This window comes from Nicotiana attenuata, chromosome 11 (assembly GCF_001879085.1).
Source record: "Nicotiana attenuata strain UT chromosome 11, NIATTr2, whole genome shotgun sequence".
NCBI classification, from domain to species: Eukaryota; Viridiplantae; Streptophyta; class Magnoliopsida; order Solanales; family Solanaceae; genus Nicotiana; species Nicotiana attenuata.
In genome coordinates, this window is record NC_031999.1 from 36,383,109 (window position 1) to 36,435,275 (window position 52,167).

Here is a 52,167-nt window from a genome sequence, read left to right on the forward strand (position 1 = left end):
CGTACCCGACGTACCCCTACCTAACCCCCCCCCCCCTCCCCAAAAAAAAAATTTAAATATATTGTTAAGTTTTAATTTTATTATTTATCGGTTTAAAGGCTCAAATTTTTACAAGTTTCAAAATTATGAGTTCGGAGGTTTATGTGTTTGGAAGTTTACGAGTTTAGAAATTATAAAGTTTACGGGTTCGAAATTCCGCGATTTTGAAAGTTTAGCGGTTCGAAAGTTTATGAAATTTGTGGGTCCGTAAGGTTGTTGGTTTGAAAGTTTATGGTTTTATGTTTATTATATCTAAACTATTTTTGAATACTCTTGAGAGGTCATTTTCCTTAATTTGCGTACCAAACACCGGAAAATGAATAAGATTACTACTTGTTTTCCAAGAAAACATTTTCCACGGAAAACATTTCCGTTATACCAAACATACCCTAATATTAGCAAAAAATTTGGCTAATAAATAGTATTTCCCTATTAAAATTATACAGAAACTCCTAATATTTAGAAATTTAAATAACACGAGCCACATAAATCGTAGCTTTCGTCAATCAAATTCATTAATTAGCATATCTGCGTTAACAAAGAAGAAAAATTAAGCATAGTACTCTGCACAGGTTAGAAAATAATTAGATAGTCGTTTGAATTTCAGTTGGCTAGGATTATTATTTGTGCAGATAAGATCTTTTGTAAGAACTTCCAGAATAATAAAATATATATGGATATACACAATATTGGCGTGCACCTAATGATTATTAATCGTAGATTATTAATGATTATTTTTTCCTATTTTTTGCATTTATTTTAACTAATAATAACTCAGTATGTTTGTTGTTAAATATTAATTTTGAAATTACTCATTTTTAGACTTTCTATGAACTTATCAATTTTTTCTGTACCACCTCTTCATTCAGATATCCCTAAAAGTACAAAAGAATCAATTTCTTAACTTATTTTATTTGAAAAATTGCGATAATATTTTTGTGTAATTTGTCTATATTTGTTTTACTTTACATTGTGTAAATTATTATTTCTCATTTTCTATCGCGTGGAAAGCAAGAGGAGGAAAGAAAACGCATGTACGAACCAAAGGTGATTCCCGATGAGGACGGGTTAAGCAGGACTGACAGGTTTTTAAGTTGGCAAACTTCTAGAGAAGGATTATACATGACACCTTAGGCGAATCCCACATCAGAATAGGAGAGAAAAGTGAAGAGCACAAGTTCATACGATATGTGCGCTTTTAGGCTCGATGATGGCATAGTCCAAGAGATAAATTTGTAAGGTCTGTTGGGTCAAAGCGGACAATATGTATCATGGGCTTGGGCCGAGATAATTCTAATCATAACAAAGTAGTCAAAGTAGAATTAATTAGCAAAGGTTGATAGCTTATTTATTTTAAATAAATACCCAAGCTTTATGCTTTTTTAACTTTTAAGTTGTAACGGCACAAATTTGCAAACCCAACGAAAGCTGTATTTGGGAATTCTATGATTTTCAAGAGATTGGCAAAGTTCAAAATTTGAGTTTTCGGTGAGAAGTATATATATCCTGGTCAAAATAGATATAACCCTGTTAATAGAGCACCTTGCCAGACTCTATATTTAAGCAATGATCACTAATGAATTAGGGTGTGAACATGAAGAACCTACTTGGCCTGCAATGGAAACAACGGTTTTTGATCATTAAATTAGTTTTAAGAGCCTAAATGGTTCAGCTCCACAGTTTGCATTCTCACTCTAATTATCATCACTAGCTAGGGGGACTCAAATGATGCAGGAGGTGGATGTTAAGTTGAAATTTCAACTCATGTCACAATTCACAAATTTATAGGAGTATGACATGGTAGCTCAAGTCCAACTTGTAGTGAACTTAATGGGTATAGTTGCATGGGACTCTTGGTTTCAAGTTACTCAAATAACTTGTTTGCAGGGAGCTTCAATTCGACAGTACATTTTCAAACTATAAGATGCACCACCATATATAATATCCCTAATGTTTTAGCAAACCTTGAGCAGGCGACAACCTGAGAGCCCTTTGACTCCTTCAAGACAGATTCTTGCTCCAGTGGTCCACTTTTATGCTGGAGAGTGGGAGGAATGATATATCCGAGGTACCAACAGGGATGAGTCAGAGGAGGATTTCATGGATGGCTCTAGTAGTCAAGAAGGTAGCATATTGGCGCAGGAGATCGAAGAAGCTCTCTGGAAGCAGAGCCTAATGGCGAAGAGTAATGTATACCTTCCATGTAGCTTCTTGAGGGATATATATGATGTAAATTTAATGACTCAGTGCCCTCCCTCAAGAAGCTACATGGGCTGGGCTGCCTGATAAGGAAGGTATACATTACTCTTCAACCATGCTGATGAGTTTCCCTTTTTAGCTCCTATGTCTGATTTTATATTGGAGTATCTGACTATATGCTACTGCAATTTTCTATTCTGTCTTAACAATTTCAAAACCACCAGTGTCTGAGGCCTCCCTATGGAGTAGTATACCTGGCTGCTAAAAGGAATTATGTGAGCTTTAACAGTGCAGCACGACATCTGACAAGTGTGGTAGACGAGGAAGGTGTTTTTAGAGCTAACAGACAGAGAGATCTCGAAATTCGCCCAAATTTTATTCATCTAGCATTGTTCTTATTTTTATGCTTCTATATTTATTTATCTTACATGCGTTATGTGATGATAGATTGACATTCAAGTATTAAGATGAAAGCATACGTTACGTGGCTTTGAGTCCTGTTGGTCTACTTATGTAGTTATTTTTGCTTGTGGACCTTTTCTTCCTTATCTTGAAGGTGTAAATTAAATGTACATTATCTTGATTTATACATGATGTCATTATGTGTAAATAGCACGGTATAGCCAGTTTTCGGACTGGTCATTCAAAAATAGCCAGCGTTTATCAAGTCAATGAAAAATAGCCACTATTTTGCTGCAACAGAGACTGGTCCAGCATAATATACTGGAGTTCGGTGCACCTGTGTATGAACTCCAGCATATTATGCTGGACCGGTATACTTTGATGGCTCCAGTATAATATACTGGAGACTGGAGCACCGGTGCTCCAAACTCCAGTATATTATGCTGGAGTGATATACTTGCTGGAACTCCAGTATATTATGCTGGAATTCTAGTGTACTTATGCTGGAACTCCATCATATTATGCTGGAGTTCCAGCATACTTATCCTGGAACTCCAGTATACTTATGTTGGAACTCCAGCATAATATACTGGCGTATTTTCCGGGTTTTGAACAGTATTTTCGCTCAGATTTATCTTTACATGAAAAGTGGCTAAATCTCGATTACTTTTGAAACTGGACTATTTTTGAACGACCAGTTATAAATCTGGCTATTTTTAAATTTCTCCCTGTAATGATTCTCCACTTGGGCTAGATTGAAATGTCACATTAATCATTAATTCCTTTGATGGCTTTGAAAGAACTCGTGCATTTTTTTTGTTTCATAGTCAAATATGTATGAGTTTTCTTGCTGTTGAGATAAATAAGTCGATGCCTAGCTCCTACGGTGTGACGGATAGTGTGTACGGGACCTGGAACGCGAGGGGTACAATGTTTAAGGCCTCTCCTGCAATAACTCTAGCCAATATTATGTTGCAAGCTTCTTACCGCCACCTTATAATTTGTGGCGTGCTTGCAAGTTGCAATTTCCTCATAACTCCTTGATGTGATTCTTTGAGTTAACAAAGAACCAACCGATCAGCATCTGAAAGAAAAACGTGATTTCTGGGCCGTTTTCAAGAAACAACGTATCTCAAGCTTTAGGACTCGGAATATGATGATTCAAAAACGAGATGAAAGATGACGATCTGAACTATAAGATAAACTATTTACTCGTTCAAAACAAGTAAATATTGATGATGTACCAGTTCAAGGAAAATTGTGATCCTATAATAACCAAAAAGAAAAAAAATGAATTTAGATCAAGAAACGTGTTCTTGAATGATCAAGAACTATAAGATTCCTAAAGTCACCACTTGAAATCAATTGACGTGATAAAAAAAACACCACACGCAATTGAAAACAAGATAAAAGACTATCACCACCTTGCTTGGAATCTAAAACAAGGATAAAGAAGATAAAATAGAGAAAAACACTCTTGCAAATTAGGGTAAAGCTCAAAAACGTGATTTACATTCTACAAGGCAAGAGAACCCTTTATATAGGCCCAGAGTCTCTTCTTTGATGGCTACAATTCTTATTCTAATAAGGAAATAAAATAACTAAAGACAAAGAAAGTAAAATCCCTATTCTACAAGGAAAAGAAACTAGAATCCTATTAAAAGGAAAATCTTTATTCTAAAAGGAATAAACTAAATCCTATTTTATTTAGGAAAGGGTCATGGCTTCTTGATATCAATCTTGAGCTTCTTGGGCGTCTTGCGCTTTTTAAGTCCATATATTTGGACTTGAGCAAGTCCATATGTTTGGACTTGAGCTCTAAAACATGATCTTGGCCAAAATTAATAAAATTTAACATAAATTGTTCTTTTGCGTCACCCCTCAAGCAGGTGAGTCCAGAGCAACCAAACTTTTCTAATACCAGTAAAGTCTCTGCTGACTCTTCGTTTTACTTTTGAGCAAAATGTCTTTTAGGATTACCAAACTCGGAAGCATAAAGATAAAATTTAACTTGTGATAATAAACTAGAGCCTTCGTTATGAGAAATCCAATTTGGTTCCGTGTTGCTTAAGAATTGAGATCCGAATCCTTTCTGAAGATAATCACAGTTTTCTCATCTAAAAACATTTCCCCATTCCATGACGTCTGATACGGAGTACAGTTATAGGCTTCTTTGCTGATGATATTTCCATTGTGCAGTCTTTTTATCCTCCTTTTGGAGCAACCTTATGTCAAATTCTGTTAGCTAGCAATGGTTCGAGATCGACACACTAGCCAGCAAAACAAAATCAACCATACTTGTGACTAGGTTGATGTCCAGGGCATTAGATGTAACTTGCGAAAACTTACCATCCTTGTAATCCTTTTGCCTATTCAAAAACCAGTCAGGGATTTTGAATTGACGAGGATTTGCCACAACAACCATCAAGCTATCGAGTTCAGCAGCAGAAAGTTCACCCGCCCTAGAGAAAAGAGTAGTAGCATAAATTTAGACAACTTTGCAAGAACTAAAATACCAAAACGGGAAAATTCAGTTCAGCACAAAAGTTTAGAACAGTCTGTGAGGAAATGTTGCGTTGTAAAAAGGCCCCTTTGACAACTACTAATTTAACTTATTGGTAAACGATCAGCTACCTTCCTCATTCATCAATCTCAATCTCTGAGCCATAGGCTAACTCTTTTCTTTTTTAAATGAAGGTGGTGTCCAGACCAGCTCACGCCAACTAAAGATAGCAGGTACCTTTGCAAATCATATGCCAACTTCCTCGCCCAACTATTAGTTATTTCTCAAAAAAAAAAAAATAACAGCAAGGCGTAGAATACAAACCAATTATAGTTGCGGAAAGAATAGTTAGGCATCCATTTTCAATTTTAATTTCGCGATGGAGCATTGTCTAAAATGAAAATATAAATTCAAAACTCGAGGTAAAATGGGGGATCTGAATCCAAAATTGAAGACAAAAATAACAGTACATAATACTCCAATAACACATAAGCATACCGAAAAGGTTTAACAGGCTTAGTTGCAACAAAAAACAATGATGAAATCAAAATTAGAGCTTCATTACGTATTAGTAGGAAGAGAAAAAGAGAAGGGAGTACCTCTTGCTCATATCGATATCGGCTTTCTTACAGGCAATGTTAGCGAAACGACGGCCAATACCTTTGATAGAAGTCATTGCGAACATTATCTTCTGTTTCCCGTCGACGTTCGTGTTTTGCACACGAAGTATGTGCTGAAACTCTTCATTTGCAACCAGCGACTGCACCCCAAAACCATAATCACTAACAATTCGAAAGAGCAATTTACATATGCGTATATAAATATATAAATCTCACCATCCCTACGGTTTCGAATCCTGCTCTGCAGTGCGCCTGTTTCGTTCACTCCTGAAGAGATGCACAACTCCCAAAACCCTAACGGTGATGGAATAGTATTAGCTTATGTATATATGCGGAAAAGGACAATATAGTAATTGACCATCTAGTGAAGCTATTTTGTAATTTGCACTTGTAGTGCAGAGATTTTTTGGTATAGTGACAGTTGTCTCTCTTAAGTTTAGAGGATTTTAAGAAAATATTGTGTGCATAAGAAAAAGTTAAGTTACACCATAAAGATCTCAATAAGTGAAAATTAGTTTTCCAACGATAATAGTAAACAACAACAACATAGTCGATGTAATTTCACAAGTAGGGTCTGGAGAGCATAGAGTATACGCAGATCTTACCCGTATCTTAAAAAAAAGAAAAGAGGCTGTTTTCGGAAGACCTTCGGCTCAGAATAAAAAATGTTAAACCATAAAAAACTCAAAATCAGAATAATAATAATAATAATTAATGAACAAATACATTAAAAAGTAATTGCATAGCACATTGAATAATTTTTGCTTCACCTTCAAATTTTAGAAAAGACAATTGTGCAAAATAAAATACCCTAGTAATCTTTAACACTGTTAATTGACTTCTATTACCCATCTTTTCTCTAAGATGTTTACTCTATCATCATGTCATTTATATTGAGCTCAAAAAAGTATATTTTTACAAATTCTTTCTTGGAAGACGTATGATTTTTAAGAGTTAAGTATGTTTCCATCCTTCTCTCCCTAAAGCCTATTGTTTCACGTTCAGTATTTCTTCTCATGTGATACTTATATATTATGGTGTTTTTCAAATTTACGTTGCTTCTCGACGTATAATCCCTTCACTTTTTTTTTCATATTGAATATCCCACTAGGGACTTCTTAACATATGTTCATCGAAAAATATCTACATTTCATTATGTTATTTTTCTCATTTTCTGATTCATTCTAGTTTCCTTACAGGAAATAACCCCATTGTAGATAAGATCAAAAAAGAAAGAGGTTGTATTTTACTTGATTGGGAACCAATCTCATTTAACAATCAGATAATCTCTCCCTAAAGAACTAGAGCATGGATTAAGCATCATCCACTAGCAAAGATGTGATTGACAATACAAATAGCAGAATAGACTAGTCTCTTGCAAGAGAAATAAATTATGTAGATAAACAAATGCAAGTCCTTCACCCTACATTATTTTACATCCCCTTATACACGAGACAGTTGCTTTAGTGCACAAAAAAACAAACATTACTTCCAAGATCTGAAGGTCCATATTTTGTATTAGTCACATTACGTAGAAGTGAAAGCACCATATAATTGAAGGTGAGAATCTCACCAGGCATCACATACAATTTAGAGCATTCAAACATAAAGTTCAAATAAAACCAAAATTTGCATGCAAAGTTCTTGGCGTTGAGATGTAGCCTCAACTGTTTGGAACCACCTTATTTTCATACCACCAATAGATACCCATCCTTCATTATCCCATTTTCCCCATGTTTCGAAGAATAAAGGCAGTGAAAATATGCAAAAACAGAACGATCTGCCATTATGCGCTTCCTTCTGCATTCTTCCTTGCTTCTTCCCGCATAACAGCTCCCACATATATTTCATAACAACATCCTGTAAATATAGATTAGGAAGATCAGAATGACGGTTTCAGAAGTATTAAACAGTCAGCAGATTAATGGTTTACAAAAAGATTCATAACAATTGTAAATTGCACACAAAATGAGGCAGCAGGATATTTAGGATCACAAGACCTCCCTCACATCCAGGAGTTATCTTGCCCCAAAGATGCTATTCAATAGAAAAGACAGGTAGAACTGCTTTTCCAGGATACAGAGTTAGCGTAAATAGCAGCACAATAAGCAGCAAAAAGATGCTGTAAGGGACATAACTGATAGCATCTAAATTACAGGAGTTGGATGTAAACCAACAGAGCAGAAGCTTCTTAAAATCTTTAAATAGCATCGAACATGAATGAGAAGCCAATGACTATGAAGGTTGGAAATTGATTGTTTCAAATTATATTAGGAGCAGCATAGAGATCATGTAGCCTATTAAGCAGCAAAAGGAGGATAATAGCATATATTGCACAGAATATATAGCCTCGGAACAAGATCTCAACGCAATTCAACATAATAGAAAGCTTTAAAAAAAAGTTCTTTTTTGTTTCGGGGTGAATAGGTAATTAAAGAAGGTTTTAAAATATTTTCAATGGCTTTGAAGAAAATGACTGAGAAGCCAATGACATGAATATTGGAATCTGATTACTTTGCAACTAAAAACTAATGCAGAGTAGTAACACCGACAGTGACAGGCTGTTGTTACACTCTGATCAAAATTGTTTTGAGACTCTGACACCTATTAAAAGCCACAAGTTAATAATAAGCAAGAACCATGGTTACTTTTTAAAAAGATAAGCAAGAAACATGGTGTTTGTCAAATGAGTCTTATGATTATTATTTTTAAGAAGGTAAGATTTTTCATTGGTAAGCAAGAAGCACTAAGAAGGTGCTACAAGGCTCTTACAATTGTTCTTATTTCAATTTCTATAAGTTGGAGAAAAAGAGGGGCATAAAGCCTAAAGAAACCTGTGACGACCCAAAGGGTCATCACTTGTTTCCTTACCCTTTCTGTGCTTCCGAGGCCTTGAAAACCTCATTTAGAGTTGCCTCGATTTGCGTGCGTAGTCCGGGCGTGTAGCCGGAAAGCTTAAATATGAATTCTGTGAGAAAAATGCTAAATTTTGATACTAATATGAATAAATTTGACTTCGGTCAACATTTTGGGTAAACGGACCCGGACCCGTGATTTGGCGGTCCCGGTGGGTCCGTAGAAAAATATGGGACTCGGGCGTATGCCCGGAATCGAATTCCGAAGTCCAAAGCCCGAGAAATGAATTTTTGTGTGAAATTGTTTTCTGAAAAACATCTAATCGAATTCCGAGGTCCGAAACGAAGACAACGGAGTTTGGGACCGAAATCCAGAATTTCCAGCCTGCTTTAGCGTGTTTTTCGTGTGTGTGTGGTCATTTATACAAGTAAGAGGTGAGGGAGTGTGTCTTAGAATAAGAGTGAAAATGGAGAAGAAGAAGAAGAGGGGAAAGCTGCTACAGGGCTCGGGAAAAATCTAATATGTTCTCCCCCTTCTGATGTCTTAAAGGGCTAAAATGTCGCACGACCAAATAAAATCAAAGTGACCAACGGGAATAACGTGTATAATTACAAAATTGCCCTCGACAGGAAGCAAGCATGTTGATGATGCAGCCACCTCAACTGTTGCTTCTAATATTAGAGAAAATTTCAATACTACCATTACTAGCTGCCTTTGGATGGACTGCAAAGTAGGTTTGGATACCTGATAGACCTGTACCAATAACTTCCAAGCCAATGACAAAAATTGCTGCAAAAATAGTCCATGGGGTATTAAAATGAGTGTTCTTCCACTCAGCAATCCATATTTTTCTCTCAATTTTGACTTTCACACCAACAAAGGCATGTGGATTAGGCACCAAATCTTTTGCTATTTCATTGAAGAGATCTGCTACTTCTTGATCACTTCCAAGAAAGTTAAGTAGACCTTTTGATCTCAGCTCTTTCACATCTTCAGCATGATCAATTAGTGAATCCATGAAGCAAAGATAAGATGTAATACCAAAGTCATGTGGTGTGTCAGGGCATGCCTCATATGCAACCAAGTTTAATAGCTCCGACTTGGTTGAATCATCTATGGTTATAGGTGCAAGTGTTAAAAGAGCTGAGCAATGAAATGAATTGAACTTAATGTCACGGCTCTTTCCACGCCTGAAACGTATTCCTGCTTTCTTGAGCTCCATGGCTGAATGATATGAGCACCATTCACCCCTTAGATAGCATCCGCCTTCTGAGAAAACATTTGGGTCTATGAGTTGCATTCGTAATATCTCGAGCAGATGAGCAGGATTTTCTTCTTTGTCCTTCACAAATCTTGCCAAAGAAATCAAGAAAGAAATCCTTGATACTTTGAATTAATCCATGACTTTGAGGAGGCTTTGCATTAATCATACTCATTCCTTCATCTTTCTTGAACCTACAGCTCATTAACACATGCAAGACTTCAAAAGGTAGCTGATTTTGTTATTCATATTTTTGTTCGTGTAAATTTACAACTCTGAAGCACATGAATGGTATTGGATCATGACGTAGACCTTTGAACGACTATTAAGAATAATATATAGTAGTAATTAGTACTCCTATATTACATACACGCGCGCTCAAGAGTCAAGACTACAATGATTATTAGACAAATTGACAATGTTGTTCCTAATTAATCCAAAATCATTCTCATTCTTATGAAGAGGTTGTCTAAGTGAAACTTAAGTGACTGATACTTTGGAGGGTGTAACTTACTAGAATTTTCAAGAACAAGGCACACTAAATGCAATACGACTCCTCCGTTTCTTACTGTATAGAACAAAAACAGGATTGCAGATATCAGAATATAAAACTTGATATCAAAGAAAACTTAATAGAAAGTAAAATGCGAAAGATCTAGACTACCAATTATTTTCACTCTAAGCATCAGAAAAGCCTAGAAATTTAGAACTAACATTGAAGAATTTGGCTTTGACCACTACAGAAATGGCTGCTCATCGGGATAAAATCACTAGCCATGCACCTGTTTTGTATGGATTTTCCGGTTTCTATAGAAAATTAAGTCATTAATGTAAGCCCTTCAACTAAGAATACCAGAGAAGCCTAAACTATAAAGGGTTCACTAGGAATACAAGTTAATTGGAGATTCACTATGTGCCACCCACATCACCCTATGGCTACCAATATTTTCTCGTACTTTGGTCAATAAAGTTTTACTATTAAAACTAATTATGAAAAGGAAGAAGCTTTTCCAAATTCATCTTATGGAGTTATATTATATTGACAGTTAGAAGTTTCATGCAATTCTGATTTGCCATTTTGCACATTGTACTGGCAAGAGGTTGATTTTGCAGCACACTTTTCGATATATATGGTAATAGTTGCTGATAAATAGAGCGAGAAACTTGGAGCATACATTCCCAAAATTTGACTACACTGCCAACGACAGCTAAGGTTTTGTAAAGTTTAACAACAAGAAACTTGTGGATCAAGCGTAACTGCTTACATTACTCTCCAATAAAGTTAAATCAGAAGTATCTCTTCTCATAACCGACGAGACCATGAACCCCTCCTTCAACTTGTGCGGCTCCTGTTCGGACCTGGAGAACCAGAAAAGAGAGTTAAAGTTAGATTCCCATGAACTAACAATCAAAAAAAAAATAGATCCCCATGAACTATGAGGTAAGATGATTCTGCCATTTCATTTTGTTTTTTCCAAACACCCGGAAAAAAACCCAAACATGCAACAATAATAATAGTTGAGTAAGAAGATACAACAAAAAACAAGAGACAAACCTCTAGCCTCAATTTGCCTGATTTTAAAAGATGATGAGCAGATTGCAAGGAGGAAGCACCTAGATCCTGGAATCCTTGCTTTACAGCTTGCATTGTATAGGGAATGAACTTCAGAATAGAACCTTTATCAGCAACTGAACCGACAACTCCCTGAGCAATCTTTAGTTTAGCAGTATCACCCAAGTATCTTGCATCACTCCCTTTTGTCATTGCTTCCAGGGATCCCATACCTCGATATTTTTTCACACGCAGACCATTCTATCCTTGCCCAAAAATTGACCAAAGTTAAAAATAGCACAAGGGCATATTGAGGTGGCTACACTTGCAAATATGAATAGAATCACCAATGTTCTTTTAGTCTCACAGTACAAATATTTGCAATCAAGCAGCTTTGAAGATTTAACATAACCAAAACTCTTGTCTCGGAAAGCAGATATACTACGTGCCAAATAATCAAATATACTATATTTATTTAAAATAAGGCTAGTATACCGGTAGTCTAAGAGTTGGCACAAAATGTATGTTTGACACTAAGACTTTGCTGCTGATCAACTAACATTTCATGCCAACCTTGAGGGACCCGCCTAAAAATTAAAAAGTTTTATATAACTATGTTCCAAAGAGCAACTTTCCATGGACCAAGTCAACTTGCACGCGGTATAAACTGAAATCAGATAGGAAAGTTTCCAGGCAATACCATGTAAAAATAAGACTCCAGATACAGCTAAAAAACCGTAGATGTATCTTGGAAGGAACTTTTGCATACATATATAAAAGCATTGAGAATCCAGTTGTACCTTATATTCATATGTGCCAGGAGCTTCATTACTACCAGCCAAGAAGCTTCCCATCATGACAGTTGATGCTCCAAGGGACAATGCCTTCACGATATGGCCAGAATTTGAAATCCCACCATCAGCAATCACAGGGATACCATGCTGCTCAGCAATTGATGACACCTTGTAAACAGCAGTTGCCTAAACAAAATTGATAGAGAACATAAGTTTCATTTACTTTTACCGAGAAAACTATCAAAATGGTCCTTAATGATATCTGGGGTTGCTTTATTTTGGTCCTTAATATATATCACACTTGACAGATATAGTCCTTGATGTAGGTAAAAAGATGACACAGTTGGTAGAGAACCTAAATCTAACTGATTTCTCAAAAGAGGCTTTACGTTCAATGCTTTTCCCTGCTCAGAGATCAGATATTTTCCCCGCACAAGGAAACATTCACCGCTATTCTCTTCAAATTTGCACTCAATGATAAAAACTGTACTCTTCAAATTTGCAAAAAAAAAAAAAAAAACTGCACAGCTATCAGTTCACTGCGCCAGAGTTTTTGACTAAAAAACTGCAGTGCACCATATTTTTTGACTAGAAAATGGCACTTCAAAGATAATTCACCAGATTTTTTACTTACCAAGCTGCACTTCCATCACATAACCAAACATAGCAAACAATGCAACAAATTTTAAATTCGAACGAAGGGAGCACAATTAGCGGAACAAAACACCAGCTGCTTCCAACAATAACAAGTTAATGAAGAGATAGATAATTCACCTGACCGCGACCCACAGCGCAAACTTCTTGAGTGGTACAGATGGACCCAGATCCCATACCAACCCTCAATCCATCAACTCCCTGCTTAATTAAGTTCTCAGCTTGGTAATTAGTGACTACATTTCCACCAATCACATCCAAGTGAGGGTAAGTATGTTTCACATGCTTGATCATATTAATCTGGTACAGCGAATTCCCTTGCGAGCTATCAATCACCACAGCATTAATCCCTTCTTTCACCAAATGCTCCAGCCTCTCTTTATCTGATTCCCTTGTCCCCACCGCTGCCCCCACTAAGAACTTCCCGTCTTCCCCTAAAGATGGCAAACCCAATTTCGGAAGTCCCTTTATTCTCTCCATGTCAGCACTCGTGACTAAATTGACTACTTCCCCGTTTTCCTCCTCCTCGTTTACTAATGCAACAAAGTCCAGCTTTTTAGATGCCATGTAGCCTGCCACGTCATTGAAATCATAACTCGAAGGCAGAGTAACGGGAGAAGTGTTCATATAAGCAGAAATCCTAGCTTCCTTATTGCTCAAGTTCTTCCAATCAGACTTTGACACGTGTCCTAACAGTTTGGATTGTTTGTTCCCTGACTCGGTGACGAAAATGCAAGGGGAGTTAGCGAATTCATCGGCGGAATGGATTGAATCCGAGGGAGAAGCGAAGATTAAGTCGGCGGAGAAAGGGAATTTATGAGATTTGGCAGTACGGATGATGGATGCTTGTTGAGAGATAGTGTTGTTGTAGTGAACGATACCTATTCCGCCGAGCGCCGCCATGGCAACGGCCATGGAGGTCTCGGTGACGGTGTCCATAGGAGAAGCGACGCAGGGGATGGAGAGGGGGATGTTGCGGCTGAGCTTAGTGGAGAGGTTGACGTCGTCGACGGGGAAGTCGATGTAGCCAGGGAGAAAGATGACATCATCGTAAGTGTAGGAGTAGCCTTGGTTGAACAATCTCTCAGCTGGAAATCCGTCGTCGTTCATGGCAGCGGCGGCGCTGGCGGCAAATATTAGGGTTGAGTTTTGTCTAAAAAAAATTTAGCTGGGAAAGGATATCTAGGTCAACACGTCTGCTTGAGCTATTTGCTTAAGAGTTAGGCCCACAAGTGTATTTTTGTAATTATAACAAAATTGAGCAACACTATTGGCTGGAAAAATAGATTACTGTAGCTCCTTCATAATATCTTTGTTGTGTTGACTAATTCACCCTTCTGCTGATAGGCTATCATCAAGACGGACCCACTTTCCCAACCCAACCTACTTAATTTCCTTCTTACTGTCTTCATTAATCATGTCACACATGTCATTTATTTAGGGTAGATTTAAGAACATAAAACAAAAACCTCAGTTTGTATACTCGTTTTTTTAAGGCTAACAACTTAAGTTTAATTAAGGTTGTTCCTTAATTAATTATTTTTAAGGGGAACGCGTACTCACTGCAATTGCAACGCTATTACAGGGTTACAGCGAGCGAACGACGTGTCCAAGATAAGGCTTAATCATTGAGCTATTTTTTGTTATTTTTATTGGAAAAATTGAGAATAAGAAAGAAACATATACAACATAAGTTAAATTATTAAGAATCATAATTTAAGTTATACCATAAGTTAGAGAGCTCTTATTTAATCACTATTAAACTGTGTGAAAAAAATATGAATTGTCCTTCTACTCGATTAAAATCAGTGAGGTACTTTTTTGAATATTAAAATTGTGTTAAATATTTTGATAACAAAGTATGAAATTGAGAAACTCTTCTTACGGCGCCTTGAGGAGACGTAATCATCAATAAGGTAGTACATTAATATTTTCAGCTAATGGGATTTCAGAAGTTCACTATAGCTCAAAAAATCTATAATATCTGTGCTTAAAAACTCAAAAAAGTGGGAAAACATAGATAAACCAGAAAAAATTTGAAAAAAAAAAAGTTAGCAACTTCAGTTGCAAGAATAATAGTATGACAAAATATTTTACATGTGAAGTAAAACATCATACTTACAGTGAGGACAACGAACATTGAATATTAATTGTAATTATTTTCATAGTTGTTTGAATGATTAACTTATCAACATAATGAGATTAAAAAAAAAAAACTTTACCTCTATGAGTTGCAGGATTTTATTATGTAGAAGATAGCTTAAATTTCGGGTATCGCTCGAGCACTTCCATTTTCTGGTATGGAATTGAGAATACCTAATTGGGTAGTGTAGGGTGCCGTTTCACTTTAATATGAAGCTTCATAAAATTAGCTGGATAAATAAATCTAACATAATAATAATTTATAAGTTTGCAAAGACTCTAGGATTCAAATTTCACACAACGTTAATATACAAAAATTAAATTTTCTCTAATAATATTTTACATTTGTGGCACTATAATATTTTTCTCTTCAACACCTCTTCCCACATCTTATCTACATACCCTACTCTCACATAATATACCAACTCCAATTTCTACCTTAAATGATCTTGTTGCTTTTCTTCATGTTGTAAACGCAGAATTGGATGCACCCACTGATTCTAATATCTTTGTTCCACTTTTCCTGGATGAGAAGGAAAGAATCTATAAACCACGGCAGCATGCTGTGATTGTAAAGCTATATGGTCAGGAAAATGGACATCAATTACTGAGGCAAAAAATCTATGCTTTATGGAAACCTACAGAGAATCTACCACTTGTTGATTTAGGATCTTGTATTAGGCAACAGAAGAGTCTAATGACGAGAAAATGCGTGTAAATCTTGATTTACTTGAAGGAAGGAGAGAAGCTGCACTAATAAGAATGGCAGCACAAAAGCAGGTCATAGAACGGTATTACAACCGGAAAGCACACCTCAGATTCTTCAAAATTGGGGACTTCGTGCTTAAAAAGGTTTTTCAATCTACGAAGGCATCTAACGCAGGAAAATTAAATCCAACATGGAAAGGACCCTATAGAATTCATGATATTGCAGGTAAATGAGCATATGAATTGGAAACAATGGATGGCAAAGTATTACCTTCACATTGGACTGTTGTTCATTTGAAGAGATACTAATTCTAACAAATACCCACGGTCAGGTATCTTTGTTTCAAAATTCTATTTTTGAATTGTTAAAATTTTACTAACGATTTTAGATGATAGGCAAAAAACTAGCCTGTACTAAATGATGAGTCACGGCCTGCAAGGCACGTGGAAAACATTAAACTTCCCGGCCTAGGGTTACAAATATTCTGATAGAAATACAAACGGGTTAAGCAGTCTTCATCTATAATCGCACCTCCGAGTCCCGTGTGCTTTTCCTTTTTCAGGGAAAGGACCAAATGAGAGGAATAATCAAGTGCTCAAGGCTTCATACTTCAACACTCGAACACTTGGGGGACTACGTAATATACACGGGCATGTACTGAAAAATCGAAGATTGAGAAAAATCGAAGATTAAGCCTGAAAAGTTCACTCATTGTAAAAGACAAGTGCAGAAGTCACGAGCTAAGGCCAAAGAAAACCTCATTATAGTTAGGGTAAAGGCTATGTACTAAAATGGGTTATAAATAAAAACCACATGTTTATTATTTTTTAAATCTGTTACAAGAAAAACAGTTACGAGAAAGTTATAGATGTAATTCAAATACGTGTAAAGTGTTATTCAAAACTAGACAAGGTTCAAATAAAAATTTGTCAAAGTTATTTCAAAGAAACATGTGTGTTCTTATTTCTTTTATCGTATATTAACACCATTATGAAGTTGAGACGTCTTCTTCATTTAAGTGTCGTAATATAAAAGGGCCCTCTTTTATAAAATTCATGTTTAATTTAGTTATTCATGAAGACAATAGAAGCATTTTCTAAGAATAAAAATGCAGATTATTCTATAAGTCCTTAGAAATAAATGCAAGAATAAATTAAATAGAAGTTCAAGATAATAACGAGAAAACTTCTAAAATATTAAAAAGCTTAAGACTAAGTAAGAACTTAGTCGTAGGAACTGCAAATTATTTATACATACTGTCCCATAAAGGTTTGGGGACTTAAGTTTTCAAAAGCAAACCCTCAAATGAAACCAAGGGTTTTAAACATAACCTTCCAAAAAGGTACCTGAAGAAAAAAAAAGAGAATTCAAACAACTTAAACTTATCACTAGGAATATGAGGGAACTGAAAAAGGTGCATCAACAGCAACAGGATCAACTTGGCTTACAACAGTAGGATCAGTTTTGCTTGCAGCAACAGGCTCGACTGGGCTTGAAAGAGTTGGGGTACCTGTATCAACTTCAACATTCATGGAAGCTTCGGCCACGGGAGAAGGAAAATCTTGAGTTTGCTGAGCTTTCTCAATAGTTTCATTGATCTTAGCCAACTCAGACCCTAAATTGAAATTTTCTTGGCCAGCTTCAATTAGGGTATCACGGCGTGAATTCAAAAACGCCCAACTTACTTCCGTAGCAGACTTATCCTCAAGGATCTCGTAATCCCTTTCCCAGTCAGCAATCTCGCTCTTCAACTTCTCATTTTCAGCTAAGGCAGATGTGTAGAAGGCTTGAAGAGAGGCATAGGAGTTTTCCAAAGCACAAATCTTATCAGAAGAAACTCGAAGGTCTTCTTGTGCTTGTGTCAAATTCTGCACGAGCTCCCCTGCGTAAGCTTCTTTTTCACTTAAGAGAACCTTTAACTCTCTGTTCTCTTCACTAGCCTTGGATAGCTGCTCTGAGAAGGAAGTTTCAAGACGAGCTCTTTCTTTATCTGCTTGACTCAAAGAAGCCTTTACAATCCCCAATTCCGAAATCAAGGCTCGAACCTGCTGCTCCAAGGTACTCTTATTCTCTTCCAAATATTCCATATCAATTTGCAAGCTTTCGTACTGTTCCTTCCAATTGAATGCCTCTAGCTGAGAATCGCGTGCAATCTGCTCTGAGGAGGTAACTCTTTTTATCATCTCTGTGCCGATAAGATTGGCCTTAAAAAAAAGAGAAGAGAAATAAGAATCCCAAAGATAGAAAAACCATGAAGTAAAGAAAAAAGAGAGAGAAGATGAATACTTTCAAAGTGGCATGCACAATATCATTCATCAACGTCAAGGAACTATGGCTCTCCAACTTAGCCTTCTCAATCGGACCAATTAAGGACTTTAGCCACACGTCCGCTGATAATAGGTGAATTTGACTATAATCACACTCTTATGTAGTTTTAATGCTAAAAGTGATAACAAATGCTCTTATTAGTGCTTTTCATGATTTGCAGGTGATATGTGTACAAGGAATGCTAAGGAGCATTTTTGGATTCAAAAATTGGAGAAAAGAGGCCAAATGTGTAAATTCCCAATGAAGTCACGCCCTGCCAGCCCTTAGAATTCAGAGAACTGGTTTGGACGCGGTTCTACCGCGACCGCGGCAGAATCGCAGTGGAAAGCAGTAGCAGAACTTCAGTGATTCCGCGAGGGTAATTGGCCGCGGTTATACCGCGACCGCGGCCAAACCACGGCAGGCGCAGAAAGTTCAGGGGTCAAAGTGTCAAATACGGGATTTTTAGACCTAAACCCTATTTAAAACATTAGACTTCGCCCAAGAGAGGCATGTATTGATTTTTAAGGTTTCTTAGCAAGGAAAACCATTGTGAGAGAATACTCCAACCATCTTTCTTCTTTTCTTTTGATTTTTATGATGAATTCAACCTTAGTTTATTTTCCCATAGCCATGAGTAGCTAAATTCCTTGTCTAAGGTTTTGATGGAAGCTATTGGGTGATGAACTTCTTGTTTATGTGAATACAAATTGCTAGTTTAATCTCTATTTGTTCAACTTCGTGTCTGTTGTAGTTAATTGACAGGATCCTCAATTAGCTGTGCCTATTTAGTGTGCATAACTTGGAAAAGAGTGCATATTTAGGGTATTGTTGAACAACACAACTCCTAGATTATTAGAGGAATCTATAATTGCGGGTTTAAAGGCGGGATTAGGGATAACGAAGCCTTGGGTGTAATCTATAGTGAATCGTGCTAAATAAAGTAAGCTAGTGTAGCTTGGGAGAGTGCAATAGTAAATTACTGTTATTACTCGGGAGAGATTTGCGGTAAGATTAGCGTTCATGATTGATAGACATGTGTGGGTAAATTTGTATGAGCATAAACAGAAGGGATTTCATCAATAGGGGAAATCATTGCCTTAGCTTTTCCTCATAATTGTTTACAACCGTATTAGTTTAGTTTACAGCTAGTTAGTTACTTGCAAGCTAGTTGTTAAAGAACACTCAACTGAGATTTGAATATTTGGGAAGCTGGTTCTGAAGAATTAGTGGGTCTGAAGATAGTGGTTGATAGGTTAACTCTCTGTGGATTCGACCATGGGCGTAATACTCGGGTTATATTTGCAACGTCCGCAGAGTCCTTTTTACAAGGCATAGTTGGGCGTGATCATCCGCCTGACCTGATTTCCTTAGAAGATTACCCTCAGCGGGGACTTCAATAATCACTTGCCTAATGGCACCACTTCCACTTGAGGAGCCAACATCTACATGGTGAGAAATCAGAGGGGGAGTTGTCGAAGGAGGAACGATAAAAGTAGTAAAGACAGCAGCTTGGGGAGGAGCAGAAACAGCCGAGATTGGCAAAGAAGGAATCACAGACACGGGAGTAGAAAAAGAAGCCAGGGGAGCTTCATCAGAAATCGGGCCTAAGCTTTCATTACCAAACCCGCTAATAAAAAGCTGCTCAACTGAATCATAAGCAGCGGCGGGAGCAGCGTCATCATCAGATATGGGAATCACCACCGGGGCCTCAGCAGGCTTGGAAAAGGAATAGAATGGCGGGGGGATACTTCAGCTTCATCATCAGAACTGATGCGTCTTCGAGCTCGAGGCCTTCTCACCAAAGAGCCCCCGTTTTCTTCTTCTTCAGAATCTTCTTCTTCAACAACTTTTCTCTTTGATGAAGAACCCAAGACTATTTCTTGAGCCCTCTCTAAAGAGATATGGGTTCCTGAAGAGATGCGGGAAGCCACAACCGCCTCGGTAGTAACTCCCCGAATAGCAAATCCTGATAAAAAGAAGGATTGAAATTAGTGTTAATAAAAAACATTACATAAAAAATGAAATAATACAAAAACTCTTACCATGAGTTTTTACTTTCCAGCCAAATCGGTTAGAAAGTGTCTTCCAAGACCTACCATCCATTGGTGCAGTTTTAGTAACTTGTCTACCCAATCACGAAAATTGGGAACACTTTTCAAAACTCCCGTGGCTGCTAAAAAAAAGGGGGGGGGGGGTTAGAAAAGTTGACAAACTTGAAGAAAAAAGGCACGAGAAAGTTAAAAAACTTACGTGCAAAATTCCACTTCTCAGGGAAGGGAACATTATCTTCACCCACTAAACCAACAGTGGGGGCAGCAACAAACCTGGCATACCAGCCATGGTCTTTGTCATCCTCAGGGCTCACCAAAACTCTCTTACTCCTGGCTACTAGTGTGAAAACACCATTGCGGAACAACCTAGGGGAATAAAGGTGAATCAAATGAGGGAAAGTAAAGGGAACACCAGATGTGTTGGTCAAATGCCTCAAACAGGCAACAACCCTCCATACGATTGGGCCAATTTGACCCAAACAGACATCAAAGAAACGACAAAACTCAAGATGACCGGGTTAATAGCTGGTTTAAACCCTAAGGTGAAAGGGTATGTATAAACAAAAGAAAACCCGGTTAAATAAGAGGTAATTCTTTGATTTGGATTAGGGATGATAAATAGGAAAATCACTACTCCAACGGCAGTCACTACGAACTACAGGAATCAAAACTTCTGTAATTTGAGTGGGATAGATATCAGCACGATCTAAACCAGAGACTTGATTCCTAAGAGATTCTCTGTCATGATAAAAAGATAGTTCCGTAGGAACTATCTCCTCTACTGTAGGCTCACGAAGAGGTTCAGAAGGTTCTTTACCTCTTGAAGAAGATCTTTGTGAAAGTGAACCCCTAGTTTTAGAAGAAGGGCCAGAACTAGATGAAGGGACAGAAGAACCACCTCGAACAGACCCTAAATTACGAAGTCTACCTCCCCTTCTGCTCCTGACGGGGGCATTAGGAAAGGTATCAACTATGGGAACTCTCATAGGGTTAGGGTTTGATGAAGACATAGTAAAGAAGGATGATACGAAGAAGAAGCAAACAAAGATTTGGGAAATTGAATATTCGATAAACTTTATGTGGTAAAGACAAAGAAGGAAGTTATATTTATAAGCAACCGTCAAGGGAAAAAGTGCAATGATGGAAGGACCATAATAATGATAACTGACGCTTCGTAAGCAGGGAAGTCGTAAATAAAGCCTAAAAAGTGTTGCAAAACTGCAAACCTAATAAGAAGGTGACACGTGTGAAACGCATTAAATGGAAGTGACAATTGAAGCATCGATTCTGTCACAGCATTAATGGTGACAAAAATTCTCGTTTTAATGAAATTCACTTCCCAAATATTCAATTGATGAATAAATGGCAAGTGTGTGTGTGGGGGAGGGGGGGGGGGGGGGGGGGACTATCTGTATTGGGAAAAATTGAATTTACATATTAAAGAGGTATGAAGATGATGTGTCGTGACATATAGACTGGTTAAAGAATTACAACTGGCAAGAAGGCACGAGTTGCAATAGATACGAGCAAAAAGCAAAAGAAGAGGCACGAGCGAAGGCAACGCTCATACCTGTTCAAATCATTTAAGCCCAAGAATCAAAGAGAATGAATCTGACATCACACAAGAGTCCAGATACAGTATTTAGTACGCATTAAATATCGAAATAGAGAATATGTATTAAATATAATGATTATGTAATATAGCATTTAATGTCTTTAATGTCTTTAACTGCCCATAATAGCCTTGTTATGACGGAGGCAAAACACATATCTCCAAGGTACCTATAAAAAGGGAGATAACCACACGAAACACTATGTGAATATACTTTGATTTAGTTATTTCTCTCTTGATTACATTCTTGCTATCCAAATTGATTTCTTTTATACATTCTTTCGATTATCAGTGACCCATACTTGCTTAAATTCCAGAAAGAGGAAAATAAGATTCACTGTTTGTCTGCTCATCCTCTTCCTCACTCTGTTTTGCGCAGTTCGTTCTTCTTTTTACGGCTGCGGGGTGATTCATTTTTCTTCTTCCTGTTGTTCTCCGTGTTGGCGCTGCTGAAACGTAAAATTATGAGTTTTGTTGAGAGGTGAGATTTTCTTTTGGTCGAATTTTATGTTCGTTGTTGTGTGCTACTCTGCTAACAAGTTCGACTTGGTTCATTTAATTAGCTTTCTGTTTCATCTTGATATATCTTATGGCTCTAATTGGCTTATTAGCTGACACATAGCCAACTATATATATGAATTAAGTTGTTAGTTAAAGCTGACATAGGATTCATGGCAATTCGATACTATAAATGAATTCAAGATGAGGTGCATTTTTTGGGGTTTAATATTTAAAAAGTGATAACCAATTGCTTGACATATTTTATCGGAATTGCTGGAGATGGATGCTGACTTAAAGGGGTGGCAGGAAAGGAATTGGGAGTTGGTGAGGTTGGAAATATTTGAGACTGTGGCTGCTGAAATGTTGAAAAGGTTGAGTTTTCTTTGTGTAGGCCACGACAAATTTATTTTATTTAATTTCGGTTAACGTTGGGATATATGTTACCTGGAAGAAAATTATTATCACATGACAGATTGGTCAGATCATTACAAAGAAACAAATTTAACTTTTAGAATACAAAAGTTATCGTAGCTAACAATGACCCTGAAAAAGAAGAATAGTTTGCAAGGAGATGCTTGTACGTGCCCCTATGATTACTTTGTATCTGTCGATTACAAACAAGCTGAATATTGTTGTTGCTGCATTTTCTCTTGTTTCCATTGTTTTCCCACATTGGAGAGCTTCAATTAAGCTGTCGATAACACCAACAGACATAATCAGGATCTTGGGATTCTCGTGTATCGAAAGGTTGAGCAATGTTGTGACTGCTTTCTTCCGGATTCTTGTATCACGGGAACCAAGCAGAGTCATCAGAAATGGAATAGCTCCAGACTCAGCTATGATTCTGCGATTGTCCATTCCATTTTTCATGAGCAATCTTAGCTTATATGCTTCTGTATATCTGGAGATCCTGTTTGCAGTTTGCCAACTAAAAACTTTGTTGTCATTTTCACAACATATGTGGCAGCTTTAGTAGCAGAAATGTAGTCAATCGCCTTGTCACATTTCTTAATCTTACTATTGCTGCTACCTTCTGAATATGAAGGAGATAATGTAGGTTCTATTGTTGGGATGTTGTTCTCTTGACCCCACTGATGGATTAGACTTTTTAGTGCGTAGTTGGGAATGAGAGCCATATGTATCAGCCACTGACCACTTTTTGGACAAGTGTGGTGCCCTGATGAGCAATTAAATTTCGATCATAAGTATGGCCTGATGCTACTATCACATGGTCCCTCATCAAGTCAAGTGAAGTTGGACAACAGGATTCGTTAGGGATGTCGATTGTCGGCAACCACTTAATAACACAAGGAGGATTGACCAGCACGAGCACTCATTAGTTCTGGCTGCTTCAAAGTTTGCTTAATCATAAGGTGTTCTTCTTCCAAAATTGTTCCTTTAAAGTTTGTCTCTAGATTGTGTGAACCAGCTTGAAAGTGCCATTTTTTTTAACAAATGAATAAGACATGCATATAAGAATTATATTTTTTGTCTTTTAATGATTGAATATCATATTGTGTTCACTTATATGATGTGCTTGTATATGTTTACCTTCATTTTGGCTTAGAGAATTCTAAACTTTGGTTCTTAAAGTGCAAATGGAAAATATTAGAAGCAAGATAGAAAGTATTAGAAGATGAAATGTAGCTTTTTTTGAACACAAGCTGTTTAACTATGCAACAACTTATATTAGGAGACATTGCTTGTTAACTTCTCTTATTGTGCAAAAGATGTTTGGCTTGAGAACTTACTACAGAAACACATGTTCACAACTTTATCTGACAAAAATGTATCCATCTTAAATTGGCAATTACAATTTGACGAAATGATAATCTTACACCTCCACCGGCCCCTTCCTTGGAAGGCTACTTGGCATGTTAGTTCTACGAAGATTCCATGGTATGCTCCTCTATGAATAAACAATTTGTTCTCTTGGACTAACTTTTCCCCTCTTAGAACTGGATTTCATCATTTGAAATGAATTGTCTTTGTGTTTCCCTTCAGCCATCCTCAACTTGTAGGTACTCTACTCAAGCTCCCAAAGGACGAGGGGTGAATGACTACCTTAAACAATTCATGTTTGCTCATGGAAACTTAACCAGAAGTCCTTTAAATTGAGCAAGTGTTAATGGTACTCTTTTCTCTTGAGAAAAAAACTGCATATCAACTTGCCTGACCAAAAGTCCTTTGAGATTGTATGTTTTCTCTCTTTATGTTTTGCTTATAGTTATAAGGTGGGTTTTGATTTCTTCTTTTCCTGATTTTCGGAATTTCAGCTGGGTAAAAATTGTTCAAATTGGGTAAATTGTTGGCTGGGACAGTTTGTGAAATTATAGACAATTTCATCTTGATTGGCCTTGCTACATCATATTTATAAATTTCTTACCATAAAAAGCTTATGGGTTTTAGTTTCCAAATTAACCAGACAAGTTTAGCTAATTATCTCATTGTTCTTCCTCCGAGTCATCACTGAAACATTAAATCCATATAAGGAGCTCTGCTTGAAATTTATTTATAATTTGGATACTTTATTGATACAGTTGTTGAAGTTCAACATCTTCTGCAGACTCTGATAAGCTGCTGTTGCTCATCTGCTGGATTTTATATTTCTCTTTTCAGTTGGTAAGAAGTTTTGTTAGGTCAATCATTACTTTTTAGCTTTTTCACCTTTTAATAGCTCTGTTTGATTCAGTAGTTCACATTGATTCTTTGGTGGTACGTTACATGCTTAAAATGGTTTTAAAATTATTATGAAATATCACATTACCTTATCTTGATGAAGCACAAGGTACTCTCCCTCTTATTTTACTTATAATTTGACCTTCATGCGTCTCTCTTCTATCGGTAGTTTTACTATTTTAATGGTTTCGCCAAACAGTGTTGTCAAACTTGCTATTGTTATTGTTTTGGCGCTGAAACTCCTTCAGGTAATGAGTTCGGCAGTGCAGTAGCAAAACGAAGTAGGAAACTGAATAGAGAAGTCATTCTTGGATAAATCTATAAAATTGGACTACGTCTAAAAAAGAATTTAAAAAAGTGTAATCTAAGTCCTTGATATACAACTGTACATAAGTCCTTGATGTACAACAGTATGTACTTAGTTCCCATATCAATTGCACGTAAAAAGAGTAGAAAATATTGTATTAGAGAATTCTAGGATACTCATTGAAAATCTGCCGATGCAGGAAATCTTTTCTCCAAAAGGAGAATGTATCTGTATCAGTATGGTTTTGTCCGTTTCAACCTTTGTTGAACATTTGCTTACATGAAACTCATCGTGCTTTATTAGGATCTTGTTATTCGTCCCTTGGGCGAGCAAGACTCTCAAAGCTAGGAGCAATTACTTAATGAAATTCCTGTTTGGTTAAATATCCAGATTATGACAGTATATGTATTCAGTTACATGTTTAACATGTTTTTAAAGTTGCTTAGTTATTTATATATAATTTTTTTTATATGTTGCTGAAGGTGGAATGATGTAGGAAATTTTTGCTTTCTATTTTGTTGCTTTGGTATCTTTACTCGACCACTAATTGATTGCATTATTGGACAGACATATGATTTCCACTAACTGATAGTATTTGCAAATGCGATTCCTTGTCATCTGAATAGTATTCACTTTCAACTTCTTTGTCGCTTATCCGTCAAATCAGTATAAGGTTATTGAATAATACTTCCAATACAACAGTTAAGAGGTTCAACACCAGAGGATCAAATAACTTGTCAAATTTTAGGTTGCCTCATATTTGATAGTCTTATTAACTTTGCCAAATTTTAGATTGTGTTAGATTTGATAATGTCATAAGTAATTTCGGATGAAAAGAGGGATTGTGATGCCTCCTACTATGGCAGTTAGCAGGATTCTATAAGCACTTTCGATTGTCTTCTTTGACGTTATTTGGCTTTTAAATTTGCACTTGGCATTATACATACAACCAGGAATTCCCTCATATTTCAAATTCAGAGATTTTTAACTTTTTAGTCAACGTTGAACATCAATGTGAATTTGCGAAATGGATGAATATAGAAGAATGAATATGTTTGTAAACTGCTACAATTATGAGTACAGAAATGGCTTAAGACCTATTTTGTACCATAGCTACCTCATTACCTAGATTCTGTTTCAGCCTCTCCCCCAGCTGATTCCCTGTCTTGCTTCGTTTTTTCCCGTTGGATTGGGAATTTGATTTTCGAGAAAATAAAAATGGATCTTGAAGAAAACTGCTTTTATCATGCCTATATTTAACAAGCCTTGGAAGTTGGTTAGCCTTTTGCTGTCGAGCACACAGAGAAAAAATGTTGGGAGCAAAACTTGGTACAAGTAAAAGGCTTTTGATGTCTTTCTGGCTGAAAGGAATAAGAAATTGCATTCGGCTTTTGAGTTTTGAGAGTGCTTCGTATATAAGTGGAAAACACGTGGTCACGTGCTAACTGGCCAGGCCTATAAAAGGGCAAGGAAACCAGTAGCCAATAAAATTGGTACACGTATATAGTACAATTTAAACAACTAAAGGGTTGAATGGAAAAAGTTTAGGTGGGGCCCGCTTATATGCAATTCAAAATCCCATGTTTTGTACTTAGGCTTAGCTGCAGCTGAAAAGACAATTCAAAAATACGTCATTTTGTTTCCTTCCCTTCTCTGCTTATAGCCTTCCTGACTCACTAACTGGTCATAGTTTTCAAATTTTTCTGCTTTGGTTCGAGATTGTCTTGTGTGGTTGGATTCCTGAGTTGCGGTAAGTTTTTTCCTTATTTTTAATTTGCACTCTCCATATTCCCTGCTTGCCCTACTAGAGTGTTTTTTCTTGTGTGCTTGAAATATATGCATTTATATACCTCTTTGACTCTTCTTTGTTTACTTGACTTTCTTCAATTCAATCAGATAATTTTTTTTTTTAATTAATTTTTCATGTTTCATGTTTTTGTTACTTTTTTTGGATTTCCTATTTTTACAATGCATGTCTTTTTCCAGTTTGATTTTTTGGAAGCATTTCTGGGTGATCGTGATTGGCTCTTTTCTAGGTTAACCATTTATTTTATGTTACTTTTGCTACGTTTTTTGTTGTGAGTTCTGCAATTCAATTTCTATTCAAGGTTTGGACCAACTATTTTGCCATAATTTTAACTTAATTCTAAGTAGTTCTTGTTATTGCCCGTAATTAACATATTGAGATTCAAAATGCTTCTGTTTCCTGAATTATATTATTATTTTAATTAGTTGAGTTAAGATTGAGGTGCAATTAATGGATTAATGTTCTCTGTTTTTTGTGTGTGTGTTGACTTGGTTGATTGATGGTTGCAGGTAAAGGGTTATTTTTGGCTTAGACGTGAGATCAGATTAGATGAAACATTAAATTTGACTCCTGGCTGAAGAACTCACAAGAATGTGAGATTTATGCTTGTAAGAGGTAATCCTTCTTTTACACGATCACTGTCTATCTCTAATTTATTTTAATTTGAGACAATCGTTGCTATTGATAGGACTCATTAGACCCTCTTTGTTTCGAAAGTTTGAAGCTTAGACAATTTGTGACAGTTGTCGTCCTTTAAGACAATCCCTCGAACAGTGGTGATTGAAGCTCGGGAGCAATGAATCTTGAACTCTATTGAACACATGCCTATCTGCTTCAGACTATGTACATGTATATGTGAAACATATAAAATAAGTTTTTCGTATTGGATGTTTAAAATGCTAGCCTTTTGTTTTGATTAGCTTTATGGTTTCTGTTAATCTTGAATGAAATTGGTCTTCATATTTTGAGTTGAGATTTTGTATATCTCTAACTTTACCTAGAGTTTATAATAGGCCAGCGTTAATTGTTCTTTTGGAAACACACTGTCAAACACACCAAAGTGTGAAAGAAGATTTTAATTTTGATGGTATGATTGAGGTGGCTGCAACACGCCATTCAGGAGGAATTGCCATATTGTGGTTGGCCAATGTACTAGCTGTTGATCCAGTAGCCACCACTGCACAAGAAATTCACTGGGTAAAACCTTTACCTTTTAAATTTTTATTTACTGCTACCTATGCTAGTAATGAATTAGTTAATAGATAATTGTTATGGGATAATCTCACGCCTGTACATGATAATTATCATGGACCTTGGTTAATTGGAGGAGACTTTAATGAAATTACACATGCAACTGATAAATTTGGTGGACTTCCTATAAACAATTCACGTTCTAATAAATTTTTGGACTGCATTAATTATTGTCACATGACTGATTTAGGTTTTAAGGGTAGTCGATACTTGGACTAATGGAAGACATAAGAAGTATACTATACTTGAACGTATTGATCATATAGTTGCTAACTATGAATGGATTAATCAATACTCTAACGCTCTTGTTACACACCTTCCCCGCACACACTCATATCATTGTCCCATTAAGTTAGAACTTCAACACTGTCCATTACCTAGGAAAAAATTATTTAGGTTTGAGACTATTTGGACTAGTCATCCTGCTTTTCATGCTGTGGTTGAACAAGCTTGGATGGATAATGTGATATTACTTCCTGCAATTGATAATTTCACAACATCAGTGCAAGAATGGAATAAATCTACCTTTGGTAACATTTTTAAGCAAAAAAGGAATATTCTTGCAAGATCAATGGAATTTAGGCTTCTATCCATTATCCAACTAGTAATTTCTTACAAAATTTGGAACAAGAACTAAAGTTGGATTTTAATCGAATACTTAGGTTAGAGGAAGATTTTTGGAAACTAAAATCACGTATTGACTGGCTTAATAATGGTGATGCTAATACCAAAATTTTCCACCTCACTACTATTAATCGTAGAAGGCATAATAGAATTACGGCTATTCAAGATCAGGGGGGAAAATGGATAACAAAACCTACAAAAATTCTTGATCATATTTCCCTTTATTATCAAAACTTATTTACCACGCAGAAAACAAGCTCAATTATAAAATCAAAACTACTTCCCTCAAACATATTAACACATGCTGACCAAAAATCCCTAACAAAACCTCTACAAGAATTTGAAATTCTTAATGCTGTAAAGTCTTTCAAGCCTATGAAAGCACCTGGGCCAGATGGACTTCATTCCCTTTTTTACCAAAATTATTGGGACACTATTGGAGAATCTGTGAAACATTTCTGTCATAAGGTGTTCACTGACTATGAAATTGACCCCAAAATAAATTCTACCTTTATCTGTCTTATTCCTAAAAATAATAATGCATCCACATTTGCTCAATATAGACCTATTAGTCTTTGCAATACTATTTACAAAATTATTACAAAAATTTTGGTAAATAGATTAAAGCCAATATTGGAACACATCATCCATCCCACACAATCTAGTTTTCAACAAAACAAAAGAGCTGCAGATAATGCTATCATAGTACAAGAAATTATTAATAAATTTAAAAAAATGAAGGGGAACAATCTCAGTATGCTTCTTAAGATTGATCTAGAAAAAGCTTTTGATAAATTAGAATGGTCCTTCATTCGTAATACTTTAGTAAGTTTAAATTTTCCAGCTAAGTTTACTAAGTTAATTATGTCTTGTATTACCACCACTACTACCTCTATATTAATCAATGGTAGTCCAATTGATTCATTTCAGCCCACAAGGGGTATAAGACAGGGTGATCCTTTGTCACCCTATCTGTTTATCCTATGTCTTGAAATGTTGTCCAGAAAGATCAATAATGTTGTTGACTATCGGGCTTGGAAACCCATATCTTTATCAAAAAATGGGCCTCAATTATCTCATTTATTCTTCGCAGATGATATTACCCTCACCTCACAAATTACAGCTAGTACGTGTCAATCAATGGTTAGTACTATTACACAGTTTACTAATCAGTCTGGCCAATCTATCAACTTCGATAAATCAAAAAGCTACTTCTCAAAGAATTGTCAACCCAATACTAAAAATATAATTCTGCAACTATTTCATATGAAAGAGGGTCGTAGTTTTGGAAAGTACTTGGGTTTCCCTATTTTTACAACCAAGCCTGCAAAATCTGACTATCAATTCTTACTTGATAATTTTAAAACAAAATTGGCAGGCTGGAAAACTAATTTTCTTTCTCGAGCGGGAAGACTAACTTTAATAAAATCCACCCTTAACCATCTTCCCAATCACTTGATGCAATATATAAAAATACCTAGTTATATACTAAGCTACCTTAACAGGTACCAAAGGAATTTCCTATGGGGCACAACTGCTCAAAAGAAAAAATTACATCTCCTTAAGTGGTCTACAATCACGCAACCTTTGGAACTTGGGGTTTAGGTATACAAAATCTTGATACAAAAAATAAGTCACTTCATGCAAGCCTTGCATGGAATGTTCAATGATCCACATTAGTTATGGGCAAAAGCCCTTTTACATAATTATGTACGGCCAAAGCCTCTACTAAGTTACAATAGCTCTACTACTTGGCGTAATATTATTAATGGCTGAAAATATTGCAGATTAGGTTATAAATGGAATATTGCAACTGGACAACATGTTAAGTTCTGGACTTACCCCTGACTCAAGCATAATTTCATACTTAGAGGCTACATTAATGGACCCATGCCTCAATTTGAGGAAAACAAACTAGTTTCTAATTACTACTATAATAATAGTTGGCACCTAGATAACATACCTTTTGAATTACCCTTACATATAAATTCCCTTATTGATAATATTTATATGCTCATTGAACCCACAAACTATGACAAAATTTACTGGAATTTAACACAGAATAGTATCTTCTCAGTTATTTCTATGTACAGGTGTTTAATCACCATTAATACAACTAATGGTACATGCTTAAGCAACTCTTTCAAGTGGATTTGGAAACTTCCAATTCCCCCTAAATTATCTTTTTTCCTTTGGCTAATGTGTCATGACAAACTCCCAACAGCTGTGTATCTTACACGATTGGGTATTACTAATTCAGCAAGCTGTCCACTATGTCACCAAGACACTGAAACAATTAGTCATTTATTTCAACATTGTGCTAACACCATACTTCTTTGGAAATCTCTTAGAATATCACCTCCCACTAGCACAATAGCAGTTCCTCAAAATGAGATTATGACTTGGTTGTATAAATTTATACATACGCCTTTGCTTTCTACACCTCACAACATCCCTTCTACAATTATGATTCCTTTTGCATTGTGAGAAATTTGGCTTAAAAGGAATAAGTTTGTTTATGAACATAAAATAAACGACTTGAATCTGCCTTCTCTGTTAGTAAAGGTAGCTGAATATTACTTTTTAACTAATCATTCTATTAAGAAGAGTTCAAAGTCTCTTATCTATATCAAATGGCATCCACCAGATCGTATGTTTTACAAATTAAATATTGATGGATCTTGCTGCCCGGCTCTAAGCACTTATGGAATTGGTGGAGTTATCCGCAATCATCAAAGCAATTGGGTAATAGGCTTTGCAGGGTCTGTCAAAGAAGGCACCACTATACAAATAGAACTTCTTGCACTCTTCAAAGGATTACAAATTACTATCCAACAAAGGCTTATACCAATCATCATTGAGACGGATGCACAAGCAATAATTGGTATGTTAAAAACACTGGCAATGAGCTTTATTAATATTATTAATGATTGCAGGTCCTTGCTCCAACAACTGGATAGTCCATCGGTACAAGTTATATACAGAGAGCAGAATTGTATTGCAGATAGATTAGCTAAATATGGTGCAACGCATGTACATGAGCAATGCCTACTTTTTGGAACACCCCCACTTTTTGCTATGTCTTGTTATGAACAAGATCACCAGGGCACACTCCACAGCAGGGTGACTCGGCAGCCTAGTAGGAATGTTGCACAGTCTCTCTCTGGCTCATATAGTTTATCTAGTATGTGTAATAGAAGAACTTCTTTAGTAGCTAGTACTTCAAGTACTAGTCCTGTTTCCCAAGTAGTGGGAGACCAAGAGCCTAGCTCTATCTTTGTACAACGGATGCCTTGTATGCATCCAAGACTCTAAACTAATGTAAATGTTTGCTATGTTATAATATTGCCTATCTTTCCAACCAAAAAAAAAATATTACTTTGCTATTGAAATGTAAAATGAGTGGAGATGCAAGTTTCTCTGCACGAGTTTCACAAGTGCGATTACTATCTTGGAATATTAATAAATGTGAAAGTAGTTCAGAAAAGATAAATATATTAAACAATTTCTAAGGGACAATCATCCGCACATATCTATATCACAAGAGGTTAGCAGTCCACACCAATAGTCAAATAACATTCGTTCTTATCAGAGAGCATAGTAATAATATGGGATACCAATTATGTCAAATGTAAAAGTAAAAGACATTTGGTGCAGAATACCCCATGGATTATTATAGGGGATTTTAGTGAACACAAAAAGAATTTGCATGCATTTACGGATTTGCTGAGACAATCTTATATTTATGAATTTATTTAAAGACAATAACAATTCAGATAGGCATTCGAAGTTAGACGGGCTTTCAATTTCATCACCAATCCACTATTGTAACCGTCCTATCAGATTATTTGCCCATAATTATGAATTGGAATATCCTGAAACTTAGTGAATATGTAAGTTTTCTGTACCTTTTTTGTTTAACTAGTTTTATTATAGATTGACAATATTGTTAGTTCAGTGCCTATAACTTGCCAGGTAGGAAACTCGTTTTTTTGTCTTCAAGTTGTTACACTCATCACCAAAGTTCTGCTTATGTTTGCTGTCAAAAGAATTGTTTATGGCATTGGCTGACAAAAATAATAAAAAAGTATTGCATAAAATAATATTACAACTAATAATATGAACAAGGCGAAATACATAAACGGTCTCTTTAAGTTGTCCTCAACGATCATTCAAACACTTTAACTGAGCCTATTTCCAGTTAGACACTTCAAGTCTTTAATGAAGTAGGTCAACTAAACACCAAAGACCAACAAACCTCATGCATGAGTTACAATTGTGGATGACGTGTCAAATAGACAAATCATCAAATGACACGTGTATTTGTCCAAAAAAAATATGTATTAATTTTTCCTACCCAAAGAACATCTACCCACCCCAATTATTAGGTCACCGTCGCCTGCCAAACCCCCTCCACTTTTTTTTCTTTTTTCTTTTCTTTCTCGAAACCAAATCAGAAATCACCCTAACCCACTTAATTGATTGATATTCACCAGTGAAGGACCAATTGCCAAATTCAATTGTGGTGAAATTAAAATTTTGGGGTAAAGGGAGATAAAGGATGTGATAGTGGTTCTTTGGTGGTATAATGCTGGAGATGATACGGAGGACATCAAAGGTCTTTTGATGTGTGTTCTGTAAGTGATTTGGTGTTTGGTCTAATGGAAAATGGTGAGAGGAATGTGTTACGATTGATTGTTGTATGTGTTAGAGATGTATAATTGAATTGAGGCTTGGACATGGCAGTGAAATTAACTGTTAGATTTGATATTTTGGATTTGTTTAGTGGTGGTCGGTGGTTGTGATGGTGAGGGAAATTCTGTTCAGGATGTGTTTTTTTCTTTATGAGTTTCTATGGAACAAAGAAAAGTAAAAAATATGCTTTATCTATGTAATTCCGAAAATGGTAAAGCTCAATGAATATCTAGTGGTGGCGCTACCTGGTGGTTTTATGATATGGAAGGGGAAGGTGGAAAGAAAGATTCAAATGGTGGAAGAAAAATGGAGAAGAAGGAGGCGGGGTCCACATTGAGTTTTGGAAGGAAAACAAAGGATAAACCTAATTTTAAAGAGTTTCACGCGCTCCAATCCGAGTGTAATACATAAAATTTACCATGTCAGCGTAAGGGGTTTAAGAGACATATTTCTACTTAGCAGAAGTGTCTAACTAGAAATGGGCTCAGTTGAAGTGTTTGAATGATCGTTGAGACAACTTAAAGGGACCGTTTATGTATTTTGCCTATAAATTAATCCAAGAATTAGAATATACTTTCTTTATCCACGTAAATCAAAGGTTCTCTAAAAGGAGGGTCGGAATCATCAAACCAATTAGAATATGATCCCTAGTTCACTAGGATAAAAAGTTATGTCTCATGCTGAAAATGAATTTAGCATGTTTTATTCACCACAATAATCATTCTCTCTCTTCTCGACCTTTTTCTCAATTATAAACGAACGAAAGAGATCTTAGCAACCATTTCCATTTTAATTAAACACAAAGCCTTGCCAATCAAACTGAGACCAAGACTGACATGCAAACTTATGATCAAAAAGGAGAGAATATATCTATCAGTACATTTAATGTTCTCACAAACACAAGTTAGCAGTAGTAACTGGCCACTGTAAATTATGGAAATAAGGAAAGTTCTCATTATCCCTCTCTTTGCTATCTACTGCTACTTTGATCTGTACAGTCTAATCAATGTTGTGAAAACCTGGAAGAAGAGAAGTGATGAACCCAAAGACAATCATTTGTATCTCTTTTGCAATACCCCACCAGCGATTTCCACCATCAGCAGCACCAGGTTCCGCTGCATGCTCATTCTCGCCTACCCTATTTACGTCGTTACCTTGTTGATTCTCATTCTCGCCTCCAGGTTGTCCCTCTGTCAGAACAAATAATAAAGAGTTAAATCTTATGCTTAGAAGTAATCCAATAAAGGGCGCCGTTCCGAGGTGACATTCAAGACTGACATGAAAACAACTTTATTGAAGCATGAATTTTGCAACGAGGGATTAAAATTTTGAAACCAACGCATAAAGAAAGAACCAAGCATTGAAATTGCCATTAGCTATCCATTTATCAGTACTCCAGCCTGCAATGTGTTATCTTTCTTTCGAGAGCGTACGTATAATTAATGTAAATGGTTATGCACCAAGATGGTGCTGGGCATTACAAAAAGCCCACAGTCCCCATGAGCACCACCTAAGATGCATTTATCTGTTCATCGTACATGAATTGAACGGACGTACCTCCAGCTGCAACATTCTCATTTCCTTGCCTTCCGGCAGCTGGTACATTATCTGCCCTGACAGCCGGCCTAGGTGGCTGGGGAGGTGCAGCTGCCCTCTGCATTCCTTGTGAAAGCCATCGTACCAAAGGTGCCAGAGCTCCAGTTTGATATCTACAATCACCAACAGAAAATATATGGCATGACTCGATGACAAATTACATAAATTACATGTATTTCAATGAACATAACATAACAGTAAGCCTTCCCTCTTTCATTGTTCATTCCACTAAAATACATAACATTATATTATTTTATCCTTAAAAGAAACCACTAACAAATACAAAACTGTAGAGGCATTATAGCACTAAAGACACTTAAAAGAGTTGGTTACTTGTGGTACAGACATATCCAATGGGGCCAGTAAACCAGCAAAAATGATCGGGAGAAAAGCTAGAGGGTTCACCTTCAAGACAATGAACAATGCACTCTAGCAATCCACAATCATTAAGAGAGACCAGAAGGATACAAAAAGCACCAAAAGGCTATGCCCAAGAAAGGAAACTAAGGAATATTATAGACTATAAAAGCAAGTGGAGATCTGAATGCTATTTAGGAGAACGATACAAATAGAAAACCAATATAGGGCCAACTAGCTTCTTTTTTTCAAAGAAAAAGGACCAGCTTTATTGTTATCTTTTAGGATATCCACATTCTAATTCATATAGGTTATGTTAACAGTATATATATATGTGTAGTAATTTTATCCAAAAATTGGTTGCTCGATATTCTCTACAGTTTGCAGCACTTGACACATCCAAACAAAACTCAACAGTCACAACAGCTTTCTAAGACCAAATTGTTTATTCATAATAAAATAATAATAAATGAGAAGGATATTAAAAAGGTGATCATAACCGACAAATACTTACAGGTAGACAAGCGAAGCTAAGAACACAAGCAGAACAAGCCTCTGTCTCGATCCATCTTGATTGAACAAAAATATCACCGCAGCTAGCTTCAAAATAAGCAAAATATCTAGCTGAAATGCAATTTGAAATCTTCTGACAACTATTTGACGTTGTGGCCCAGGCTGTTGCTGCAGAGGCTGCTGCTGCTGCTGTCCCATCTGACCTTGCTCCTCACCTACTGTCCCATTATCTGGAGTACTAGGTCCACTGTCAAGAGCAGCCATGCTTTTTTCTTTTAGAAAGGAGTAGGATTTTATACGGAAGTAACCTTCTTAAGAAACTTAAGATCACAATTTCCAATACTTCCCGTTTATGCACTCAACATCAGGGCTTCATGTTTTGTCAGACTAGATATGCAAATGAACGGAACAAAGATATTAATAACATGGCATGTAATTAATTGGATATATAACTATTAGTTGCCACGTGCACAAGAAGTTTGTATTGCTTCATCCCTAGTATTCTAGGCTAATGGCATTTAAGTAGATAATATTTACAACAATGGTAACAAACCACTGTATATTTTCAAGCATTACAAGTAATAATGAAAACCATTATCAGATACACAACTAAAGACACGAACACTGAAGGGTGAATGGAAAAAGAAATTAGCGTAGTAACATATTTTTATTTTTTTGATCAGGTAAAATAAAAAGTAGTATTATTAATAATCAGCACCAAAAAAGGTGCCAAGTATGCATAGGAAAAGGCACTAGAGTTACCTAAATCTGTCCAACACAGTACATTTCCATATTAGGCTCCCTATCAATGTGCGATTGATTCTGGAGTTTAACCTTAATGATGATATAATGCCACATATGTCATCATTAAAAAGATAAAGTTCTTCGATTCAAATAAATAAATCAGATTCACGATTTTTCTCCCTCCCCACCACATGATCCAAAAGTTAACTAGATCCCAAGATTACTAGCCTACAAAAGCTATCTAACATAACTTTCCAGAATTTAAGAGAACTATCTGAGGAGAGCTTAAATGGAACGACATGGTCAGTGAGGATTCATATATGCAAGTTTGGACTTCAATTTCCCAATAAATTCACAAGCCAAAGGGGTGTCAAACATTTCTAACGTAAAGAAAATCTTGGAAGGTGTCAGTATCTTTTCAGTATCTACATTATCCTCATTCCGACTTAAATGGACTGTGACAGGTAAGCTCCATCCATTCTAGTCATTATTCTCATTTTTTTAATTATTAATTTCCTATTCTTGGATTATTTTTAAGGAGCGAGTAAGCTAGGCTTCGGCAACTTCAGTTACCACACTTCCGTTGTGTAGCCAGAAGTGTTAATCTGCCCGTGAAATGACACTTATTGATGAAATGGACAAAAATGGTTAAAACACACTTTTACTGATGCAGAAGAGAATTCTGCAAAAGCCCAACATGTTGTTACTCCTGAATAGAGAACAAAAATCTTGTAAAAACCTGACATGTTGTTACACCTGAACAGAGAACTTTAGCTTTGACTAAAACTAAAAGCATCGTTAATTGATAAATACTGCGAAGAAGTCAGCAATTCTTGCTACATCAAATATAGAACCTGTGTTATACTAGGCAGATACATTAATCTTTTTTTTATTTTTTATGAAGTAAGGTGTTAGATTGATGGCATCAAGAAGATGCAGAAATTACAAAGAAGTTCGGACTAGCTCCTGAGTACAAAACAACAATTGAAGCAGGGAGCTGAATATGATGCCATTAATTCAATGACACAATGGAAAATAAGGAAACATAAAGGTCCTTTATCACTAGACAGTTTAATTCCTGTGTTGTTTTGGAAGGAAAGTCAGCCATGCCAATTACAGAGGCTATGCAAGATGATGACGACGAAGACAACTTATACAACAGAAGAAGCTAGATCTGAAGGCCCAGGGACACTTACGTTGGTACTGTGTAAGTAAATGGGATTAGAGTATTTGGTGGAAACCCTCCATATTGTCCCATAGGTACAGCATAAAGGCCTGGTCCACGGTTCAACTCCTCCTGGATTGGCTGTGTATTGAAAGCTCCAGGAAGCTGTGTAGGATACATGGATTGGAGCATCTGATAATTTAATAAGGGTGAACCATGAAATGATGGGAGCTACAAGAACAGATAAAATAATTAGCGAATAACTTCTCAAATGCAAGCAAGAAGTTTCTTTCATAAGACACCAGGCAATAAATAAATCCAAGGAAAAGGAAAAAGTCTGTGGTCGAAAAATGTCCCGACTCTCAAAGTTGCAAAGGCATTTGCCTACCAAAAGGCTGGCCTCTGACATTAAAGGGCCTAATAAAGACAATCACATGATGGCACTGTTAGACATGGACAAAGATTTATAATCCTGCCAAATTAAGGGATTGTCGTAAGAGGTGCAATCAAGTTCATAATGGAGAAGCATCTTTCCAAGTTATTCTTCCAAATTACCACCCCATTAATCTTGATTTGATACATGCCAGACAATAACCAGATAATGAGAAGGTAGGACTTGATGACAAATCTTACTCTAAAAAGGGATTCTTACGGTCCACAAGTTGGATAAGGAGTTTCTTCTCCTGGCAGATTTAAGCCATGTCGCTTATGAAAGATATATTTTCTAGTCTTTTCAAAAGTACCCGTGGGAAAAAATAAGTTGGATAAGGAGAACTTCTTTTAATTTGATATTGGGAACCAAGTTTATAGGATACTCATGTTTTAAACCAAAATGAAAAATGCCACAAGCAATGTGGGTAAACTTATCTAATTCTATCTTATTTAATATGATTAAACATATCTAAAAGAGAAGTCCAAACAAAAATAAGAATCGTGAGTTAAGCAGGATGTGCAGTGCTAAATGAGCTATTTCTTGGTTCTTAAATCCCAATCAGTATCAGGCTGTTCTGAAATATCCTTCTTCCCCATGTGCAATATTGCAAAATATCATCAGTTTTATTTTTCTTTAGTTAAAGTAATATCGCAAAATATATCATTGTTGTATCCAAATGTAACTGATAACCATTTTCTGGTTACCTACTACATCATTGCTATAATAAAGGGTGCAAACACAAAAAGGAAGCATATTCCAAATGCGATCCCTTGTATATGAAGCACAAACAGTAATCATTGCGTCAATACATTAGAAATGGCTTAATAGGCAAACAGACACTCGTACTTGCACGAAATTCTGTTGCCGACCCCTCAACTTCATGAGTTCTCAACCAGACACTTCAACTTGATCAAAACAAATGTTTTAAACACCTCTGAGCGTTGACCAAGCTTATGTGGCATCAATTTGGCTGAGTTGGAAGAAATGCTTGAAATACAAGCATGTGAAGAGAGTAAAATGGTAGTGATTTTGATAAAAGAAAGATTAAAGTAAAAAAGTAATGAAAAGAAAACTAACAAAAATTAAAGTTAATAATTTATTCTTAAACAAAACTGCTCCTCCCTCTCCTTCCCCCTACCCCATTCTCTTCTTCTTTCTTGCCCCCCACCCCCCACCCTCCCTCCACATGCACACAAACCCATTCCCTAAAAATTCCTTCACCGCTACTACATAACCTCTCTGCTCCATCACCTCCTACATCCCTTCCCTATCCCTTTCTTTGCCAACAGATTCATCGATTTGGAAGTAGAAATAATCATCAAAGTGGATTTCAGCAGCTGAACTTCAAAGAATTTTCTCCCTTCTCATTATCAAGAACTTCCAATTTTTGTGACCAATTTATGTTGTCTGATCTCTAACACTGGAAACACTGATGAAAGATCTAAATGGCAGTGACTCTTGTGCTTGCACCTTCCTAACCATCATAATTGCAGGGCATATGAAACCTATAGATTTGCATAATAGAGAGGTCCAGCCAAAGGAATCTCCTAGATCTGTCCATCCATGAAAAAGCTGACACTAATGTTCATCCAGATGATCATAAGTTGAAACTAAAGAAGTGAATGTGGATTGAGTCCTTTTCCCTCCCCTTTCTGGTTCCTCTTCCCATCCCACTTTCTTTGGCACTGCTGGATGTGAGAGGCTCTAACTGAGGGAGGTATTGCTGGTGTTTCCTCTTGGTGAAGAAGAATGGCTCAAAAAACCGGAGGAAGGGCAATTTTTGGCCGTGAGGATGGTGGATATAAGTTGGTGGGCCTGGTGGGTTTATACTGTGGCAATGGAGAAGGTTTGAGGGAACTGCCTGAGTTATTTTTCAGGGAATGGGGCGGCATTACAGGGAAGGAGATGGGAGAGAGATTTAATGGGTGAAGAGTCCAGATTTAATGGTGATTGTCTCCAGTGAAACTCTTACCGGATGAATTGGCCACTTCGGCAAGCTTTTGTAAAATCCCCTATTAGCCACTTCTAATGGTTTTTCCATACAAAAATTAAACTAATAAAGTTTATCTAAAGGAAGAAAGAGAGATGTGTCATCCACGTCAAGCACGTCAAGCAAGTGAGGAACATGGATGGTCGGAGGTGTTTTAAACACAGGTTTGAATATGTTCAGGTGTCTGGATGAAAACTCGTGATGTTGAGGGGCCAGGAAAAAAGACCATGCAACTAAGAGTATCTATTTGCCTATTAAATCTTATGAAACTAAGAAAGGCTCAACATTAGATAGACAATTCAAAAAATCTACATTTAACCTGCAATTTAGTGTTGGGCTCAGCAACAGAATTCTGTGGAAGTACGAGTATCTATTTGCCTATTAAACCTTAAGAAAACCAAAAAAGACTGAACATTAGATAGACATTTCAAAAAATCTACATTTCAATCTGCAATTTAGCCTCCCAACACCATAGGATTATACTTCCTCTATCCCAATTAATGTGATGCACTTGCTTATTTACTTTTTCCCAAAAAGAATGATACATTTCTAGATTTAGAAAAAAATTAACTTTAAACTTTTCATTTTATCCTTAATGAGATGATCACAAGTTTCAAAAATCTTTCTTTCTTTCTTAAACTCCGTGCCCAATCAAAGTGCATCACAAACGGAGGGTGTAGCATTTAGTGGCTCCGTAAAGATAATAGGATCCCCACCCCACCCCGCCCTTTTGTCTAGTGATTCAGCATATGTTTAGCAAATCCATGGAGATTTACTAATAATATTCTCCGATTAGTGTAAACATGACATTGACTCATACCAATGTTCGTCCCGCAGTTGATGGTTTTACAAATAGAGATGTTGGATCCTTGATAATGACGTCAAAAGCAAGCAAATCGAGAGTTTCATTAAGTTTATTCAAGACAAGTAACTTCCAAGACACTGCACTTCTCTTCACTGTTGCTCACTTCCACTGTGTAAGGTTGGTGTACAGTGGAACACTCAAAGCAGGTGCTAAGGGATGTGTACAAGAGAGGTTAGTGTTCCACACTTGAAAAATACAGAACTCCAAAGATTTAACCCCAGAAATTGACAAGTGAGGTTGTTCCACTGGCCAACAGGCGCTCCACTTTCAACCTAGAAGTTCGCATTTCAAGTCATTAGGGGAGCAAAGTGGGAAAGCGCCGGTATTGGCTCTTGAAGAGGGTTCAGCCATGAGATTTTACTGTAGCGCCCGCCACCCACCCACCCACCCCGACCCCCCCAAAGAAAAAAAAGCAAGTAGGAAATATAAGCCGGGAATCTCTGATAATTATCTTGTACCAAGGCAACCCAAAAGCTTAACTCTTTTACCTTCAAATAGCAACCATTTTTTCTACTTACTCGTTTGGCCTATATCAGAATCTTTAAATCAGCTACAACAATAAAGCTGAACAAATTCACGAAATTCACGGGCAAAAAATGCCAAAAAGCTAAACCTCCATCAACTCAGACGGATAATATAGATTCTACAATCAAAACCAAATTTCTATGGACTTTTTTGGATCGTAGATACAAATGGTATACAAGGACTTTTTAAGCCAAATCAACTCAAAACTTAAAATCAATTCTAACATACCCTAGCAGAATCTCCCACCAAAAATATAAAATTTTGCTTTGCTCATCACACATCTAATTGGAAAATATAAAATAAACTAAAAATATTAAAAGGGGTAAATCAGCACAAAACATTCAAATGAAACTAAAACCAAACACACCCAACAAAATATTTTCCACCAAAAGTCAATTCGTGAATTCACCAAAAACAATAAAATAAAAAATAAAAAAATTCAATCTTTAATTAGAGAAAAATGGGTACCTGGGTTTGTTTGTTGAGGGGTTCTTGTGGAGATTTTTGATAAGAGGAAGCAGAAGAATATGATTGTTGCTGAGAGGTTGAGGTGTGATTTTCATGTTCTTCCGCCATTGAATTGAAGCTTTTCTCTATTTTCTTTTTTTGCTTCTCTCGTTCTTGAAGATCAGAGTTTACTCTTTTTAATTGTTTTTCTGAGTTTTGTCTTTATTTCAGCTGCGTATTATTTCACTGTCTTTACCAATGGAGATTTGCCACGTTGATTTATTTGGTGAATCATCAAAGTCTGTTTGCACTTGGTCCAAAGAATTTTAGACAAATAGGACTTTATTTAAGAGCCGTTTGGGCATAAGAAATTTTTTCAAGAAATGCATTTTTTTTAAATCAGTGTTTATTCGTAAATTTTTTAATTTTCATTTGAAGATGTATTTTTTAAATTTTTAAAAATTTGAATAACTCCAAAATTAAAATTTTACTCACAAAACTTCAAAAATAACCCAAAATTATATTCATGTCCAAATTCAACTCTAAATTTCAAATACCATTTTCACTTGAAAACTTTTTCCCCCTATTTTGAAATTTTACAATTCTTATGTCCAAACTCCCACTAAAATCTGTTTAGCCATGAAATTTTTTACTTTTTTCCAAAAAAAAAAAATCAATTTTTCCGAAAAATTTTCAATTGATGAATTTTAAAATTTTTGAAAGTTTAAAAAACTCTAAAAAATTGTTTTTTCCAAAATTTGCGCTCAAATCACTCACAAAAAATCAAAAACAATCTAAAATAATATTCATGTCCAAATACAACTCTAATTTTCAGATACCATTTTCATTTAAAAAAAGTTATTTTTTTCTAAATTTTACAATTCTTACGTCAAACGCCCACTAAGTTTGGCCTTTAAAAAGCTTCTCCCTTTTTCCTCCTCAATTTCTCTCTTTCTTTTTTTTTTTTTTTTTTTGTCACCAAGGAATATTATGGTGAATGGATAGGACTTATTCATCGTTTAGGTAATTTGAATTTAAATTAGTCAAGCTGTTTAAAAAGTTGGGGAAAAGTTGGAGGAGGAGAAATTTGATACTTTGACTAGCTCCATGTGATTGAGGGTTTAAATAGCCAAAGGCAAGTTACAATTCCATAATATTTTTCTAAATCCTCAATAACTTTTTTACTATTTGCCTATGATTCTTGTTTTGTTAAAAACTCTGTGTTAGTAGAATTTTACACAGTTTTTAATTATATAATTTTAGTGTCAAACTAAAAGTAAGTATACATATGATGAAAGTTATTTGTAGAAAGAAAAATTACGTGATTAAGCATCATCGAGTTTTTGGCCAATATTGTCCCTTATCTTTGAGGCTAGGTCTATTTTAGTCCCTCAAATATAACTCTGAGCATATTTAATCTCTTATCTTTGAGGGTAGGTCTATTTTGGTCCCTCAAATATAACGACGAGTATACTTAGTCTCTTAAGTATGCTAAGGTGGAACACCTTTAGTCTTACTGACAGAATTTGTTCAAAAACTAACGGTGTTAACCAACTCTGATTCATGAAGCAAATCTTCAGCTTTGAAGAAAAACGTTTCCTCTCCTTTTATTGGATAATGCAAATTATCACTTTAATTCCTCATTTTTAATGTCTTCTAAAATTTTGGCCTTGAAAATGTATAAAATTTGTATATTATTTTGTGTGTATATATATATATATACAAAAATTATAGTACAACCTTTATATACATTTTCGGGTACCAAATGTAAATAGTTTCTGGCGTGGGCTAAAAGTGAGAATACAATCTGGTTATTCGTTTGCTTCAATAATATGCCTAGAAGTGATCTTGGCAGCTCTATTTTTTAAAAAATAAATTAACTTTTCTTTTTGGAAAAATCAACCGAAATTTTTAAAAATAAAAGTTTCAACGTTAAAATCTTAAATTTATCAGCTCTATTCTATTAGTGGGTGTTGGTTTATAAAATATTTTCGATAAGTAAATTAAAAAGACTGCGAGTGTCGAAAATCAACCCTGTAATTGATCTTGGATAGATTCTGTCAGTGAGACTAAAGGTGCTCCACTTTAGCATACTTAAGGGACTACATATGCTCCGGGTTATATTTGAGGGATCAAAATAGACTTACCCCCAAAGATAAGGGACTAAAGGTGCTCCACTTTAGCATACTTAAGGGACTAAATATGCTTAGAGTTATATTTAAGGGATCAAAATAGACCTACACTCAAAAATAAGGGACAATATTGGTCAAAAACTCAAGCATCATCAATGCATCAAACTTTTATTTGTAGCAAGATAAATTACGACTTAGATAGAGAGAGAAAAAAAGTTCTAAGCAACATGTAGATATAGTTTTCACTGTCTACGTACATAGCAAATCGATTTGACATAACCTGTCAAAATAGTTTATTTAAACTAAGATCGCACTATTTTATTTGTTTGATTCAAAAATCAAACTGTGTTTCAAGATCAAAATTGTTTTCTAATGGAAAAAATATGTTCAAACCTACAATAAAGAGCCTATTTGAAAGGTCACGAAGGAATTAAATTTGGGTGTAATTATACGTTTTGACGTGTTTGTTTGACCAAGTATTTGGTTAGTGAGTAAGTAGATGTAATTGAGAGGGAGTAATTATACGGTGTAACCTCTCCAATTCCTTTTTTCCCTTTCAATAAAAGCTTGTTTGGAAAGTCACCTAAGAATTGGATTTGGGTGTAATTTGTTGTAATTATATATTTTGGCATTTGTCTGGCCAAGTAATTACTTGGTCAGCATAGAATTAGATGTAATTGGAGAGGTGTAATTACACTCTCCAGTTCTCAAGGGATGAGGGAGAATGGGCGGTAAATACATTGTTGTGATCACAATGTTACTATTTATTTTTTTTATTTTTTTTTTGTCTTTATTTTCATTATTTTAATTTCTTTTTTTAATTTTTAAATATATTTTTCTTTGTAAAACTAAGGGAAAGTTGTCGGTACTGTCTTCATGACGTATGTGGTTGTTATTGTTCAATTGCCTCTTTTTCACCTCCTTGTGCTGAGGGTCTTTCGGAAATAGCCTCTCTACCCTCCGGGTTAGGGGTAAGATACACACTACTCTCACCAGACCCTACACGGGGGTTATGCGGAGTTGTTGTATTTTTCTTTGTACATTATTTATCTTTTACTTTTCTTCCTTTACTTCTTGTGATGCTATGTAATTACTTGTATATTTTATTTCTTATTTGTTTTATTTTCTTCATTTAGTGTAACTGCGTTATTATTTTAGGTTTTAAAACTACAACTCCTAATGTTAGAAATAATGAGTCATTAACAAACTTGACATATAATGAGTGATGTCATTAAAGTAGAATATCATTGTTAAATAAGATTATAAACTTATTATGTTTCCTAATCTTAAGTTGTATTCTAACATATTTTTAGTATGTTGGAATTTCACATTTGTTAAACTATTATTTTTTTAATTTTTATTTTTTGAAATTGTGTTACATTTATGGTTTCACTTTACTTTTTTTAGTAGTATTGACTCATTATTTTACATTGCATATTGTTTACTTTTAGTTAGAATTAATAGATTAGCTTTGTCAAATATTTGAATAATATTATGGCATTATATTTTTATAAATATTAATTTATTTTATCAAAAATACATTCCATGATGTTATTACAAGACGTATGTTTTTAGTTATTACAATTAATTAATCTAAATATTATTAATTTGATGTATATATAAATTATTTTTACAATATTAGTTATAAATATATGATTACTGATTAATTTATATTCAAGAAAATATATGCATCTTAAATACCAAATATAATATTATTTATAGGATATATATTTATTATATTAACTTTTAAGTTTTGGTAATTTATTTATTTAAAATTTAATCTAACTATGTAATTACACTTGTGCAACCAAACAGTATGTTTGTAATTACATTATAATTACATTTTGACAAACAAACAGGTCGTTGTAATTACAATATTGCGTAATTATTAGGTTGTGTAACTCGTAATTATCTTGACACTACTAGATATAGTATAACCAACATGCTAGGCATTAAAGAAAGCAATAGCTTTGGAAAATATGTAGGCTTCCTATTCTCCACAATAAACCCAAAGCTAAGAATTTTCAATTTGTTATAGATAACATAGGAATCGTTTAACTAATTGGAAATCTAACTTCCTAAACTTAGCGGGTAGAACGACTCTTGCTAGAGACACCCTCAATAGCACCCCAACCACATGATGCAATATACTTACTTACATGTTAAGACGCTTAATATTATTGATCGAGTTCACCATAGCTTCATTTGGGGGACTGCAGACACCAAGAAAAAGATTCGTTACCTCAATTGAGATACTATTTGCTAAAGTTTATAGATCAAGGACAGCAGAAAACCCTAGCTGGGAGGGAGAAGAGAGACGAAGAGAGGAAGTGGAAGAAATGAATGAAACAGTGAGAGACTTTCATTCTCTGTGTTATGGTCTTTACATTGGCCTATATATACAATTAGCTTAGTACTAATATAACTTCCCAACTAACCAATCACTCACATCATTAACCTCTAATAAACTAACTAATCTGGACATGTATAAATAGACTTAACTACCTCATGCTTAAGTCACTCCTCTTTCCTCAACACTTCCCCTCAAACTAGGTGGTATGAAAATATTAAGAACACCTACCTTGGACATCAAGTATTCATGTTGTACTCTGGTTAAGCCTTTAGTTAGAACATCTGCAAGTTGTTCCTTCGTGGCAACATACTCTGTCTTCACCGGCCCATTTTATATCTTCTCGCTTATGAAATGACAATCGATCTCAATGTGTTTGGTACGTTCATGGAATATTGGATTTGCAGCTATTTGAATTGCTGTCTTGCTGTCAGTGTGAACGTTCATAAGAAGAGCAAGTGACACTCCAATATCTTTAAACAATCCAAGTATCCAAACTAACTCTGCCACAGTTGATGCAATGCTACTATATTCTGTTTCTGCAAAACTCCTAGAGATAGTGATATGCTTCTTAGACTTACAAGACACTAGTGAGTCACTATACATAATGAAGAAGTGAGTTACTGATTTTCTAGTGAGTGGACAAGCTGCCTAGTCAGCATCACAATAGGTTGTGATGATGTTCTTCTTCTTAGTAGATAAAAGTATGCCTTGTCCAGGCTGATTTTTCACATATCTGACTACTCTTTGTGCAGTTTCCATATGAGATGTTTTGGGTTTCTGCATAAACTGACTTAGTGTCTGAACACTAAAGGCTATGTCTAGTCTTGTGACAGTCAGACAGAGTAGTTTTCCTAGTAGTCTTTGATACTTGCTAGGATCTGATAACAATTCATCATTTGTTGTGTTGTGAATACCAGTATGCTCATCATACTCAGTGGTTAGCTTAATGTTGGCTTCAATAGGTGTGACAACTAGTTTTGCAGCTCCCAGCCCAAGTTCAGAGATCAGTTCCAAGGTGTACTTCCTTTGGTGCATTAGAATGCCTTGTTGTAACCTGGAAAACTCAATGCCAAAGAAGTATTTCAGTTCACCTTGGTCTTTAATTTTAAAAGCCTGCTGCAATTTGGCCTTGACCTCTTCTAATAGTATCAGATCAGGACTTGTGAGGAGCATGTTATCCACATACACCAGGATAACTATAGTGTGTTTGTCTGTCCCTTTTATGAATAATGAGTGGTCATGTTAACTCTGCATGAACCCAAACTTCAATAGTACATCATAAAATTTTGGCATTCCACTGTCTTGGTGCCTGTTTAAGTTCATACAAGGATTTCAGAAGTCTGCATACTGGTCTGCTCTCCCCTTGACTCTGAAATGCTTGAGGCAGAGTCATATAGATATCATCATGTAAATCTCCCCGCAGAAAGGCATTGTACACATCCATTTGATGGATATGCTAATGTTCATAAGCAGCAACAACTAGAATTGTCCTAACAGTAACCATTTTTACTACTGGACTGAAAGTTTCCTGGTAGTGCCCTCTTGTTGGCTATACCCCTTGGCCACAAGCCTAGCTTTGAACCTCTCCACCTCTCATGTGGCTTTGTACTTTACTTTGTAGACCCACTTACAGCCAATGGGTACCTTGTCATCAGGAAAAGGCACCACATCCAAGTATGGTTTGATTCTAAAGCAGCAAATTTCAGCTTGCATTGCATCAACCCACCTGGGATCCTTGACTGCTTCTTCAAATGTAGTAGTTTCCACTATTGAAGAGAAGGCATCTAGATAGCATTGATACTTGGGGGAACCACCATCATGGGAGATATAGTTGTCAATAGAATAAGGAGCATATTTGTGACTTGGACATGTCACAAAATCCTTCAACCAAATAGGAGCCTGCTTGGTCCTCGGAGATCTTCTTAGGACAGTGGTGTGTTGATCAGCATAAGGCAATGAAGTTGACACTCCTTCAGAGGTACTAGAGAGTTGCTATGAGGCCTCATGTCTTTAGTTATCACCCTCAGGGCTGAGGCTAATAGAAGTAGAAGGAGAAGGGGCCTGCCCTGAGCTGCGAGACTCATGTGAAGCTGAGATGTAATATGCACCATAAGTAGGAGAATCAGATGACAAAAACACAGGTGGAGGTGAGGATTGAGACTCCTTAAAAGGAAATATATCCTCCCTGAAGAAGACATCCCTATTGATAAAGAACCAATTAGTAGCAAGGTCCAGCAGCACATAGCCCTTTTGAGTGTCAGAAAAACCTAAAAGAACAGTAGGCTTAGCTCTGGGAAGAAGCTTATCTGTCTCTTGAACTTGCTTGGCATAACACAAGCATCCAAGAACTCTCAGATTCTTCAGTGTAGGTTCTTGTCCATATAGCAGCTCAAAGGGAGACAAGACATTGAGAACAGAAGTTGGCATTCTATTGATGATATAAACAGTTGCAACAACACAGTGACCCCAATATTTAATACGAATATGTTCTTGAAACCTCAAGGCTCTAGTTACCTCCAGAATATGACTGTGTTTCCTTTCAGCTACTCCATTTTGCTGAGGGGTATATGCACAAGTCTTCTGGTGAATAATACCATACTTCTTAAATATTGCATAACAGATAGAATTTACAAACTTAGATCCATTATTAGATCTGACTACTTTCAGAGTTTTGTTGAATTGAGTTTGACAAAGACAACAAACTGAGTAAAGACTACACAGACATCAGACTTTAGTTTTAAGAGAAATAACCAAGTCATTCTGGTGAAGTCATCAACAACTGTTAGAAAGTATCTATTACCATCAAATGTTGCATATTTGTAAGGGCCCCAAACATCAATTAGATCAAAGCCAGCAGTACTTTAATACAACTATTAGGAAAGGGCAATCTGGTCTGCTTAGCACATGGACATACATTGCATTTATTTATGGTATCAGTAATATTTGCTAGTTTGGTAGGAAACAACTTCTTAAGAACTATACTAGACACATGTCCTAATCTTTTATGCCACAAACTAACATCAATGGTAGAGTTACTTCTGTGTGACTTTATTCCAGCAACAGCCATTGAGATTGCAGTGAACTTCTTGGAACCATGATTCTGTAGGAAATACAGTCCATCTCTCTCCCTACCAATCTCCCTCACCCTGCCACTGAAGAGATCCTGAAATACACAGAAATCAGGATAAAAAAAAGCAAAACATCTTAGATCTCTTGTCACTTTGGAGGCTGACAACAAGTTGAATTTGAACTGAGACACATAGAAAACTTCTTTAATGACATTGTTGTCTGAAATATGACTATCTCCAATATGAGTTAATTGAGTGACATCTCCATTAGGTAATAGAACTTTTCAGGGATTAGTGGGTGTAGTTAGGGAGGTTCTGGTTAATAGATTGGTATCTAAAACCATATGGTTTGTGGCTCCTGTGTCAGTGATCCATTCTTGTAGACTAGAAGATGCCAAAAGAGCAATGGTAGTACCTGTTGCATTTTCATGAGAAGTAGATGATGAAGTGCCATTGTGATTGTTGTTCAAAATCTGCATGATTTGCTCATTTTGTTCTTTGGTGAATGAAAAACCACCTCCTTGAGCTGATATTGGAATTTGAAGCACCTTGAACCTGTGAAGCAGCAGAACTAGCCTGAACCTGAGAACTAGAGTTCCCCTTGTACCTGGTAGTTTTTAGTACCATGACCCATTGCATAACTATGATCATAGTTTACAGGCAGTGACTGCATTGGCATGTGCTGAGAGGCACTATCAGCATATAGATGCATGGAGTAACCAGGTTCTATCATTACATTGTGTGCACTATCTCCCCCTTTCTTCTTGAACTTATAATCAGGGGGTATCCTATTATTTTGTAACAATTCTCCTTACTATGACCTTTTATTTTGCAAAACTCACACTTAACATTATAGTTCTTTCTAAGCTTTGGATTACAATTGGCCTTAGCACTATAAAGTGTTGTAGAGTCATAGTTATTTGCATTCACAGTAGGAGGAGGACCTAACACACCAGCTGATGCAGCAACAGCCCGTTGGCTCTCATCACTCATAAGCATTGCATAGGCTTGATTATTGTTGGTAAGGGCTTCATCATAAGAATTTGACTACGAGCTTGTGAGAAAGAGTCATTTAGGCCCATTAAAAACTGATATACTTTTGTTTTCGTAGATGCACAATAAACTCCTTTGTTTTGGCACAATCACATCCAGGGGTAGGTATTACAGACTCAGATTCATCCCAGAGATCTTTAAGTTTTGAATAATAGACAAAGATAGAAGAGGTACCTTGACACAAAATGGTTGTTTTCTTGTGTAAATTGTAGCGACGAGTATCATTTACCTTATCAAATCTCTCCTGTAGATCCAGCCACACTGTTTGTGCGCTGGTGGCATAAGTTATACCACTAATTAGTGAAGAAGCAACTGAGTTCGTCAACCTCGACAGTACGATAGCATTACATATTTCCCACTGGTACCAATAATTATCACGAAATCTCTCCTTCAGCCACTTGCCATCAACAATTCCCAGCTTATTGCGGCCAAGTAGAGCAATTCGCATAGATCGATACCATAAGGAGTAGTTATCAGTTACATTCAACTGAAATGAAATCAAAGAGATGCCTCTTGTATAACAAGGAGCAAGGTACAGAGGATGAGTAACCGCTACTGTAACACCTTCCTCAAATTCATCATCTGATGAAGCATGTGATGCATTCTCGGTAGTGATAGTTGCGTTTTCATCATCAACCGCCATTGTTGAGTTGTTCGAAGCTTTTAATCAGAGAAATTGAGATCACAATTGACTCAAATGCAGAGTATAGCAGTTGAATTTAGAGCTGAGAAGAGGATTAGGATCGATTTTGAGCTTCAATTCAGCTCAATGCTCTGGTACCATGCTAAAGTCTATAGATCAAGGACAACAGAACACCCTAGCTGAGAGAAAGAAAAGAGACGAAGAGAGGAAGTGGAAGAAATGAATGAAACAGTGAAAGACTTTCATTCTCTGTGTTATGGACTTTACATTGGCCTATATATACAATTAGCTTAGTACTAATATAACTTCCTAACTAACCAATCACTCACATCATTAACCTCTAACAAACTAACTAATCCGGACATGTATAAATAGACTAAACTACCCTTCATGCTTAAGTCACTCCTCTTACCTCAACACTATTACTAGGGAAAAGAGTAGGGTGGGTTAGGGATTAGACGAGCTAAAAGCAAGAACCTTGTTATTCTTACTAGCCTTTCTTGGAGACTCTTTATCAACCATACAAAACTTTGGTGTGACACCCTTATTAAGAAGTATAATCCCGTAAACATAGTAGATAATTGCTCCTTTATTTGGCAAAATATTCTTAAGGGCTGGGCCATTTGACAAAGAGGTCTTTGTTGGGACACATGCGACGGTAACCCCATCAATATATGGAACTTCAAATGGATACCTAACCAACCCCCCCCCCCGC

At 36.1% G+C, this 52,167-nt stretch overlaps 3 protein-coding genes and 1 long non-coding RNA gene across 9 annotated transcripts; 1 reads left to right on the top strand and 3 right to left on the bottom strand.

Moving 5' to 3' along the window:
- LOC109234349 (40S ribosomal protein S18-like) lies at positions 4,126 to 6,062 on the bottom strand. Its single transcript, XM_019400308.1, has 3 exons — positions 5,980 to 6,062; positions 5,743 to 5,903; positions 4,126 to 5,102 (listed from the first exon to the last, which is right to left on the bottom strand). Exons 1-3 carry the CDS (start codon positions 5,980 to 5,982, stop codon positions 4,886 to 4,888), a joined length of 381 nt encoding a protein of 126 aa, XP_019255853.1. The 5' UTR covers positions 5,983 to 6,062; the 3' UTR covers positions 4,126 to 4,885.
- LOC109234350 (inosine-5'-monophosphate dehydrogenase 2-like) lies at positions 7,226 to 14,095 on the bottom strand. Of its 2 annotated transcripts, none has more exons than XM_019400309.1 (5): positions 13,001 to 14,095; positions 12,233 to 12,412; positions 11,436 to 11,693; positions 11,146 to 11,239; positions 7,226 to 7,623 (listed from the first exon to the last, which is right to left on the bottom strand). In XM_019400309.1, exons 1-4 carry the CDS (start codon positions 13,988 to 13,990, stop codon positions 11,168 to 11,170), a joined length of 1,500 nt encoding a protein of 499 aa, XP_019255854.1. In that variant the 5' UTR covers positions 13,991 to 14,095; the 3' UTR covers positions 7,226 to 7,623; positions 11,146 to 11,167. The 2 variants fall into 2 exon arrangements, with proteins under 2 accessions (XP_019255854.1, XP_019255855.1); XM_019400310.1 differs by lacking the exon at positions 7,226 to 7,623 and adding an exon at positions 9,750 to 10,074.
- On the top strand, positions 21,945 to 32,251 carry LOC109234351. Of its 5 annotated transcripts, none has more exons than XR_002069185.1 (6): positions 21,945 to 22,185; positions 23,251 to 24,336; positions 24,746 to 24,827; positions 27,508 to 27,613; positions 28,012 to 28,195; positions 31,810 to 32,251. It is a non-coding gene; the product is annotated as an uncharacterized LOC109234351 (long non-coding RNA). The 5 variants fall into 5 exon arrangements; XR_002069186.1 differs by having other exon boundaries at positions 21,948 to 24,104; positions 24,210 to 24,336; XR_002069187.1 differs by having other exon boundaries at positions 21,948 to 23,578; positions 24,210 to 24,336.
- Positions 34,338 to 42,424, bottom strand: LOC109234352. Its single transcript, XM_019400311.1, has 5 exons — positions 42,225 to 42,424; positions 37,975 to 38,174; positions 36,036 to 36,281; positions 35,126 to 35,277; positions 34,338 to 34,758 (listed from the first exon to the last, which is right to left on the bottom strand). Exons 1-5 carry the CDS (start codon positions 42,330 to 42,332, stop codon positions 34,568 to 34,570), a joined length of 897 nt encoding a protein of 298 aa, XP_019255856.1. The 5' UTR covers positions 42,333 to 42,424; the 3' UTR covers positions 34,338 to 34,567.

Bases quoted from the DNA above. Each gene is read 5' to 3' on its own strand.
- LOC109234349 (XM_019400308.1), bottom strand. The intron at 5,103-5,742 runs GTACTCCCTTCT...TCTTTTCTCTAG, and splicing joins GATATCGATATGAGCAAGAG to GGCGGGTGAACTTTCTGCTG.
- LOC109234350 (XM_019400309.1), bottom strand. From the start codon at position 13,990: ATGAACGACGACGGATTTCCAGCTGAGAGATTGTTCAACCAAGGCTAC. The intron at 12,413-13,000 runs GTGAATTATCTA...AATTTTGTTTAG, and splicing joins GCGCTGTGGGTCGCGGTCAG to GCAACTGCTGTTTACAAGGT. The intron at 11,240-11,435 runs GTTTGTCTCTTG...CTGGTTCTCCAG, and splicing joins CAGGCAAATTGAGGCTAGAG to GTCCGAACAGGAGCCGCACA.
- LOC109234352 (XM_019400311.1), bottom strand. From the start codon at position 42,332: ATGGCGGAAGAACATGAAAATCACACCTCAACCTCTCAGCAACAATCA. The intron at 35,278-36,035 runs GTAAGTATTTGT...TGGTGATTGTAG, and splicing joins TTAGCTTCGCTTGTCTACCT to ATATCAAACTGGAGCTCTGG. The intron at 34,759-35,125 runs GTACGTCCGTTC...TTGTTCTGACAG, and splicing joins TGAGAATGTTGCAGCTGGAG to AGGGACAACCTGGAGGCGAG.